This window comes from Malania oleifera, chromosome 10, assembly GCF_029873635.1.
Source record: "Malania oleifera isolate guangnan ecotype guangnan chromosome 10, ASM2987363v1, whole genome shotgun sequence".
NCBI classification, from domain to species: Eukaryota; Viridiplantae; Streptophyta; class Magnoliopsida; order Santalales; family Ximeniaceae; genus Malania; species Malania oleifera.
Window position 1 is genome coordinate 80,685,550 of NC_080426.1, and position 72,089 is coordinate 80,757,638.

The 72,089-nt window shown below is 36.0% G+C and overlaps 2 protein-coding genes across 3 annotated transcripts in view; both read right to left on the bottom strand.

The window, feature by feature from the left end:
- Positions 1 to 758, bottom strand: part of LOC131166104 (probable fructokinase-7) — a 4,585-nt gene extending 3,827 nt beyond the window's left edge. The window contains exon 1 of the mRNA XM_058124395.1: positions 357 to 758. Within this exon, the coding sequence (XP_057980378.1) occupies positions 357 to 444 (88 nt within the window). The 5' untranslated portion in view covers positions 445 to 758. The remainder of the gene's footprint in view (positions 1 to 356) is intronic.
- Positions 759 to 12,517: 11,759 nt separating this feature from the next.
- Positions 12,518 to 51,491, bottom strand: LOC131165819 (adagio protein 1). 2 transcript variants are annotated; one of them, XM_058123917.1, is made up of 3 exons: positions 51,224 to 51,491; positions 50,860 to 51,110; positions 12,518 to 14,796 (listed from the first exon to the last, which is right to left on the bottom strand). In XM_058123917.1, exons 2-3 carry the CDS (start codon positions 51,081 to 51,083, stop codon positions 13,188 to 13,190), a joined length of 1,833 nt encoding a protein of 610 aa, XP_057979900.1. In that variant the 5' UTR covers positions 51,084 to 51,110; positions 51,224 to 51,491; the 3' UTR covers positions 12,518 to 13,187. The 2 variants fall into 2 exon arrangements, with proteins under 2 accessions (XP_057979900.1, XP_057979902.1); XM_058123919.1 differs by having other exon boundaries at positions 50,860 to 51,096; positions 51,224 to 51,429.
- Positions 51,492 to 72,089: the final 20,598 nt, after the last annotated feature.

Genomic DNA, 72,089 nt, shown 5'->3' on the forward strand with positions numbered 1-72,089 from the left:
TTCCTTTCAATTCAATATGTTACTTATGGATTCATTAAAAAAATAGGATTATTATTTGCTTTATAATTAATATAACATGTTCTTTTTTCCAAAATGAAGCAAATAAATTTAAAATTAAAGATCTGATAAAAATCGAAGCACAAAACTCCTCCCACAACCCAAATGAATCAAAAGTCAAATTTCTCATCTAAGATATGAGCCATGACATTATCTAGCAACAAGCCAGCAAGCCATTTTGAGATCCATGCACAGGAAGTGGAATAAAACACCCAGTCAGCCATGGTTGGCGTACAGCACAGGTATGAAAACCCCATGCCGACGAAACAAAAAAGTTAAGAAAGCAAGAAGATGTGTACCAGATGAGCTGCTTCTTGTCAGTTTGAAGCTACCCTTGAAGGATCTGTCAAGGTTTACAGGAAAGCAGCAGCCGGGTTTGCCTGACATTTTTGTGCACGCAAGTAATACCTTGAAAGATCGATCAACGCTGCGGGAGATAGAAGCAGTCTATCCAATGAGATGAACCTGTACGTACATATGTGCTACAACCAAAGAAACCATTTTTGCACTTTCTTCCTAATTTAACCAGTTATACCTTTTTTCTTCTGTTCTCTCCGCAACCTGCTATTTCGGATGTGTTAAGGTTTCTATTTTTACTTCTCTTTCATTTTATTCCTTCCCAATTTTTTGAAACATTCTTAATTAAGATAAGGGCATCACTCTAATTTTGGGGCTTATATTTATTTTCTGTTGTTGACTGATTCTTTATTAATGCCCTTGCGTCTCTCCTCAAACCTCTGCTGGAAATGGTTACAGTTCTTGAGCCAAACTTTTGAATACGTGTGCAGCATATGCAAGCTTCCCATGGGTGCGTGGACTCCACACACCCGTTTAGTCTCCATTAAAGGGGTGTCGTAGATTTGAGGCAATTTCAAAGTTTTGTGCTCGTAAGGATGCATATGACAAATTTAAATGGCGATCATACCTATCACTGTCACTGTGGCACTAGGCCCATACGACATTTGTTTTTAAGGTAAAGCTGAGTGATTTATATTAATGAAATTATCTAAAGCCAGAGGCTTGAGGATACAACAGCCAACAGAACTTCAAATAACCCAGCAGCAGAACATCCAACCGAAACAACCAACATAAAAGTCAACAAACCAGCAAATAGCCGGTAAAGAACAAGGAAAGCAGCCTACGATACCAGCAAAATGCACTAAAACTGATAATACAGAAAAAAAATAAAATAAAATAAAATAATAATAATAATAATAATATTGTCGCAGAGGAGCCTGTCACTTCCATAGTTTTGAGCAAACAGCAAGGAACTCTTCTCAAATTGTGGGAAAATAAACTGAGATCAATCATGTAGAGGGAAAGAGAGAGAAGGTGCAAGAAAGAAAAATATACTCTGCATTCTTGATGAAAAAAACAACTGTTAACTGGGCTTTTACATACAAGGAATAAAATGAAATAACTTCTTAACTAACAAGCTAACTTCATAACTAATTAACTGATATATCTAACTTCACATATCCAACACTCCCTCTCAAGATGGAGTGTATATGTTTATCACTCCCATCTTGGAAAGGAAAAATATAAACTGTGGTGATGTCAAAGCCTTGGTAAAGAAATGTGCTAATTGATGCTTTGAATTCACATGAAGAGTATGTAGTATTCCAGTTTGAATTTTCTCCCTAACCAAATGACAATCAATCTCAATGTGTTCTGTTCTCTCATGAAACACTGGGTTGGCTACTATATGTAGAGCATCTTTGCTGTCACAGAAAAGTAAAGCTAGTGAGGTATGATGGATACCAAAGTCTTTAAGCAAAGCAAGCAAACAAGTTAATTCACATGTTGTAGAACCAAGAGCCCTATATTCAACTTTAGTTGATGATCTTGATACAGTGTTTTGTTTCTTTGATTTCCAAGAAATAAGAGAATCACCCAAGAAAATACAAAATCCCGTAATTGATTTTCTTGTTTCAAGACATATTGCCCAATCCGAATCTGTGAAAGCCTTCAACTGTAAGGATGAAGATGCAGATAAGAATATGTCTAGCCCTGGAGTTCCTTTTAAGTATCTCAACACCTGATATGCAGCATCCAAATGAGGTTCTTTTCATTCTGTTTTACCTTATTTTATTTTTAGTTAATTTTCAGGTACATTTTTCTGTAATTTCAGTTTTTTTTTTTTTTTCCATTACATCTCCACCCAGGTACGCCCTACTTCTCCCTTGCACATCTTTTCTATCTCCCCTATGCTTTCACATTGAGGACAATGTTCCACTTTAGTTTAGGGGTGACAATTTGCATGTGACACTGTGCACGTCTACTTGCTCGGTTTTATATTATTAAAAAAAAAAAAAACAAGAAAGAAAGAAAGAGTATTGAGGATGAACAATTATGTCATGATTAACACTAACATATACCCTTCACATACTTGCATATGACCTAAGAATTACACACTTGAATCATTTATCTGTAGTTTCTCATTATATGACTTTGTAACTCCATGAAGAATTGATTGGTAGTACACTCGTGTTCATCTGGCTATATCAACTCTTGTATTTACACGGCATCTCATAAGACTGAATAGACAGATTTACGTGATTCATTGCACTTAAGGTTCCTTGTGAGCACTGAGAGAACACCCGTGGCGACTATGACACCTTGTGAGGTATCCTTGAGCTATTTATCGTCCTTTTGAGTGTTAACATCACATCAGAGTTCACGAAACTCAGTTCCATTTTCTCCTGGATGATTCTTTGTACACTAGTCTCTGTTTTTCATTTGCTAACCTATAGGTGACATCTAGTGGGAAGATAAAAACCTAGGTCATGTAGTCTACTCAAGATGTGAAGGCAGAACCATCCCTAGAAATAGACTAAGTTCATGGACTACTGTTTAAGCTTAATTCTCATTGGTGGTATGAAGTTAATGAAAGAAGTGTAATGATTGTCCTAATTGACCAAGAAAAGATAGAAATTGAAGAATGAGCTAAAGAAAGAATAAAAAATAGAAATGCCCATGAAATGAAACGCTAATGCCTGCTCCACAGAAATACCACAAAAAGTCAAGGACACGACACATGTTCTCCACGTATGAAGATTCTTCAACCGTTTAATGCCTCAGATGTATTCACGTCAAGTTTGTGAATAAGTTGATTTAGGGTGGTCTCGGTTGGACATGGCGAGTAGGTGAGAAGATGTTATGGTGAAGGACCCAACACCTCACAAACAGGCTGGATCTTTTTCAGACCAGTCCACTCCATACATTTAGTGTTTGTTCCTTACAATATGTGGGATGTTTGATCGCAACACTCCTCCTCACATATGATAAGTGAACCCATTCTTTTTGAGTATTTTTTAGGGTATACTAGTTAGGCCGAGTCAAAACGACAGTTCTGTAGGTGTCCACTGGTATCTTAGGTGTAATGAGTCACACACATCACACATTCCTTGAGATTTCACCTATTTATACTCAAACTTATATGACCGCATTAACTCTAAATTGTACTGCAAGTTAACTTCATGTGAGTATATTGTTCTTAAATGCTATATAATGACGAAACTTGTGTGAGTGACGTACTTCGAAGTTGTGTGCATTGAATATGAACAAGTTTGGGTGAAATTCAGTTATATTCTTGTATGTAAAACGGTATGAATGTGGTGCATGGGCATTAATTTCATGTTTGCTGGAGTTAGTATTTGTGGATACCACCCTTGAAATCGTTCATATTATTTGCTAGAGACTAGCAAAATGTTAGTTGGAGAGTGTGATTACGCGTTTAAATTGCGTAATTAGGCGTTTTAATTTGTGCATTAGGACTTATATTTTTAATTAAATACCTAATTACTCTCAATATTTTAGCACAATATCCTATTTATAATAATTGGGTTTCATTGAGTAACTTATGAATTTTTGGCATTTTTTTATCGCAAGAAAATTATTAGGAGCTAAAACCGATACCAGTTTGTATTTGTACATAATTTTCCTGTTCGAACTCCGATCGAGACGATTCAAAATTCTAGAGTAAGATGAGAAGATATCTACAATTTCTGTGTTTTGAGCTTCAATAAAAATGGGTTCCAAAAGGGTCAAAATCACCCTTGTTCTCTGGAAAACAAAAAATAAAAATAAAAAATAAAAAATAAATAAACCACACCTTGATGTGACTCGGCCATGCAGCCGGGTCCGGATGCTCCATCCATGGGAGCACGCATGTAGGGTTCTTTTATTAAAGTCCACTACTTTCTTCTCTCTTGATTAATATTAGTATTAGATTAATTTTTGCTTGAATTAATTTCTGCTTGATTTTAGTCGGCTTGATTTCTTGAAAAGAAAAAAAAAGAATAAAATACCAATGAAAAAAAATACCTTCCTATTGATTTAAATTTGTTGTCATTCTTTAGAAGTTAAAATTTTGTTGGGTTTGATTTAAATTAAGTTCTTTTAATTTAAGTCTAGATTTTTATCGTGTTTCCATTTAAGTGTTATTGTTAAAGTTTTAATTTTTGGTTAGTTCTTAATTGCGTAAAATCTTTGGTTCTTGAGTTTGCATTCGATTGAGATTTTTAGAATTTTTTGTTTTAATTTAAGTAGGAAAGTTATCGTTTTTAGGTTTGTCCGAAGTTTAAGCCGTGTTTCAATTATTACCTCATAAGACAAAGGATTTTCGTTTCTCATTATTTAATTCAGTGCATGTTAAGGATTAGGATTTAAATTGCATATTCATTTAATTGATCAAAAGAAATTTCAAACAATCTTGAAAACCCCGAATATGTGCTGAGTTCGGTGACTTTTTATTTTCGATTGGAAATACATAAAATTTGGAATTTAACCGCATTCCCTGAGGAGACGATCTGGTCTTTGGGTTGAATATTACACAACGTAACTCTTATACTTGTGATAGCTTCCGAGCTGCTCATTTTTAGAGTGAATCAATTATCAAAAAAAGTCAACAATATTTTTTTAAGAAATTCATGCTGCATGATGGCTCAGGTGGTCACCAGGTTTGTCTCTAAAAATTCAGCTAATATTTGGCTTTGTCCTTAACAGAGAACAGAAAAAGCCTAAGGTGGAGGGCATCATCACCAAAATTGGAGATGTGGATGGTTGAGCATATTTCAGGGAATTCATCAAGATGCTATAAGGATTTTCAGTGGAATTCCCATAGAAGTTGGGAAGCATCGAGATGATCAAGGTCTTGATTTCAAATTGTGCTGCCTCGACATCTAGGAACCTGGTGCAGACGGCGATGTGTATACATTGGGAGTGAAGTAGTCCTGCAGAGGCCAAAGAGGTTGCTCCTCCGCCGCAGGTCAATGGGGAGCAAGAGGATCCAGATTTTGATTTTGATTATGGAAAGCTAGAACCGATTGGCGTTCGGCCAAGACTTTATATTCGGAGAACTCAGCTAACTTTAGACTCAAAATGGACTTCCTAACCGACCTACAGGATCTCTCAATCTCAGGGTCATTAGGCACTAACTCTGGTTTCCTGAGATCTCAAACCCTCCATACAGCGAATTAGCACATGAATTCAAGACTTCGAATAACAAAAATTTGAAAGAACAAAGAAAATAAAGGTCACGCAATAAACTACACTAATTTCGGCTCACTACCGTAAGTGACTCCCCGACAACGGTACCAAAATTTGATAGCCTTGCCATGGCTTGGGTCCTTAACTACCAAAGATAAAATTTATAACCTAACTACTCACAAGTTTGATAAAACAGTGAGTAAGTCGGGTGTCGATCCTTAGGGACTCAATGTAGTGGTGTATCAAATTAATCTAATTTACTATGCTAGAACAATAAGAAAAGATTGAATGATGGGTTTTTTATTTACAACTACAAAAGCAAATTAATTAGATGGGCACAAAATCTTTATGTAAAATTCTTAGGTGAAAGTAATACCCCAGTTATGAATCCACCTTAAGCCGTTATTTCTCAATTACTAAGGTTCGGTTAATTATCTATAATGGGGTTTCAACGGTTCATCCTAATATGAATGCATAAGATGAACCCTAAACAAAGATAACTAATCCGCTTGAGTAGTATAGCATAGCCAAGTTTGCACCAATCGTCCGATGATCGAGAGAACCGGGTATACCCTATCTAACAAACATGGATTCCTTTCTATTAATCCCATTGTATGGACATATTTTAGGCTTGGTCCACTCTAATCTAAGTACTCGGATTATTAAAACTAATTTAGCAGAGTCTCAATAATATCATGCAAACCTGATTATGAACAATCAACTAAACCCTAGCCTTGCAAATCTAGCTTAGGGTTTCATCACAACCGGAGAATATGGGAGATTAGCTACTTATCATGCACACAATTAAACATAAAGACAAGAAGATAAACACAAATGTAAGCAAAACAAAGCAAGAACGAAAACTCAAAACTCTGTAATTTGAAAGGACTCAAAACGATATCAAGTTTGACTGCCTAAAAACTCCCTCCTATTATCTTCTACAAGTTTTCATTAATACCCCTTAGGGTGAAAGTGAGCAAAAAAAAACAGGGAAAAATAGGAAAGTGTTGGGGAAAAATTAGTTTTCACTTTTCTACTCTTTTCCAATCTCAATTTTAATGAGAAATGCATCATTTTTCATGCAAGAAAGTGAGAGAAAGAGAGAGGAAAGTGTGACAAAGATTGAGTGGGGAAAGGAGAACTCTCTTCACACTTGAAGTTCTCACTTTTTAGTTCTTTCCAATCTAATTTTCCACACTAGAATACCAATTTTCTAAAAAAAAATAAAATAAAATAATTAAAGAGGATTAAAGGTATAATATTTGCCTCTTGTTCTCCATTTTTTTTTTCTTCTTTTTCTTGTTAGATACTCTTCGTTGGGAATTGAATTTTTGATATGTGAAAAAACTTATATATTGCATGTTGTATGATAATGAAGTTGGTAAGGTGACTATGGATAAGCAAATGCGTTGTTAGATGCATACACATGTGTAACAATGACTCATATACATATGTAGTGACAGATGCAACAATATTGTTGGTCCTTAGGGAAACCTAAGAGGGAGGGGTGAATTGGGTCTTTTTCTAACTTTTATGACCCGTACTCTTTTTATCAAACTCTTGGTGAGTAATAGTCTAGTATATTCTAACGAATGTGTTGCGAAAGTTTAGATAAGAAGAAGTTTATGTTCACTCACAACTCACCCTATATGCGCTTCAATAAACTAAGATAATATATGAAATATGCACAAACACAATTGAGCAATTAAATCAATAAAATAATAAGTAATGTAAGAGAGGAGGGAGAGAAATGCTCAAAATCTTTTAAAGTGGTTCAGTCACCTTCACAAGCACCTACGTCCACTCTCTTGACCAAATTCAAGCTGAGGTTCCACCAGAAAACTTCTTTCCTTTCACCCAGGGTAAGAGCACAATTACAAAACCTAGTCTTTCACTAAGGCTAGAATACAAAACGAGCCTTTCATCGAGCTCAAACAACACTTACAATGATGAGAAATTACAAATGATAAATGGTTTAGTATCTCTAAGTAGACTGATGCCACAACTCAAGCTTACAACTCAAACTCTCTTAAAGAAATGAGACTTGAAACTTGAAGAGAGATAAAACTAATGAAAAAAACATTTACAAGTAAGAACAAAATACTATGTCACTTAAAAATATAGAGGAGAATGAGAGACCACTTTTCTAACAATTTATACTATGCATTTTTCTTGAAATTGGACTCTTTTTATAGCCAAAATTGTCCACTAGGCGTTGGATAGGTTTTGACTCCATATGATTAAGGTTGGAGCTAAACAATTAATGATATGACTAGAAATCTGATTTTTAAGTGAGATGATATATTTTATAAAATCACAAACAGTCAGTAAATATCAAATAAAATTCTATAAAATTCATATTGACCAATGAGTTTAAGAAAAAAGAATCATGCTGAAGTGTTCCTAAGTATGCTTATTTAGTCCCCCATTTACTTGTGCAATGTTCCTATTTACTCTAGAGTTACACGTGGTATATTTGATGTTTTAGGAAATCGAAGAGTTAAGCAATGCAAGGAGTCAATGCAATAATGTGGAAGCACAAGGCTCGACCATGTGCTCAACTAGGTCTCTATGGCTTTGACTCAACTACAGAGAATTTTCCTAATCGACCATGTGGTGCAACCAAGAAGTCACAAGGGGCGACCAGGTCGAACTAGAAGACTCCAGAATGCTAGTTAACAGCAAGTTCATAGAGACTCTCAACCAGGGCGCAACCAGGAGACTTTGGAAGTGCAACCTGGTCAATTATGCCATCGACTGAACACAGAAATAATTGAACATTTACCAAAATGTGTCGACCAAGGTGCGACTAGGGGACCTTGGCTGTGCAACTAGGTCTACTTTGGTTGACTCCAAAAATCTGTTTCATGGGATTGTTGCAAATTGTTTCTTGATTTGAATTTGAGCGCGTTTAACAGACTTTATTTCACTTTCTTACTCTTTTTCTCTTACTATTTGGGAAAGCAAAATTGGAGTGTTGGAAATAGAGCTAAAGAGAAGAACGGAAGAGAGAACAATGGGAGAATGCTTGCAAAAGCATGTTCCCAATCGATCTATTTATAGCCAAAAAGAGAAAAGACTAGGCAATGACCTTTCCATCTTTAAAAAAATGATTTTTCCCTAATAGAAAAGAGATAAATAAATCAGATTAGCGGATTTGCCAAAAAAAAAAAAAATCAAAAATTCAACAAAAATATATATATTAAAAATGGGCATAAATGCCCGTGAGCATGGTGTCCACTCTTCTGCTAGTGAAAGTCACTTCACTCTCCTAAGACATTTTCTCTATTTTCAGGATTTTTTATTTTTTATATTTTTTCTTCTCTTTATTTATTTTCTTTTTCTTTTGGCTTAAAGAAATGATCTTATAAAATGCCTCAAATAAAATAATAAATTATTATTTTTGACTCTTTAATCGTATAAAATATTTTTATATATTTTTAGCCATTATTTTTATTTTTTTCTTAATTTTTCTCATTTTCCCTATTTTTCCATTCTCACTTCTTTAATTACTTAAAATTAACATAAAAATACAAATATATATATATATATTAAAAATATTCCTCAAATAAAATTTCTCAATAATACATCCACGCCTTTGATTTAAGAAAATCTCATAAAACTTCATGATATATACATATAAACAATGAAACCCCTTTAATTTCCTAAAAAAAAAAAGAGATAGAGAGAGAGAAAATATATAATAAATCATAGAAAAATAATTTTTTGCTCCTTAAAAAATATAAAAATTTATTTATTTGAGTATTATCCTAAAATAAATCATTTTAACCTTTCAAATAAAATTTGGTCAACTCCTCTCTAACCCTCAAAATTTTCAGAACACTGTAAAAAGGCTAAAATTATTTTTTTTTTTTTTTTTTTTTTATAAAAATCCATAAAATTGTACAATTTCAATTCCAAATTTGAGCAAAAAGATAACACTTTAGAGAAAATATTTTTAAATCAAAAAATCTGAAAATTCTATTCAATCATCCTGGTAAGCAATTTGTGATTGGCCAATTTTCTAATTTCACTTTCTCAGCTCTTAAGGGCCAAATTTTGACAACACATTTTTACATTCATTTAAAACTATTTTCACCCTACTCTCAAGCATGAATTTGGAAATTTTTTTTTTTTTTTCTTACCTCAAATTTTGTATTGCTCCCGTTGTTAAAGTTTCACAAAATTCATATCAAAATGAGTTATCAACAATGGGGGAAAGAAGAGAAAGTAGATGATAAATAAAAAGTCACCACCCTAAATAAAAAGTTTCTTGGGAAAATTTACCAAGAAAAAGTGGTCATATGTTCGAAGAAACTGAAGAAATTCTGATCATGTAGAGTACAAAAAAAAATATGGCATCCAAAATAAGTCAATTTTGAAATATCTTAGAACACTTGGACTCAAGGCCAATAAATCATCTAGAATATAAAATATGTCCTTACAACCAATCACTGAGTGTAGAAATGTATGACACTAGCAGTTAATCCCACTTTTCCCACTCCAAATATTTACTAGACAAAATCGCATATACTTACCATGATGATCGGCTGCAAATGAATCAAGTCGTTCATGAGCAACTTGCTACCTGACTTGATAATAACTTGTTCGTTTAAATAAAAGAGTCAAACTCGAGTTTAGATTTTGATCTTGGAAACCAAATGAGCCGAGCTTGACATGGACCATACTCGGCTCGCTAAGCTCGCAAGTTAACTCATTTAACTAGCTTGCAACTTAAATTGTTCAAAGAACTAAATAAAAGGTTTATTTAATAGGTGTACGAGTTTATTAAGGAAATAAATTCATCAACTTTTAGTATGTAGGATAAAAAATAAACTCGTCTGTTTGGTTGTTAGGAGGCTCAATAATTTATATATTTGATTTAAATTTTATTTGAAACTTACGGTATTTTACACATATTTAGAAGCATTTTCCCTTTAGTCATTACTACTCACTTTTTTTATCTTTTAAAAATTTTTAACAACATAAGATAGTAAAACACAAATTAAAATATTAAATTTATATTTCAATAATCAATTTTAGATTTAATTTTAAAATTCATTAATAAATAATCACAAATTTAACAAGATTATTCTGGACTCTTTTAGGCTCGTTTTAAATTCCATTAATAAATAAGCTGAACATGAACAAAATCGAACTCGACTTGTTTAGTTAACAAACCTAAGTTGAGCTTCATTTTGAGGACAAGTTTATTAAGCAAATCAAATTTGAACATGATAGAGCTTGACATGATTGTAGCACTGCCCACAAGTCCCTCCCCCACCCCAAAAAAAAAAGTTAGTCCTCATTCATCTTTTCTAATTCTTAATCCACACAAGTGTTTACTAGTTAAGCATTAATCTTTTTCCTAAGTCAAGCATCAAAGAGTTTTCTTTTTTTTTTTTCAAAACATGACTTCAAATTTTCCCCATACAACACTGCGGATTTTGCACTTCCTAATCCTATAGGGCAAAATCTATAAAATATATATTAAAAGTGATTTTTGAATGCGTCAGGAGCTAACACGTGGCTTTTTTTTGTATTTTTTTAAAGTTTGGGGCAAATTGATCCAGTAACGAGGGGTACCCAATTTTTGCTCATGTCATCCATGCGAGTTTGGATCAACCTCAGTTGGGATAGTCAAGGAACAATCATATTTTTCTTACTTAATTGAATTACATTTTCCTTAATTTCTATAGTCCCATTTGAAATTCAGAAAATATTAGAAAAAATATATATATTAAGGAACCCTCATTGTTATGTTTGGTTATCAAGAAAAATGAGAAAGAAAATAAAAAATATGCCAAATCTATAAACAATTTATTTTTTATAGTATTTAATAGAGAAGAAAAATATAAAGAAAAATAATTTTCCTCCTTTTCTTTTCTTTTCTTTTCTTTTCCCACACCAAAATCCTTGATCCAAAAAAGTCCCATAATCAACATATAGGAAGAAACAGGGAAAATTTTTCCCCTTCTAATGCATTTCTAATTCTGTTGTTAACCCATGTTATTAAGTCATTTTAAATGGTAAACAGCGATTTTAAATATGTACATTTCTATGTCATTTGCAGCATTTGATTCACAATTGAAATCCAAATCAAAATTTATTAAAATCAAAAGTCATTAAAGAGTTTAATTAATATAAAAACTGTATTTAATTAATTTAATTTAAAATAATAATATTATAAAATTACCATAAAACTAACATTTAAGAATAAAACTCAACTATTTTGATTCACCAAACACCATCTAATTCTTTGGCCTAAATTAGAGCGTAGCAAGCCACTTTTTCTAGTTTATTATTAAATTAAGTTCCAGGGCTTCTGCTCCAATGCTTCAATAATAGCCATACAGCTGAACAGGCCCCAATAGAGAGGAACGCTAGGTCTACAATCAAATTTCTTCCATTGCAGAACGATCAAAATCAACAAAAAGAGGTTTACAGAAGATTCAAGTACAGCATAATTACCAATTCTCTTCACGGTAGGCATGAAAACAGCCCACCGAGGGAGGGGAGAGCAGCTTAAAGAATTCATCGTAAGAGGGGTCATCTTCACCTGTCCCATGGCCAAGGTGTCCGAACAACTACTACAAACTAAGAAGAATCACCGCCACTTCGATTTTTATTTTTTCCATACAACCATGGCAACTGAATCATTCCACATTGACACACCAAAACTGTAAAGGTAATGGATGGAGAAGCTAAACTGATTTCATTTCACTATATATCAATCAACAGCACCACGCAATGACCTCAATAATTACACAAGACAACTGCAATGTTCTAATGCAACTTTAAAAGAATAAAATCATTTCATTTCACAAGCAACTCCAAATACATGCCAAGAACTCCAAATAACAATTATAACACACAAGAATGCTAGAAATCTAGCATGTGCATAAGCAAACAGCTGATGTCGGTAAACAAGGAAGCCATTTTCCACTTGTAAAATGTCTGAAGCAAAAACTAGACAAGCAAACAATTCGTTGCCAGGAAAATTTTATCAAAGGGCTACAAATAGGCATTGCCATGTACTGCACAAATGGGGTTTCACAGGTTCTTGTCCTGCCTGTCACTTTGATAACAAAAACTTTAATCTAATGAGATGCCATAATAAGCAATAGGTGACCAAATGCCTCCATCACAACAGAAAGACTAACATCTGTCTCTCACTATATACATACCTTTTCTCTTTCGAAATTACAGAATATGAAGCAAAGGAACACATGCTTCACTGAGGACTTTTTTTTTTCTCCTTTTTGGTCGGGGCACAAAGAGAAGGGAATTGGGGGCAGGGGGAAGAAATAAACTTCACCTACAGATACAATACCTGCCCATATGAACTACAAACCTAATGGAAATCATCCATAGTACAAACTGAAGGATGGTCATACAAACCTCACAAAAATAAATACGGATTCAAGTCACCCGTTGAAAGTTCATCCCGAACCAATAATACCTCGTACAAGAAAATGCATCATGAAGCACCTCCGGTTAAAGTGTCATCAGAGAAGTTACCTGCCTAGAGTTTTGTGATGCAACTCCCTCCTATGATTATGTTTCTCAGTATAATTTTCTGTCATGGGCTACATAACTAGCAATTCCTTTGCTAGAACTTAGATTGCATTTCACCTAATTTAGATGACAGAACTAGCCAAAGACAGCTCATGGAGTTCACTTAGCATCCACTCCTCCCCTGTTTGACCACCAAGAACAATAGCCCTTGTTCCGCCAACAATGCACGTACTATGTCCCCAAGCAAACCTTGGGGGTCGCCCAGGAACATTCAATATCCTCCACGTTGGCTTCTCATCTGTTGGGTCAAGAAGATAAAGCTGTGAGGCTGAATGAAGACCAGCTACAGACCCACCAAAGATCAGGATTCTGCCACCTGGAAGGCTCACAGCAACATGATCAAGTCTAGGAGGAGGAGCCATGCCTCCCGGATTTCCAGCACCAGGCATTCCATTGCCAGTTACACATCTCCAACATGGTTCTTCCTCACTAAGATCCATCGTGAACACATCACTTGAACGAAACCGAAGAGGCCCACTCTTGGCCAAACCACCAAACATTAAAATTTTCTTACCACCATAAACAGACAGTGTATGCCCCAATCGAGACGGTGGGGTCCAGGCCACTGGTATCTCTCTCCATACTGGTTTCTCCATTGAGAGATCAAGCAGAAAAGTGTCACTAAGAAGTACTCCAGAATCTGCACAGCCACCAGAAACTATCAACTTGGTACCATCAAGGGTGCATGAACTGTGCCATGATCTTGGAAGTGGAGGGGCCACTCCTGAAATTTCTCGCCAAGTTGGATGCTTGGCATCCAAATCCAACACAAAGACGTCATTAAGCAAGCCCTGCCGTCCACAACCCCCAAACACAACCAAATGAGACCCATTTATGCAAGAAAGTGTGTGACCCCATCGACCAGGTGGTGGGGAGCTCACTTTGACATGTTGCCACTCTGGGTTACTAGAGTTCAGGTCTAATACAAACGTGTCATTCATTGGTTGCATATTTACCCCTTCCCCACCAAAAAGGACAACCCGGTTACCAACTGCACAAGCACTGAAATTGCAGCGAGAGGGCTCAACAGCACCGCCAACAGTTAGCTTCCTCCATGTGGCTGCTTCAAGAGTGGTCAATTCCCTTGCCAGCCGACCCCATCCAAGCCTCTTTGCCCCTGGAACCGTCTCTAGTACACGAGTTGTCTCGCTACCCCATGCATTTTGGCAGACCATTCTCCAGAGATCCTCATTCTTAGTTAACTCATAAAGTCGCCTACAAACAGAGCCAACAGAGGCAATATCTCTCGGTGTCAAACGTGAAAGTATCTTTAGAGCCAATACCTCGTCACTCAATTGTAAAATCCCACAAACCCCACGACAAATATTTCGGTTTCCAGCTGGCACTGAACTGTAAGAGGAAAGACCAGAGTGAAATAGATCCAAAGACCTTGTAGATTCCTTTGCTGAGGATCCAGGTAGTGGACCCAAATCAAGATTTGCTTCAGTATAGAACTGGATACCAATATAATGAGTAATTGTTTCATCCTCTCCATAAATAGGGGTCATCCGCAATCTGTTCATCAATGGAGATCCATCTTTCCTAAAATTTAACAGATCACCCTGGAATTCAACCCCATCCTCAAGGCATCTTCTTATTTCTGAAACTACTGTGGAGTCCACTAATGGATGCCTTCTTTTAGCAAATGGACCTCTACATTGCAAGAAACGGCTGAACAAAAATCCCATAATATCAGAATCAAAAAAATCCAAACTGGTGTTGAGTAATATAATGAATTAAGCAACATGGAGATAATAAAAAAGTAACCTATAAAACGAAAGGCAGGTTTTTAGTTTGAACGCATGCAAGAGAGAGAGAGAGAGAGAGAGCATTCCAAAAGCAGAGAAAAGTGCAAACAATATAGCATCGAAACACGAAGACAAAAAGATCAAGTCTACACAACATATTACATATTAACCAGAGGAAGTAATACTAATTACACATAAGGATGCACAACTTCAAAAATAAATTATTATAATGGCCAAGAAAAATACACCAGAACATTTGTAATATTTCAATCAGATCAATTTTTCATCAAATCAACCAAAACAAACACATGCAAAAACCATGGCAAACGCGCTCAGGCTTCGCATTGTTTTTGACATGTATCAACAATTTATTCTCTATATATTAGAAGCTGCAGAAAGAAATAATTTTAAAACAACAGGAACTTTTTTTCTGCCTAAGGAGGCCAAATCTCTCACTACCGTATTACAAAGAAAGTGCGTGACGTGGTTTTCAAAGAAGTATAAACGACAATTCGGCACATGCATATACACAACAAAGTGAAACTTATTGACCGTGATGATGAAATTACTTTTAAACAAAGGGAACAAATTATTAGTGGGTGGGAGATGCAGTGCACATACATAGAATCAAAAATTGAAGTTATTTTGACTGGCACAAAAAGTATACTGTGACTCAGGGGCACTGACTAGAATTATTTTATCAAAAGTTAAGGTCATTATTTGGTCAGTTATTTTTAATGTTTTGAAAGGCTCAATCGAGGCTCATCTTGAGGCTTGCCCAAGTCTAAAATGCCTTGAGGCTCAATCTAAAATGCCAAATCCCAAAAAGGCTAATGCATTACATGTTGAGGCTTATGTATTTGTGCAAAAGGCATGCCTTTTGCATCATTTTAGTTAAGGCTTATGCGTTTTGGGTGCGTGATTCTCAAGTTAGATTTGGTTTAAAAAGTTCAACTCCATGTTTATATAAAAGGAATGCCATAATTTGAGTTGATTCTCAAACTCTTGAACCCTAGCATTTCCAAAATATTCAGGTTGCATCTTAGATCTTGAAAACAATTTGAACTTTTTATAGCTACCTCTTGTCATTATTTATGTAATGAATTGAAGTTAGAATGGCCAACAAGTAGTTTGAAAATTACAATTGATTTTTTTTTTTTTAACATTAGTGGTGAATTTTTTTCCCCCTTTACTTTTAGCATATATGTAATTTATTTACTTGTTTTTATCTAAAAATAAAATTCTCAAAAGGCACGCCTCACCTCTTAAGGGTTAAAACACCTCACCTTAGGCCTTTGCCTTTTAAAACATTGGTTATTTTTAGCGGGGTTAAAACCAAAAATCTGTTGTGGGCTCGAAATCAAATAGGCTATTATAATACTTTATAAATAAAGAATTTTATTTTAGAGAGAGAAAAAGAGTAAAACAAGGGGAAAAAAATAGGAAAAACAGGGTGGGTAAGATAACCTCTCAATACAACAGAAAAAAGAACAAACCAGAAAACCATAAAACAAAGACTATCAAACAACTATACTCCGGCAAAGCAACCCAGTCCAACTGTAAATCTGACAGATGTAAATGCCAAAAGAAACGATCGCCAAATGCCACAGCAACATGAGAAACACCACTCTGTTCAAAATCAAGTTAAAAAAAAGCATCCAAGTTCTTAAAAGATTCTGGCACTTCTCTTCAACCAAATACACCAGAAGAGCCAATTGACCACTGCCATAAAGCCTCTCTCCTTCACCTTTCCAATTTAAGGTCTTTGTTTGGGTAGCTGTTTTTAACAGGGTTAAAACCAATCAAATGTTGTGAGCTCGAAATCAAATAGGCTATTCTTTTTTTTTTATCAAACAATTTTTTTACTACAGAGAGAAGTGTACAACAAGAAAACAAGGAGGATAAGATTCCCTCCCAATACAACAGAAAGAAGAACTAGAAAACCAAAGAATGAGGATTATAAAACAGCTTTACTCCAACAAAGTGACAATACCCTAGGGTTTTATCACAAATAAATTGAGGAAATTGAAATAAAGGAAAGCAGTAAGAGAAAATAAGGTTGATCACTTCGAAGGAATCTGCCTCTCTATAGGTTTACATATATATAGGGTAGAAAACCTTACTCCTATTAGGAATGTAAAATATCCCAATCCAAGTCCTTAATAGACTCGATCCCAATTAACTTGGGAATCCTAACACATCAAATAAAAATCCCAACATTAAAAAATCCTAACATTAAATAGAATCCGAATTGATTTGGGAATCATAGCACATTATTAGAAATCCCAATTGATTTGGGAATCCTAACACATTAATTAGAAACCCTAATTAATTTGGGAATCTTACATTCTCGCCTCCTTCAAATTAGGCTTGTCCTCGAGATTGAGCAGCAATAAACTCTGGGAATCTCTATTCCAAGGATTGATAATTTTCCCAATTGCATCTTCAAATGGTAAGTGAGACTAGTAAACTAAAATTTCTATGATGTCCCGACTTCTATGTTTGATCACTCGATGACACAAAATTGCTTGTGACTGCACTTAAACCTTATCAGTAAGTGCAACATCAAGCAAGTGGCGTTGCACAGTAACTTGCTCCCTTAACTTCCTTTTGAGGTAAGAGACATAAAAAACTGATAAGCAACAGTGCCTATACATTCTATATTCTTATAAGGCCAATAAAACCGAAGAGACAATTTCATTGAAGAATGAATAGTCACAGTTATCTGCCTATAGGACTGTAGCCTAAGAAATACCCAATCACCTGCTGAGAATTCCCTTTCACTATGGTGCTTATCAATTTGCTGTTTCATACGAGCTTGACCTGCAACAAGACTTTCCTTGAGGAGCTAAAGCACTTTTTCTCGATCACATAACTCCTTGTCAACTTGATCAATTCTGGATGATCTAGCCGGATACCTAACAAGAACAAGAGGAGCTCGACCATAAACAGCCTCAAATGGAGTCAATTTGATGGAAGAATGATAAGTGGTGCCACCATTTGGCCTGTGGGAGTCATCAAACCCAATCCTCTTATTAAGTCACCAAACACCTATTGACAACTTCAGTTTGCCCATCTAATTGTAGATGATATGTAGTGCTCATATTCAATTGTGTTCCTTGCAAGCGGAAAAACTCCTTCCAAAAGTTGCTAGTAAAGACTTTGTCATGATAACTGACAATAGACTAAGGAATTCCATGCAAATTTACAATATTCTCAACAAAAGTATGTGAAACAATTACAGCAGTATAAGGGTGAGTGGTGACACAAAAATGAGCATACTTCATGAGACAATCCACAACAAAAAAAATGGTAGACTTGGGATCATTTGGAACCACTTATGCAGAAGTACTTTTCAGAAAAAGTGTTGAATTTAATAAGGGTTAAAGTGGGAAAGTGTTGAAAGTTATAAGGTGGTGTTTGGTTGTATTTAAAATAAGTAGTATTTGAATACTTACTTTTGTTATAGGATGCTATATGATTATTTTTAAACATATTTTAAATTATAAATATTCATCTTTTTTAATCAATAATTTCACTAATAATTATTTTAATTATTTAAAAGTTAAATTTAAATATTTTATATTAAAAATAATATAATATTATTTTTAATTAATAATAGTCTTGTTATTAATGTATATTTACAACATATTGCTATCATACTAAATTATGATAAAAATAATATTATAAAGTAAATTTAGAATTTTAATTGGATTATATGATTCGTCAAAAAAGGGCATTGTTTTAATTCTTATCAACTTGATCTTGTTGCCCCGGGCGACAAACATGCATGAATCATTTCGCAAAGTATGTGTTAAATTAATAAATATCTCTTGTTCAATCCAAAATTGAATTATAATAAATAATATTTATTTTTAAATATATTTTAAATAAAAAACATTAATATTTTTATATTAAAAAATTTAAATGATAATTAAATTAATTTTATAATTAAAATTTTAAGATTTTCTATCAAGTAAAATAATATAATATTATATTATTAATTATTAGATGAGGAACTTAGGCACAATGTAAAGTTGTTGTCATTGGAGGTCACGAGTTTGAGGCATGGAAACAATCTCTTGCAAAAACGTAAGGTAAGGTTGCGTACTATAGACCCATCATGGTCCGCCCCTTCCCCAGACCTTGCATATGCGAAAGCTTTGTGCACCGGGTTGCCCTTTTATTTTATTATTTATTTATTAACAATAATCTTGTTATTAATGTATATTAATAACATATGATTATCACATTAATTTATGTTAAAAATAGTATTAATAAATAAATTAAAACTTTTAGTTTATTTAATGTTAACTTTAATTTATATATGGTTCTTTATTCATTTCAGAATTTAATTATATTTTATTAATAATTAATAGGTTATATGCAAAATAAAATAATATATGATTAATTAATAATTATGTTAGCTATTAGGTTTAACTTTTAATTAATGTTTAAATATTTTTATTATGTAAAAAAAATATAATATTATTTTTTAATTAACAACTTTGTTCTTAATTTATATTTATAATATATGATTATGATATTAATTTATGTCAAAATAATATTTTTAATTAAATTAATATTTTAAATCTTTCATATTAATTTAAATGAATAGATTGTTCTTTTTCTTATGTTCCATGAATAATGAATATATTATAATACATAATAAAATAATATATGATTTTCTAAAGCATTTTTTAAATTATAAAATAGTCACTAAATATCTTATATTTACAAAATTGATCCCGCTTATGAACAATGTCACTTATAAGTGACTAAAAAGTTATCTTAAATTGCTTCTCAAAATTTAAATAGTTCTTAAAAAAAGCAATTATGGAAAAGCACTTTTTGCAATAAGTGTTTGTTTTAGTACAAACCAAACGCCACTTTTTGGCAAAAATGCTTATTTTAAGTGATAAGTGTTTTAAGCACTTTTTTCCTTAAGTGCTCCCAAACGGGGGCTTATCATGAGAAGATAGTAATGGAGATATCAATACAAGCTTCTTCGGTAATAGGAAGAGGTTGTAGAAGGCCTAGACTTGCCACGAGTTCCCTTTTCTATCGTTGACAAACATCGAATTCTGCCACAAACATTTTGGTTTCACCCTTCATTCCCTTCCAGTAAAATTCCTAAGAAATGTGCTTGTCGATTCTAAGAAGCCAGAGTGACCCGCAGCCCGTGATGGATGCAATTCTTGTAGATAGGTTGTAGATAGGTTTGCTTGTGGGCTAAATTAGGCACTAATAAAATCCTCCTCTTATACAATAAGTTTAAAGTCTCTCAAAAGTAAGGAGGGACTGAAGTTGCCTATTCTTGTAGCTTTTGGATAATACCTCTCCTCTCTGAATTTTGCCACCATTCCATCCGGATTTATTCAATAGTACATGAAGGTATAGAAATAGTTGTAAGTTCAACTTGTTCAGGAGGTCATGATAGTGCCACTGTCACCACATTCTCGATCCCTTTCATGTAAATAATCTCATATCATAGCCCAACAACTTAGTGACCAAATCTGTGGTCCCATTGAAGAGATTCATTGCTCAAAAAATATTTCAAGCTCTTATGATCAAGTCAGATTTAGAAATGTCGACTAATTAAAAATGGCCTCCACATTGTAAGTGCATGCACAATGGCTAGCATCACATTGTCATAAACAGACATGCTGATGTGGGACAAAGAAAAAGCCTTACTAGTAAAAGCATGGGGCATTTGTCTTGCATTAAAACAAAACCAATGCCAACTCATGATGCATCAAACTCAATGACGACACTTTTGTTGAAATTTGGCAAGGCAAGAACTAGTGTGATCGACATTATGTGCTTAAGCTTGAAAAAGGTTTGTTCAGTTCAGCTTTCTCACTCCATTTGAATGCATCCTTTTCCAGTAGAGCAGTCAATGAAGTGCTAATCTTTCCATAATCCTTGACAAACTTGTGGTGGTAATAGATCAACCCCAAAAATCCTCGTAGGATTTTGATTTTTTATGGAATAGGCTAGTTTGTCATCACTTGTATTTTAGAAGGGTGAACAAAAACACCTTCTTAGGAAACAATATGCCCAAGGTATTCCACACGTGGTCGACCGAAGCTGCATTTAGATTTCCTAACTCACAAATGATGCTCACGAAGAGTGGCGAGTATGGTTCACAAATGACATTAATTATCTTGAATAGATGAGCTATATATCTGGATATCATCAAAAAATATGAGAACAAACTTATGTAGGTAAGGTTGGAAAATGTCATTCATGAGACTTTGGAAGGTTGAAGTTGCAACGGTTAACCTAAAAGGAAAAACCAAGAACCCGTAACGGCCATCCTGAGTCCTAAATGCCTTCTTCTGAATGTCATCCTTGTGTACTCGAATCAAGTGATAACCTGATATTAGATTTAGTTTGGTGAACTGTTGGGCAACTCCCAACTCATCTAACAATTCATCCACAACAGGGATAGGATATTTATCCTTCACAATATTCTTGTTCAGTGCTCAATAATCAACACACATCCTCCAAGAGTCACAATCCTTCTTCATCAATAAGACATGAGAAGAATATTGAGTGACACTTGGTTATATTATGTCAGCATCCAACACTTCTTTCACTATTTTTTTCTATTTCTACTTTCTGAAAAGAAGGATAGCAACAAGGAAGGACATTAGTAGGGACACTACCTGGCAGAATGCGGTGTGTTCGTTAAGGTGGCAATCCCTATGGCTCCGCAAATAGACCAAAAAAATCTAAAGTAAGAGATTCAAGCCCTTCATCCTAGCCAAATTGATGTAGTAACTCCTCTAGTGCTCTAAGTTGTACCAGGCAACCATGTTGCTCTTTTTTAAGAAGCTTCTCCATATGATGGCTTGAAACTATAATAATATTACCACAACATTTGCCTTTAAGAGTCACTCTCTGGCCATTCACGGAAACCTTCATAACCAATTTAGAGAAATTCCAAGCTATATCACCTAAAGTCCACAACCATTCAATACCCAAAACCACTTCATAGTCTTCTAGTGGCAGCAAAAATATAAATCAACATACAACCCATGGTTTTGCATAGTAAGTTTAACTTTTTGACCCTTGCTCTAACAGGCCAAGATCCTTCCATTTGCAACCTTCACATTAAATTTTTCACATTGCTCCACAAGATAGGCTAGTTGTTTAGCAATTTTTTAGCACCCATGAAATTATTAGTGTTACCCGTATCAATCTAGATAGTAACAAGTTGGCATTTTAGGAAGCCACTAATTTTCATAGTTTGATGATTAGCATAACTAGCTAAAGCATAAACTGAAGAAGTGATATATTCATCATCATCATTAGATTCCATACCTTCCTGATCTTAATAAGGGGGGTCATCCAACCTCTTATGGCTCCTCCACTAGCTCAACCATTAAGAGTTAAGAGTTGTCTACTTTTGCAACAGTGCCTTCTATGCCACTTATCATCACAATGCTAGCACAAACCTTTTGTTGTTTGCTCTTCACTCGTTTAAGTTCCTCTTAAGTCATGGTTCGTGGTCAACGCACTTTGAACTCACGTGGGATGTCAGGTCAGAGACCTTAAAGAAAAGTACCAACAAGTCGGCTTTCATTCCAATAATTAGTCCTATTTGATAACCGCTCAAATCGTGTATGGTATTCCAAGATAGAGCTAGTTTGGTGTATTTTGACAAGTTATCCATCAATATTCTCATATCCGGTGAGCTTCAATCAAGCAAGTAATTCAGAAACAAATTCTGCCCATGAAGGCATTCCATGACAAGCTTCAAACTAGTTATACCATTGAATAGCTTCACCATTCAAACTAATACAAGCAACCTCAGCTTTGGATGTTTTTGGAGTGTGGTGAAAGAGAACGTATTTTTCAGCTCTAGAAACCCAACCGGTAGGGTCATAACTGTCCCACCAAGGAAATTCCACCTTCATATGAGAAGGACCATGATCACACTATCATTGGTAACCTCCTTCACACATGTACGGCTGCTCCCTATGTTTAGCTGATCTAGAGACATCTTCTCCTCTCTATTTATGGGAAGATGTAATGAGCAGTTTATAGAGCAATGCCTAAATCTCTTCAAATTGAGACAAACATATTGCTAAGTTTAGCCTTTAGCCTAGCTTCAATTTAGGGCTCGACCGATTTTTCTAAGGTCATTACGTATGAGTGAAGATCAAGAATTCCAAGATCTTACTTTTGTTAGCGGGTTAGCAGCATCCACAAAAACACTGGCTCTAATACCAAATGAGAAGACCATAGGGTTTTATCGTAGAGAAACTAGGGAAATTGAAAGAAATGAAAGTACTAAGAGAAAATAGGGTTGATCACTTCAAGGAGATCTACCTCCAAATTAGCCAAAGACTATGAACTATGCTATTGCTTGAATGAAAAAAGCCCTAAAGGATTATATATATATAGGGTAGGGAACCTTATTCGTATTAGGAATGTAAAATATCCCAATCCAAGTCCTTAATGGACTCCATCCCCATTAATTTGGGAATCCTAAGACATTAAATAAAAATCCCAACATTAAATAATTCTAACATCAAATAGAATCCCAATTGATTTTAGAATCATAGCAAATTAATTAGAAATCCCAATTAATTTTGGAATCCTAACATTAAATAGAAAATCCAAATTGATTTGGGAATCTTAACACATCAATTAGAACTCTTAATTAATTTGGAAATCCTTACACAAAGAAACACAATCTTGTTCACACGTAAAGGCCAAACGAAACTATTTTGCAAAACCCAACCCACAGCAAGAAACAGCACTCTATCCCAAGAATCCAAAGAAAGAAAAATGAGTATCCAAGTTCTTAAAGATTTTGGCATCTCTCTCCAACCAAATACACCAAAAGATAGCCAAGATTGAGCACTGAAGGAGCCAAAAGAGGCCAAGGATGATTGTGCTAATTTAGATTAGGAAGGTATGGAATCTGATGATAATAATGAATATCTCACTTCTTCAATTCATCCTTGAGCTAGGAATGCTAATCCTCAAAACATGAATATTAATGGCTTCTTGAAATGCCAACTTGCTACTATCTTAATTGACATGGGTAGCACTAATAATTTGATGGACACTAAAATTTCTAAACGACTAACCAATCTTATGAAGCAATATAAAAGTTTGATGTGAAGATTGGAGATGAAAGGACCTTAACATGTTAAAGCAAGTGTCCAAAGCATGGTATTAAATAACGGCCGTTACATAACGGAAAATCATCTCTCCGATACCGTTACAGGCTGCATTAGCGATGAGTAGAAAATTCACATGCGCAACGACCGTTACGGAACCGCAACGGCCGTTACACTAACGTTATGACCCATAACGTCCGTTACAACACATTACAGCCGAGCCCCTTACACTACTGCGTACCTTCCTTATCTCCTCAAATCTGCTCCATTTTGTGTGTTTCACTCCATCGTCTAGCTTAGATCCCCTCATCTAAAGCCTCCAAAGAAACAAAAAGCAGCTTCGAAGCTTCAATTTGTTGCACTGTTCCATCTTTCACTCTTCGTCTCTTTCGTACAGCTTCAATCTACTGATCTGAAGCTTCAAAATCCCCAAAATCAGCTTCGATTTTTGCCTTGAAGGTGTTATTCGCAGTTCGCAGCCATCGCAGGTCAGCTGACTGGCAGTTCGCCATGAAGGTGTTCGATTTTCCCTTTAAGGTGTTTCGATTTTTCCCTCTTCGTCAGTTCGTCTCCTTTGTCCAGCATAAGGACCCAAAAATCAGCTTCAAATCTTCCATTTGTCGCTTGAAGGAGTTGTGCTCTGCAGGTCGCCTCCATTCATAGGGTTGCAGTCGTAGCTCCAAAAATAAGCTTCGAAGCCTTCAAACCCCCCAAATTTTGGAGGCTTGCAGGTTGCAGCTCTCTCGCATCTTCGGTGGGGACTCGGGACTCGGGAGTGGATATGTTTCTTCAGTTCTTCTACTTCATTGGTTAATGTAATTGTAAATTACCAATTTATTCTAAATTAATAATTTAGTTTATTTTATAATTTCAGTTTATATTTATTATTTAATTAGTATGCAAATTTGTAAATGATTATATAAGTAGAATTTATTAATTAAAATAAAAAAATTAGTATAAAATTATTAAAACATAAAATTTATGGAGTTACTTAGAGAGTTAGAGTACAGATTTAGTAAAAAATTATTAACTAATATTCTAAATATTTTTTTAAATACCTTGACAATTAATAATTTAATATTAGATCTAAAATTTATAATAAATTCTAATTTCTACACAATTAGTCAAGTCTCAAGTGACTCAAGTACACTACCATTTAAATAATTAAATTGTAAGATTTACGATTCCATATTTATATTTTAAAATTGTAAATTGTAATGTAAATTATTGTATTGTAATATAAATTATTGAGTCTATTGACTCATTTTTAGTAACTTTATGTCTTTAATTAATTGATTCTTCATTTTAATTACATTTCTACATCTTTTTTACCCATTAAACTAATGCAAAGTTTTAAAAAATATGCCTTTATTTAAGCAGTGCACTAAAATTAATATAAAAATCATAATGCCTATTAAAAAGCATTTGTAGATTGAATGAAAGTTGTCAAAATTCATTAAAAATCATGCATTAATGGATTTCATGCTTATTTTTCGATTTTGGCATGGTTGTGCATGCGTGAAAAAAATTCACAACCATTACGCCCGCTTCTCATTACGTAACACCCGCGTCTCCCGCGTCCCGCAACATCCACGACCGCAATTTCGAACCATGGTCCAAAGTTGAACTTACTATGCAGAATCATGGGTTGTATGTTGATTTCTTTTTGCTACAACTAGAATACTATGAAGTGGTTTTGGGTATTGAAGAGTTAATGACTTTAGGTGATATATCTTGGAATTTTTCTAAACTACTTATGATGCTTATCGTGAACCGCCAAAGAGTGACTCTCAAAGGCAAACATTGAGGTAATGTCACAACAGTTTCAAGCCATTATATGGAGAAGCTCCTTAAAAAGGGGCGACATGGCTACTTGGTACAACTTCGAGCATCAAATGAGTTACAACGTCAATTAGGACTAGAATCTCTTATTTTAGAATCTTCTAGCCTATTTGTGGAGCCACAGGGATTGCTACCTCAACAAACACGTGATCACCACACTCCTCTGTTGCCAGGTAGTCTCTCTACTAACGTCTGCCTTTATCACTATTCTTATTTTTAGAAAGCAGAAATAGAAAATATAGCAAAAGAAACATTAGATGTTGGCATAATTCAACGAAGTGCCAGTCCATATTCTTCTCCTATCTCATCAGTAAAGAAGAAGGATGACTCTTCGCATTGATTATCAAGCACTTTGAACAAAAGCATTGTGAAGGATAAATATCCTATTCTTATTGTGGAAGAGTTAGATGAGTTGGGAGGTGCCCAACAAGCAATTCACTAAACTCAACTTAAAATCAAGCTATCACCAGATTCGGGTACAAAAGGATGACATTCAGAAAATTGTGTTTAGAACTGACAATTGCCGTTACGAGTTCTTGAGCATTCCTTTTGCATTAACCAATGCACCTTCAACCTTCCGAAGTCTTATGAATGACATCCGACCTTACCTACGTAAGTTTGTTCTCATATATTTTTGATGATATCCTGATATACAGCTCATCTCTTTAAGATCATTTATGTCATTTACAAACTACACTCATCACTCTTTGTGAGCATCTCTGTGTGTCAAAAAATATATATGCAGCTTTGCCTAACCGCATGTGGAATGCCTAGGGCATATTGCTTCACAAGATGGTGTTTCAATTGACCCTTCTAAAATACAAGCAAGGATAAATTGGCCTATTCCACGAACAATCAAAATGCTAAAAGGATTTTTAGGGTTGACCGGTTACTACTACTAGTTTGTCAAGGACGATGGAATGATTAGCACGCACTCCACCAACCGCTTTACTGAAAAAAGTAGTATTAAAATGGAGCAAGGAATCTAAACAAGCCTTTGTCTTAAGCACGTGATTTCCACCACGCCAATTCTTGCCTCGCCAGATTTCAACAAGGTGTTCACCATTGAGTCCGATACATCAAGAGTTGGCATTGGTGCAGTTTTAATGCAAGACGGACACCCCAATACTTTTACCAGTAAGGCCCTTTCTCCATCCCACATCAACATGCCTGTTTGTATGCAGTTACAAAGTGGAAAGCGTATTTAATTGGCAGACATTTCCAAATTCGAATTGATCACAACACCCTAAAGTATTTTTTGGAGCAACAAATAACTCTTTCATGAAACAACAGAAGTGGGTCACCAAGTTGTTGGGTTATAACTATGAGATTATTTACATGAAAGAGGCTAAGAACATCGTGGAAGACGCACTCTCATGAGTCCCTAAACAAGTTGAACTTGTAGCTATTTTGTACCTGCAAGTACTACTCTTGAACAAATTAGGACGAAATGGTGGCAAAATTCGAAGACTAGAGACATTATACAAAAGCTACAAGAAGAACCAACTTCAGCCCCTCCATACTTTTGGGACTCTTTAAACTTACTATAGAAGGGGAGGATTTTATTAGTCCATAATTCAGCCCATAAGAAAACCATACTATAAGAATTACATGCATCACCTGCTGCATGTCACTCCAGCTTTCTTAGAACCTATAAGTGCATCTCTCAGGAAATTTTACTAGAAAGGAATGAAGGGTGAAATCAAAAAGTTTGTAGCAGAATGTGGCCTTTGTCAATGATAGAAAACAGGAAATAGTGGTGAGTCAAGGCCTTCTAAAACCTCTTCTTATTCCAGAAGAAGCTTGGACTGATATCTCCATGGATTTTAGTCCATGGAGAACAATGTCAAGTTGCACAAAATTCCTCATTCTATAGTCAATGATCATGACATAGTCTTTCATATCATTGACAATCTGATAGGTAAACTGAAGTTGTTAACATGTGCCTAGAGACTTATCTATGTTGCTTTTCTTGCAACAAACCAAAGGATTTCCATCAAGTTGACTCCATTCAAGGTTGTTTATGGTCGAGCTCCTACCGTTTTTGCTAGGTATTTAGTTGGATCATCCAGGGTTGATCAAGACGTCAAGGAGTTACATGATTGAGACAAAGTGTTTCAACTCCTTCAAGAAAATCTTGTTGCAACTCAAGCTCGTATGAAACATCAAGTTGATAAGCACTATAGTGAAAGGGAATTCTTCGTGGGAGATTGGGTTTAGGCAACAACCCTATAAACAGATATCTGTGAATTTTTGTTCTTCAATGAAGTTGCCTCCTTGGTTCTATGGGTCTTATGAGATCCTGGAACATATAGGCCCTATTGCTTATCATCTTGACTTACCAACAAGTTCTAAGGTACATCATGTTTTTCATGTCTCTTGCCTCAAGAGGAAGTTTGAGGAGCAAGTTACTGTGCGGCGCCACTTGCCTAATATTGCACCTTTTGGTGAGGTTCATATGCAGCCACAAGAAATTCCAAATCATTGAGTGATCAAACGTAAAAGTTGATACATCACAAAAGTTTTAGTTCACTGGTCTCACTTACCAATTGAAGATGCAACTTGGAAAACTTGTCAACCCATGGAGGAGAGAGTGGGGAGTATATTTATGCTCAGGCTTGAGAACAAGGCTAATTTGAAGGAGGCAAGAATGTAGGATTCCCAAATCAATTGGGATTTTGAATTAATGTTATGATTCCCAAATCAATTGGGATTTCTATTTATTGTTATGATTCTCAAATCAATTGGGATTTTTATCTAATGTGTTAGAATTCCCAAATCAATAGGGTTTGAGTCCATTAAGGACTTGGATTGGTATATTTACATTCCTTATAGGAGTAGGGTTCCCTACCCTATATATGTAACCCTACACTGCTTTTCCATTCGAGCAATAACATAATTCATAGCCTTTGGCTAATTTGGAGGCAGATTCCCTAGAATTGATCAACCCTATTTTCCCTTTCTATTTTCCATCCTTCCAATTTCCCCAATTTCTATACAATAAAACCCTAGGGTCTTATCAGAGAGTTATCATCCAATTCCTTTAAATATTTGACAAAGATAAGGCACAAAAATCCCAAAAAAATAGGCCTCTAACAAAGCCAAAGACACCACTCTATCCCATAATAAAGTAGGGCAAGATTTGTCACTCTTAAGCATTTTCATGTCCTTCTTGATCCAAAGGGTCCATACAACAACAACAACAAAACCAAGGGGTCAACTATATGAATCCTTTTCCGCCAATTTATGCAATCATGGACCATTTCTTTTGATAGATTCAGGGATATTAAATCCTTACTCAATCTCCTCCCAAGTTATTTTAGGTCTACCCCTACCCCTTCTACTGCCCCCCACAGTAACTAACTTACTCTTCCTCACTGGTGTACTATGTGGCCTACGTTGCAATTGTCCATACCATCTGAGTCGTCTCTCCCTTATCTTATCTTCTATAGGAGCTACACCTAACTTCCCACAAATATGTTCATTCCTTAATTTATCTTTCAATGTTATTCCACTCATCCATCTAAACATTCTCATCTTAGCAATTTTTACTTTTTGAATATTTCATACAATATAGTTGGTCTTATAGCTGTCCTATAAAACTTCCCTTTCAATTTTAAGGGTATTCTACGATCACAAAGCATACTTGAAGCACTTTTCCATTTTACCCAACCTGATTTAACTCTATGCATTACATCATCTTCAATTTCTCCTTTAGCTTGCATAATAGATCCAAGGCATTGAAATCTACAATTGCTATTTATTTCTTCATCATCAAATTTAACTTTGCCTCCAATATTCCTCCTATCATTACTAAAATTACATTTCATATATTATGTCTTATTTTTACTTATCCTAAAGTCTCTAGATTCCAAAACTTTTCTCCATAATTCTAATTCAACCTCTACTTCGTCCCTAATTTCATCAATTAATATAATATCGTCTACAAACAACATACAACATGGAACCTCCTTTTGAATACTCTTAGTCAATTGGTCCATCATTGAAGCAAAAAGATAAGGACTCAAAGCAGATCCTTGATGTACACCTATGGTGATTGGGAATTCTCTAGTTTCTCCATCTATAGTCCTTACACTAGTCATTACTCCATCATACATATCCTTAATGACATCAGTATACCTACTACATACACCTTTTTTTTCTAAAACCCACCATAGAACTTCCCTAGGTATCGTATCATATGTTTTCTCAAGGTCAATAAATATCATATGCAAGTCCCTCTTCTTTTCCCTAAACTTATCCATTAATCTTCTTAAAAGATATATAGCTTCTGTAGTAGATCTCCCAAGCATAAAACCAAATTGATTTTCTGAAACCTTCGTTTCTAGTTCAACTACCCTTTCCATAGTTTCATTATATGATTCATAAGTTTAATTCCACGATAATTATTACAATTTTGAATATCTCCTTTATTTTTGTATATAGGTATTAAAGTGTCTTCCCTTCATTCATCAGGTATTTTCTTAGTTTTTATAATTATATTAAATAAATTAGCAAACCATATAATTCAGTTATCACCTAAGCATTTCCAAACTTCAATTGGGATGTTATCTGGTCTCATGGCTTTCCCATTTTTCATCTTTTTTAGTACAAACTTAACTTCGTTAACTCTAATTTTGCAAATAAATCTCATATGTTTAGTCTTTTCCTCATTTGACAATTCTAAGTATAAGTCTTCTATTTGGTTTTCATTGAAAAACTTACTAAAGTAACTTCGCCATCTTTCTTTAATGTCTTTGTCCTTATTCAAGACAATATCATCCGCACTTTTTATACATTTTACATTTCCAAATTCCTTACTCTTCCTTTCTCTAACTTTAACAAGTTTAAATATATCTTTTTCCCCTTCTTTTGTATCTAATCTATCATACAAACTATTAAATGATCTGTATTTAGCTTCACTAACAACCTTTTTTGCATCTTTTCTTGTCTCCTTATACTTTTCAAAGTTATCCCTGTTTCTACATTTTAGCCACATTTTATACCAAATTCTTTTTGTCTTTATGGCTTTTTGTACATCTTTATCCCTCCACCAACTTTCTTTGTCATTCAAAAATCTCCCCCTTCGATTCACCTGAAATCTCTTTTGCTATATTTTTAATAGAGCTAGCTAATCTACTCCAAAGAGTATTTGTATCTATCCCATCCTCTATAGTCCAATCCCCATTTTGATCATTTTATCTTTAAATTTTATTATATTTTCTCCTTTTAGGTTCCACCACCTAGTTCTCTTACACTGGTTTATTTTATCCTTTTTCTTCCATTTTTTAATACATATATCTAACACTAAGACTTTATATTGTGTGGTTAGGCTTTCACCTAGAATAACTTTACAATCCTTGCATGATAAACAATCTACCCTCCTAGTTTAAAAAAAAAAAAAAAAAATTATTTGACTTCTATTTTGTCCACTTTTAAAGGTTATTAAGTGTTCTCTCTTCTTAAAGCAAATATTCATTATACTAAAATCATATGACATAGCGAAGTCTTAAGATCATCTCCCCAAGCTCATTTTTGTCTCCATATTCAAATCCTCTATGTATCCTCTCATAATTTTTATTATCCCTTCTAACGTGTCCATTCAAATTTCCTCCTATAAATATTTTCTCAATCCCTGGTATGTCTTGTATAACACTATCCATATCTTCCCAAAATTGTCTCTTAAGATTTTCAGTTAAGCCGACTTGAGGAGCATAAGCACTAATGATATTTATTATCTCTTGTCCTAATACCATCCTATCCCCTACTCTATTTACATCAACAACACTACCTATTAAGTTTTTTGTCTATAATAACTCCTCTATTCTTATGTTTTTCTTTTCCAGTGTACCAAAGTTTAAGTCTTGATTTATCAATTTCTCTAACTTTCTCCCCCACCCACTTAGTTTCTTTAAGGAAAATTATATTAATTCTTCTTCTGATCATTGATCCAAAGGGTCCATAAGGTAACAAAAACTGCTTTGCTCCATAATGCACCTCCCTTTCTACCAAAGCTAAAGCCCCTATGTTTCACTACCAAGAAGTCTCCCACATTCCGAGGCGCCACCAAGCTTCACTTGTGTAAAAGAAGAGAGCATTCTAATAAGAATTATATCATTTGTAATCCTATTCGGTAACATAATCCATAATGAAGATCTGAAATTTCCAAGGAACCATGGCCTTCAAAATGGCGTAGCTCCAAGGAAAAACAATGGAAAGGCTTTTTAAACAGTGTGAGAAGAAATGAGAAGAAATATTTAGGGAGAACATCCCCACAGAATCACCATTCCGCACTCTTTCATTCTAACAAAATGGTTCAACACAAAAAGCAAGGTGGTAAATTCGTAGAATTCACTTTCATTGACGCTCTTAAAAAACGGAAATCCCATGAACAAGGGCTTCCCTCACAAGAAACAAGAGAGTTAATAGGTGCACTATAAAGAGAACAAATCTTAAACGAGTGAAAAACCTTCAACTCCAAAGCGACCTCAACCACCCACACATCCTCCCAAAAACGCACTCTGTTACCATTACCAACTTTAAAATAACTGGAACCTACATTTGCTTTTGATCACTTTGTGCCATAGAGAGCTTACTTCAAGTGGAAACCTCCACATCATTTACCTATCTTAATGCTTAAAAGTCAATTTTAATTTTTTTTAAAAATATACTAATAAGAGAAAATTTCATTAAAAACCAAAAGTCAGTGCAAATAAGATGAGGAAAAGGTGCCCACAAAGAACAGCAATCAACACCAAAAGATTACTAAATAGCTGCTGCCCTTCAAATCCTTTGAAGGTCAGACAACAATAATTCCCAAAAATAAAAATAAAAACGAAAACAATGGGCCCAAAAAGAGGCCAAGAACCCCACTATATCCCATAATAAATGTGAATAAGTTTAGTGCCACTTAAAAGTTATCGCGGCCTTTGCAGCTAAAAAGTCCACATGATAACCATAGTTTTAAAAATCAGTGAGTAAAGGTAATTACAAATGTTACATAACAATATCGGTTGCTTCCGAGGCAATATCTTAGAGGTAGTCCAATTCACAACCACAACAGTCTTTACATCCATTATAGTGCCTTAACAACTGTTACAAACCGTTACAAGATGTTACAGTGCCAAACTAGCTGTGAATGGCAAAAACCGGTTTATGAGTCCTTTTTTGCATTTTCCCCTCTCTTTTCCCTTACTGAAGCTTACCAACTCAATTTTAAGTTGGTTTATTTAGCTAGTGATTTAAAAAATAATAATAATAATAATTTTTGGCTTATTTTTCTTGACATTGTAGTATGCATTTTTTTAATAACTGCCATTCAAATAAACACGACTTTTTCTCTGATCAAATTTCATGTGTTTGTATACTATTTTTTCCTAATCTTCTTGTAGCTAGTTTGGAGACTAAGGGGCCATTTGATATCACTATCAAAAATTAAAGAAACGAAAACCAAAAACTAGAAACAAAAACTAAAAACTAGAAACCAGCAACTTGTTTGGTTAACATTTATAAAACTAATACAAATTAAACTTTAATTAAAATGCTCAATTTCATCTTTAAATCAAAATATTATAAAAATATGATTAAAATAATAAAATTACAAATAATACACATTAAAAAATTACTATAATAAAACTAAAATTTATTACAATTATTTTACTAAATTGTTTTAGTTTCAAAATTTACTTAACAAAAAAAAAATTATTAGACATGACAATTGAAAAATAGTAAAAGTATTTTGTAATTGTCTTTAATATTATTTTTTTAAAATTTATGTATATTTTTATTTTAATTATATTTAAATTTATATGATTATTTAATTTTATTTTAATTTAAAATTGTATAAAATGAAAATCCAAAAATACTATTTCTAAATATTAAAATTTCTAGCAACAAGTTTCCAAAACAACTGAAAACCATAAAATCTAGTTTTCAATTTTTTGGCAAACAACTGAAAACCAGCAACAAAAGTAGAAAACTGACAATAGAAATAAATGCGTTTTTATAATCTATTTTTTTACTATGAAGAAATAGAAACTGAAACAGGAAACGGCAACGATACCAAACAAGGCCCTAAAATACATTCTATGATTTTCATTTTTTGTTATTATTTAACATATGAACATTTTATATTTTATTTTTTGGATAACAAATTCCATTAAAGGCTAATAAGAATAAAAGATGGCATTATGTATGTTATACTTCTTTTAATTATGGTTTTCTAGTTTAAGGTTCATTTACAATCAATAAAGTAGTGAAAAGTAGCAAATGCTTGCTTCTACTCACCAATAGCAACTAAAGCAACCAAGATGACATCCAATACTTATAGTATATGTTAACTTTTAAGTGACTAAAATTTACTGAAAATCATTTAAAGCATTAGTATAGGATTGTGGGATCAAAACATGTGAATCTATATGTTCTTGAGAAGTTAGTTAATGCAAAAAAAAAAAAATATTTATGGACACGGTGTCCATCACCCGTTACATAACTTCCGCAATGACTGCAACACCAATACTGTTATTTAAAATCATGATGATGATGATAAAAACTATCTAATTCCATAGGATGCCTTTCTACCCCGGCTCAATGGGGGCCAACCCCTTCTCCATTTGAGAATATGTGGCTAAGGCATCTTCCCCTTGAGAGCAAGTGAAAGAATTGTGGGGTGAGTATCAGGTTCAGGGATGGGGGGGATTTAAATTGATGAAAAAATGAAATTTGTGGAGCTATTAAAAAAATGGAATAGAGAGGTCCATGGGAATATTAGAGAGTAAAAAAAAAAAAAATCTTCTCTGAAGTTGTTGTGTTAACATATTCAAGGAGTGCAGTTTATTAGATGAGGAGGCTAGAGGAATGAGATCTTTGTGCAATGAGTTAGAGTACTCCTTTTGAGGGACGATATGAGTTGGCATCCAAAGCAAGGGCGAATTCTGTTGTTAATGTGCCAAAAACTTTAGGAATTTCGAAGGGGGATGCAGAGGTGTTTGAAAATTCAGGAAGGAAGAAAGAACATTATGGATTTGAGCGACCTTTCAACCAATCTAGGAGAATAGCAGCCAGCACTGAAAGTCAAGAAAGGTACTGCTAAACTTTCAACTTTCCAGAACAATAACAATGGAGCTGGAGGTGCAGAAGAAAATCCAGAAAATGCAGATTGGAAAGATCTTGAAAGAAAGTTTGGGATCTTACAGAAAATTGTGGAAAGTACGGCACAATCTTCTCATGGAAAACAGAGCCGCAAGCTGCCAGAATTTAAAACTGAACTGGAAGGTTAGTTGGAAGAAGATAATAATCTGTTTCTGGAACAGATTCAGGAATTCGAAAATTTTTGTTTGATTTGTCCTCAGCTGAAAGATTTGGAAATCTAAGTGGGTCCTGAGGATATCAATAATTGTACAGATTTGAATCAAAGTAAAATCTCAAAGCAGGAGGCACATTTGAAATAGGCAGAGACTCTCGGGTCTTCTTATTCTGAACAATCAGGTAAGATCTTTTCAAGTTTCTCTACAGGTGTAGGAAATGTTTTTGATGAGGAAGCTTTTGCAGAAGAAAATCATATAATTAATTCCTCTTGTAGCCAATTTTTATTTCATTCAGGGACCAATCTTAAATCTGGGATTGATACTTCTATTACTTGCAATAAGTTAATTCTGGCCAAGGTATCTTACCTACACCTGTGGTTGACTGCATTGAAAAGAATTACTTTTTTAGGAAAAGAGAAATAGATCCTATAAGAGGGACTTTAAGTCTTGATACCTTTGGAAATGAGAGGAACAGCTGGAACCCACAAAATCTTCTAGAAAGGATGGAGTGTTTTGTTGTTAATCCTTTAGGCCAGGCTGTCAAGGTTGATGTTTCCCCTAGAACCAATGAAAAAAAAAATGTTGATGTTTCCCCTAGACCCAATGAAACAAAAAAAGAAGAGGGTGGAGAAAGAACTACAAAAATTTGCCTCTAATATAAACTACGGAGTGGGGAATAGCAAGAAGGTTTGGGGCAATAAGGTAATAGAATGAAGATCTGGAATTGGAATGTCAGGAGTCTGGGTTGCCTTAGTAAATGTCGTCAGATAAAAGATATCATTGTTAAGGTTGCTCCAAGCATCATTATGATTCAAGAGCCCAAATTGGATGTTGCAGATGGCTTTCTTGTAAGGAGTACTTGGCAGCCTAGGTTCCAAGATTGGGTTTGGTTAGCATCCACAGGCCCCTCTGGGTATGGTGATCATTTGAATGTGTTAGTGAAATCGATGTTCTTATTGGCTCCTTTTCTGTGTTAGTATTTTTGGATGTTAAAGTTAAGGGTCAATGGTAGTTTACCACGCCCATTTGATGGGTATTTTGTGAGATGAATTAGCTGAAGTCTATGGGTTGTGTTCCCCCCACTGGGTTTTGGGGGGTTATTTTAATGTTATGATCCAGTAATGAGAAATTGGAAGGCTCTAGAATTACCTCTAGTACAAGGGGTTTTAATAATTTTATTAGGGACAGTGATCTAAGAGCTATTCCTCTTTCAAAGCCCAATTTTTTACTTGGTTCACTGAGGGCACTAGGTGAGTGCCTACTAGGATTGATAGGTTTCTATTTACCACTGATTGAGATATTTTTCCACTCTTGCTCAAAAAATACTTCCTAGAGCGGTTTCTGACCATTGTCCTTTGGTCCTTGAATCTAATCCTAATAAATGAGGTCATAATCCGTTTAGATTTCAAAATAAGTGGTTGAGCCATCCTGATTTTCAGAATCAGGTTAGGAAATGTTGGGGAGAGTGCACCGCAGAGGTTAGGAAGGTTGGTGTTTTATGAAAAGATTGAGGTGTTCAAAAGAAAAATTAAAAAATTGGAATTTGGAGACTTTTGGCATGTTTTTTTCTAGAAAAAAGGTATTCGTAAGGAAATGGATGCAATTGATAGATTGGTTGACAGGTCAACCCTCTTTCTGAGACATTGTTTGTAGACGATTTCAGTCATCCAATGAGTTTGAACAAACAGTCTGGGAAGAGATGAGTGGAGACAGGAATCTAGAATGAATTGGGTCAATTATGGGGACTGTAATTCTAGACTTTTTCATAGGGTGGCAACTGATAGAAGGAGAAGGAACCTTATTAAAGAACTTGAGGATGATAGGGAAGAGACTATAAAGGATCCCATACATATTGAGAGTTTGATTACAAATTTCTATAGGAACCTTCTTCATGAGGAGGATGAGGGAAGAATCATGGTTGAGGGGTTGGGTTGGCATCCTATATCAGCTGATAAGGATGCATGGTAAGAGAGACCTTTTGAGGAAGAGGAGAACAAAAGATCAATTTTTGAGAGGGAAGGAGAAAAAGACCTAGGTCCAGATAGCTTTACAATGGTTTTCTTTCAGGATAGTTGGAAGATATTGAAGGGAGACGTTGATGTAGGACAAGAACCAAGACCTTGGAAAGATTCATGTTAGAGCCTACTTAAGAAGAATTGGATCGAGAATTGTTGGGTTTAATCAGTAGATTATTATGTGTTTAGATTAATTAGCAGATATAATGTGTATTTGGGGGCTTGTTTGTAGTATTTGTCTATTCCAGAGGGTATGTTTGTAATGTAATGCAGTTTCAGGGGTTTATATGTAGTTTCATGTGAAGAGGCTTTCTTTTAAATAGTGTGTGAAAGCCATATTGTTAGAAGTATGAATTTGAATTGAAGTGAACATAAGTTTCCCCCTTGTTATCTCCTCTCTCCTCCCTTCCCCTTCTTCTCTTATAATTTGTCCTCGGTATCACAGCCCAATGTCTATCTCCATTCTTCCATTTCAATCCCAACCTATCTTCCCCTTGTCTTTTCTCTTCTTCCCTGTTCTTCTCTCCCTATTTTCTTCTCTTCTTCTAATTTTCTCTCCTAATTCTCTCAGTTCCCTCTCTATTTCTGATTTCTTCTCTTCTTCTCCTCCTCTCTTCTTCTTCTTTCTTTTCTCTGTTCTGATCTCCTGATCTGTCCCTAATCCTCTGCTGCCCAGCAGCCTTCTGCCTTCTTTCTTTTTCTCTGTTTCTCTTCTCCTTCTCTTCTTCATCTTCTTCATCCATTCTCTCCATTAATCACTGTTCCTCTCTGTCAGTCTCTCATCTCATCAACACTGTTCTGAAATTTCAGTAGTATTAAAAAAATAAAAATAAAAAAAAAAGACATTCAAAGGCAGTTTCTGAACTTCTTTCTGAAATTCCAGCAATGTCCCATTTGCTCGAACACTCCTTTCCAGCCACCATCCTACAACACCCCCATTCAATTGAAAACAGAAATCTTTAAAACCCTTCCCCTCAAAATTTCATCACCATCCGACCAGTTGTATGGCCCCACACGCCCGACAAACTTCTTCAGTCGTCGGCTGTTCAAAAGTCCCAACCTCCTGTACTTTCTTCATCCCACCACCACAACAACTGTAATCCCCATCACCAGATCTACTCTTGACAGCAGTTTCATCGCTAGAGTCTTGCCACTGGCAACTCATGCGCCCCATGCCCAGCAACCTGCGAGTGGGACTCTGCCTAAGTCTTCTCCTGCTTCCAGTTTCACAAGAAATTGCTTCAATCGCGAGATTTTGGACCTTCTACACAATATTTTGACTTACAAGGGGATATTTTGATTGTGGACACAATATATAGCAGGCAAGCACAATAATTTGGCACGAAATCCCAGAAATTGTCACTCCAGCATTAAAAACCAGATTTGTTGCTGTAATTTGTGAGTTTTCTTTGTGAATTTGTTTCATTTCAGCAGGACAATGAACATCAAAGGTGAATTGACAATAGTTTTAGAGAAAGTGGGAGTTAGGCTTGTAGGAAGTTGTGTTAAAGGGCTTTTGGGGATATAAAGCTGCAGAACATATCTGTATAAATTCAGCAACATGGTGACAAATTAGAAAAAAGGAATGCCATTTGCCAAACTATGGGCACAATTTTAAGCTTTTCAACACCTTTCTCAAATGTGGCGAAAAGGTTTGGAAAATCATCATTGATAGAAGATGTCCAATGAATGTGGTTTCCATAATGGAGTCACTCGAATGCAACTTCATCCGGAACCCCACCCAAAGCCTTATGTGATATCTTGGGTTGATAACTCTACTATACATGTTCGCAAGAGATGTTTGGCTCCTATCCAAATGGGTGAATATTTGGCTGATGTTTGGTATGATATCCTACCTATGAAGATTGGCCGTGTACTCCTTAGTTCTCCTTGGTTGGATGATTTGGGTGTGACTCAAGGGCTTGAGAACACACATGTCTTCCATTCTAATGGGAAGAAAATCGTTTCAAAGTCCGCTTTACCAATCAACCAAGACAAAAATTCAGTCACTTTTACTCAACTTGAACACTACAAGCAACAAAATGCATGTGTTTGAAGACATCCAAAGTCTTTCAAACATTCCTATCGTTAAGTTTGTCATCCCCAATATGTTCATTGATGCTAATTCTCAACTCAGGTCTACGGTGCTGCCAATGGAACATGGTTTCTTTTCTCATTCAACCGCTAGATTTCGAAGATTCCAAGTTAGCTTCTTACTTCTGATCCTCCAAAATTTCAAAAGCTGAGGCCAATTTTTCCCCAATTCGGGGAGAGTTGATGTAGAATATTATGCATATTTGGGGGCTTGTTTGTAGTCTTTGTGTATTCTAGGGGTATGTTTGTTATGTAATGCGGTTTTAGAGGTTTATATGTAATTTCATGTGAAGAGGCTTTCTTTTAAATAGTGTGTGAAAGCCATGCTGTAAGCAGTTGATGTTGAATTTGAATAGAAGTGAATGTGAGTTTCCCCCTTGTATCTCCTCTCTCTTCCCTTCCTCTTCTTCTCTTTTAACTCCTCCATGGTCGCAGAACCTTGATGCTGCCAATGTATCAGACATTCTTAAAGTTTTCTTGAATTCTTTGATAATGGAGTTGTAGGAAGGAGTATGAATTCTACTTTTATCACCTCGATGCCCAAAAATGAAGGTGCTGTTAAGGTCAAGGGCTTTAGACCAATTAGTTTGGCTACTAGTGTTTATAAGATCTTGGCTAAGGTGCTATCTAGAAGATTGGCTAATATTACTGAGGACACTCTCTCTACAATTCCGAGAACTTTTAGAGGTAACAGACAAATCCTAGATGCTGCCTTGAAAGTTAATGAGGTGGTTGTGGATACTGTTCAAAGAAATAAGAGGGGCTCATGTTGAAATTCGACTTTGAAAAAGCTTATGATAGGGTGAGCTGGATTCTCTTGGATAAGGTTATGGCTAGAAGAGGACCCGAGGTGGAGAAAACGGATTATAAAGTGTTTATCTTCTGTGGCCTTTTCTGTCATAGTTAACTGGGAGGCTAAGTCTTGGTTTCGTGCATCTAGGGGTCTAAGATAGGGTGATCCCCATTCCCCCCCCCCCCTCTTCTCCTTTTTCCTTTTACTATTGTGGTGGATGGTTTTAGAATGATTGAGAAAGGCATAGATAGAGGGTTGGTGGAGGGAATAAAGATAGACAATAAGGATTGCACCATTTCACAGCTTCATTTTGCAGATGATACTATTTCCTTCCTATTAAATAATTATTAATGAGGGATGATTCTCTTAACTTGTTGACTATCTTGCAGATCTTTAAGAAAGCATCTAGCTGAAAATTAATTTTTCGAAGAGTGGTCTAGTGGGTCTTGGAATTAATGTGGATGCTTTGTTAGGCTTGCAGAATGTGCTGTTTTGAGTTGAACTATTACATATCTAGGCGTCCCTTAGGTGGTAATACCAATGCTAACTCCTTTTAGGACCTTGTTTTTGAGAGAATAGCCAGGAGAATGAAGGGTTGGAAAGGAGCATTCTTCACTCTAGGGAGCCATATTACCCTCATTCACACTTGTTTATCTTTTATGCGTTGGTATTCCCTTTCTCTTTTTAGAATCCCTATGAGATTGGCGCAGAGCCTGGAGAAGTTAATGAGGGATTTCTTATGATCGAGTAGGGAAGAGGGAAGTAGAGATCATCTTGTAGAATGGGAGACTGTTTATAGGCCTAAAAGGGAGGTAGGCTTGGGTCAGGATAATTTGGTGTCCAAAAACATCTCTTTGGTGGGGAAATGGTTATGGCACTTTCCTTTACAACCTAATTCTCTTTGACATAAGGTAATTCGAAATAAATTTGGAATACTACAAAAATGGATGGATGCTAAAGTGGGAAGTAACTACTTATTCAAGTCCTCGAAAGTTTGTATCTCAAATTTATGATTATTTCCTTCCTAAACTCCAGTATTCAATGGGAAATGGAGAGCCAATTCATTTTTGGGAAGACCATTGAGTAGGAAAAATGCCTTTCTCCCTCATTTTTTTTTAAATTATCTAATCCACGATACCCCTTTCCTCTTTTGCAAGGCGAAAGGCAATCTTGGAATTTCCATTTTGGGAGAAATCTTAATGAGAGATTAATGATTTGGTCCTTATAAGTAGCCTGCTCAATTCTTTCCATACTCATTTGGGGAGTGACAAAAAGGTTTGGAGCATAGACACTTCTGAGGATTCTCTTTTAAATCCTTTTTCGCTTATTTGACTCGTGACCCTATTGCGGATAAATCTTTTGTATCAATTGATTTGGAAAGCCAAAGCTCCCTCAAAAATAAAAGCTTTGATTTGGACTACGATACTTCAAAGAATTAACCCCATGACTTCCTTCAAAAGAGAAGACCCAATAAAGCCCTATCACTAAATATTAGTTCCTCTGTTTAATGAGTGGAGAGACTTACGCACATTTGTTTCTTCATTGTCCTTTCACAGTGACTATCCAGAATAAATTGTTTGGTATATTTGGTGAGAATTGGGTATGCCCGTCAACATTGAAAATGTTTTGTACCATCACATTTAGAGGTTTTGGTAAAGAAAAGGATAGGAAAGCTTTATGGTGATGCTCTATTATGGCTACTATTTGATGTGTTTGACTAGAAAGGAATGCTACAATATTCAAAGGAGCATCTATGTCTAAAAGTGCCTTGGGAGTAGAGTGATTTATCTCTTTGATCATTGCGGCTCTCAACAAATGGATTCTTTAGACACATGTGAGACTAGTTGGCTCTCTTGCATCAAGTTTGGTATTAACCTAGATTGTGAGCTTAAAATTATTTACTTTTGAAGTAAAGGGAGGATTTTATTCTCCTTGTTATTTTCTTTTTTGTTTGTTCTTGTGCATTTTGCCCTTTCTAATAAAATTTATTTGTTTTTATCAAGAAAAAAAAAAAAAACAAGTGATGGTGAAATGGGTTAACGAGGGGGATTGCAACTTCATGTTTTTCTTCAATAAGGTGTCAAGAAGAAGGACTTACCAAAGAATTTGAGTCAAAATCGAGGATTTTGGTGAGAGGGCACTCTTAGATCAAGGAAAGGATTACCAACTTTTGTAGCAATTGTTTTCTAAGGAGCTTTTTGAAAAGAAATGATGGTGGAGGGTCTAGTCTTGATTGGAACCCACTAAAGCGAGCCTTGTATAGTGGCTTGAGAGACCTTTCGAAGCTAAAGAAAATTAAGAAAACGATGTTTAAGGTGAGCAGGGATAAGGCTCCTATACCAAATGGGCTCACAATGACCTTTTTACACAAGAATTGGGAGGTTTTGCAAGATGAAATCTCCAAGTTTTTCAAGGAGTTTTATTGAAATAAGGTAGTGACTAGCGAGTAATAGTGTGAATTCTACCTTAGCCTAATTTGCAAGAAGGAGAGAGTGGTTGAACTACTTGAGGGCTTAGGCGAACAGGTTGTCGTCTCTTTCTTGTTTACCCTGATGAACACCTTGTGTAGATGCTCATGTGTGCTCAGGGTTTGGGGGCGATCAAAGGCCTTCATGTGGGAGGGAGGAAGTGGAGGTGGCTCATCTCTAGTTTGCAAATTATTCCGTATTTTTCGAGGATAGTGTTGCCAAATTCATAAGGTCATTACCTTACTCAAAATATTTGAGAAGATTTCATGTCAATTTAGGTCGTTAAGAATTTAGAAAGATTCAAAACCTTGGTGGGCTGTGTTCCCATTAAGTGGCTTTTTTATCTCAGTTTCCCTCTTGGGGACAAATCTAAATAACTCAGCCTTCTAGGACCAGGTGAATGAGAGGGTGGGATTGGAGAGTTAGAAGAGGGCATACTTGTCTCTTGGGGGTTGCATCGCACCCATTAGTGCTTCACTTTCCAACATCCCTATCTACTCCTTACTCTTTTTAGTGAGCCCTTGAAAGTAGGTTGTGCTCTAAAGAGGCTGATCCATCATTTCCTTTGGTAAGACTTAACAAAGTGAACAAGAGACCATAAGGTTAGTTGCGACAGGAGGTTGTTAGAAAATCCAAACCTAAAGGGGGGCTCTTATATCCGAAAATGTCTTTGTAATTGGTAAGTAGTTTTGTAAGTTTTTGGAAGTTATCGCCATATTGCACAACTCACAAGATGGTTAAAAGTAAATATGGATTCCGTTAAAATGGGTGGAATACTAGATGAAGTGGGTATAATTTCTCATGCATGCCCCTAGAAGAAGTCTATTAGTCTCTTGAAGAAACAAAATATATAGGCTGACCTTATACATCAACCTAACTCTCTCCCTTTTAGGGTTCACCAATTTCAAACCCAACTCATCTAAAAGATACTAAGCCACCTAGTTTTCCCTCTCATCATCTAAGAGTCCACAATTTTGAAAGAGTACTCTTCGGTTGACTCCCTATGACACACAGGTGACTCGAAGTTTTTATGACAAGCCAACAAACTAGGGAGTTACCATTGAAGCCTCTAGAATGTCGTTTCCTAGCTCCCTTGTCACTAAAATTTGGAGAGTTATGCACAAAGTGCAATTAGTGCGTGGCTAATGTGCAATTTGGTTATACAAGATAGTATAGTCAAAAAAATTTTATAGATTTGTACCTCTAAGAATAGCATTATCATAATCCTAGTCAAATTTTAAAGACCCTACCAAGTTCCTCTCCTGCCTCTGAGGCCTCACCTTTACTCTGTGAGTTCTCAATTAGAAGCCCCTCAATTTCTATGGAATGAGAGTCGAAAGAAACAACATTGTCCTCGTCAAATCTTGCAACTGTCTTCGCCCCCTCCGATCTGAGTATTTGCTTCCCAATGTTCCATACATCAAGACCCCCATCTTTCGAGTTCAACTTTATCTTATTGCAAATCACTAAAAGCCTCCATAGTGTTACAGTAGGTATTTCTACAATTCCATTCTCTAAAAAACCCAATCCCCCCTCCTCGTTCTTGCTAGTGCTTACCTTAGGCACATTGTGGGCTCAAGGGGAAGTCTTTAAAGGATTGGGCTTGGGCAGTCCCTTCACCAACGCAGCTTTATATAACTCAATTGGGTATCAAATTGAGCATTTTTCATCTGACCACCAAAATAACTCAATTGAATTTGGGCAGCCCCTTCAACAATGCATCTTTATATAACTCAATTGGGTTTCAACTTGAGCCTTTTTCATCGGACCACTGAATAATCCTTCCCTTGCTTAAGTTGCTTCATATTGGGCTTCAATCCAGCAGTCAAATTGCATTGGCCTTTCCCAACTTTGGGCCTAAAGTTGTTCGCTAGGCCTAAACTAGAACTAAGATTGAGCTTCAAATTTGACTACAAAACTTTTCCATAACTAGAATCCAATCTCACATTTCAAATCCCTAAGCAGAAGTCTATGTCATTCTTATCATCTCTAAAGTTTCTCTTTTCCTGACCAAGCTCACTAGAATTCCTTCATTGCCGGCAGGTCAGAGGTGCAATACTTGAAAAATATTGATTGGCTCAGGGCTTGAGAGCTCTACCGATGTCCAAGGAAACGCAATCAAGGCATCGCAGCTTCCATTGTTTCTCTGTTGTGTCGCTTCCTTCTGCCATACCCATCGAGACATCCCAAAACTTCTTCCAACCTAACACCTCCTGCTGGCAGCTCACATGGTCCATGTGCTGGCCATGCGCATGGGGAAGTTTCCAGACTTTCCCTATTATCCCCCAAATTCATGAGAAATTGCTTCCAGCTTCAAGAAATTGGATTTTTCCCTGATATTTTGAAGCTTTCTGAATGAATAGTGAAGTATCAAGCTTGATTCACATTCCTAAGGTGAAATACAGCCTAATTTTGGGCTGCCAGAGCAATTTCAGAGTTTTGAAGATCTGCCAGCATCCAGATTGAGACCTAGCTGCTGTGTTTTGAGATTTTTACTGCAAAAAATTGTTTTCCTCCATGCAATTTTGATGTTAATTTAAAGAAACTCGTCTTCAATTGTTTAATATATATTTTTGGAAGATAAATTCAGTGTGCCAGCATCATTTTCCAAGTATAAAAGTGGTTTTTTCTTGGAGCATTTGCAAGAAATTGGAGTGAAATATTTGAAGATGATCTTGAAACAACAAAGTCAAAGCAAGGACCTTTTGGTAACATTGTATGAAATCCACTACTTGGACTCCATAGAAATTGATTTAATGTTGATTATCCATTTGGTACTTGTCTGAAATTGCATTGGTCCATATTTTACTCTCCAGTTAAAAAATACTGAAAAAATGAGTCAGTTTCATGTATGTGGTTCCTACATAGTTGGCAATTCTCAACAATTACTGGACCAACTATGTAATCTTAGACAACATTATTCTGGTGTTATCGATTATTACCTTGAATTTAGAAACTTCATTTATTAGTGTGCCTAGTAAGGAACCTAGAAAGGTAATTTTGTTCGAAAAAGGGTTCAGAGATGAAATCAGAAAGTTTATGATTGTGCAAATTCAAAAACATCCCACTAATCTTAGGCTTACCACATGGCTTTGGAAGCTAAGAGATTTCTCCTACCACCAACCCATAACACCACTTCCTATCTTAGAGAATTTCATCATTCTAGATCAATTTCTCCATGGTCACATGGTATTCCTAGATCCTCAATAGATGTTCAAGAGAAAACTTAAATTGTTGAGGATAAACAATCAAATATCATAAGTGCCCATGCAAATTCTTGTGTCATTGAGTATCAAGATTACATAAATGATTCGCATATTACTATTGCACAACTTTTTGATTCTTCAGTGGACGTGACTCATGAATCTTCTCAATGGTCAAAAGGTAGTCCTAGGCCCACTCAAAATGTTCAAGAGAAAACTCAAGTTGTTGAGGATATCAAAAGTGCCCATCCAAATTGTTGCATAATAGAATTTTTTTTTTTAATAATAATAGAAGAATTTCATTGATAGAATAAGAATATATAGCTAGGAGAATAAGACATCTCCTTAACAAAGTCTGGAAAATCAAGATAACAAAACACAAAGAAACAAACTAAAGACTCAAAAACAAAAAGGGAAAAAAACTAGCATGAACTAACACTCCAACACATAATGCCAATCGCGCTGAATATCAGAAAAGCTCACCCTCTTAAAATTCCCTTGATCCACACACCAAAGAGAAGCCAAAGAATGTATCTTTTCCCAAACCAGCAACTGAGACAACTTCTTCCCTAGAAAAATGCATGCATTACACTCCATCCACAACCCCCAAAAGGCTGGCAAAAAACGAACATTTCCAAAGCGCTGCCCTTTCCTTTTTCCAGCCAAAAAAACCAGCAAAAGACACTGCCAAAATGTCCTCCATTGTCTTGGAACTCACCCAAGATCGCCTAAAATACCAAATAACTTATTCCAAACCCTCCAAGCATAGTCACAATAAATGAACAAATGCGATGATGATTCTGAACAGTTAAAGCAAAGAACACGTATGTCTGGAGATATAGGATATAGCCTTCAAACGGTCTCCTAACCTACAGCAAGTTATCAGTATTAATTCTATCAAGCGCAACCAACCAGATAAAAGCCTTAATTTTAAAGGGGAATTTGGCCTTCCAAATGGAACTATAAAGAGGAAAAGACAAATTAGACCTACTCAAAAAATCACAAAAAGATTTGCACGAGTAAACCCCCAAAGAATCCAAGACCAAGACCACCTATCCTCCTCTAAAGAAAAATGATAGTTATTCAAAAAGACTAGCAAAGAGGATAGTTCTACCATCTCCCCATTGTTTAATGATCTATGAAAGTGGAAATCCTAAGAGGGCAAAGGACCACCTGAATCAACTACAAAAGAAGAAATGAACCCATCTTGCTCTTAGCTCAGGTGAAAAAGGCGTGGAAAATAGGTGGACAAAACTACATTCCCCAACCAAGTATCATTCCAAAGAACAGATGTTACTATCTCTTCCCACCGCGAATTTAATATAGGAATAAAAAGGGGATAAATCTGAGAGAGAGCTTTCCTCGGACTCTCCAAAGAACATCTAAATCTCAAATTAGTATCCCACTCATTCTCGTCTAATCCATACTTTTAACAATCAAATGCCATAAGGAAGAAATCTCTAGCAAAAACTACCAAAGCCAAAGTAGAATATCATGACCAAATAAATGGCATGCATATAACTAGTGCATAATTTTTTGATTTTTTTGTCAGTTATGTGGGTATGAGTCATGAATCTTCTCAAAATGAGGTCATAGACTTGTCTTTAGTGACCCTAAGCACTGTTGGGCCTCTAAGCCAAATATGGAACTTGATTGGTCACCATACTTGGTTGTTGAGACTTGCACTAAAAAGCAAGATAAGTTGCCAACTACAAGCAGATATGTCTGTCGATGATCTTGCTTTTCAACTTCAGTTTTCCATAGTGAGGAACAATTGGTTGCTCCAAAGTTTATAGAAAATTCTTTAATAATGGAACCTATTGTCGAGATCTTGAGATTATTTCTCCTAAATCTAGTAACTTATGCCTCCATCACTTGCAACTTCTCCCTCTACATCTTCCTCAACCAAATCTAATGAAACGTTGTCCATTATCCTAGAATATGACCAAATGCATATTTGCTTCAGCTGCCAATAGATTTGGATATTAAATTGCTTTCTTGTTTGGAGGACTTGTTACTTTATCAAAGGGCATTGCAGCCTTCAATGCTAGTTGCAGTTGGAGCATCTTCTAGATACTCTCCAGTGATAATTGATGATGAATTGTATATCGTGTCTCCTCTTGATTTTCCTAAATATTTGACTTTGTTCCCACTTATAAAGTTAAAGCTACTACGCCATTTCAAAACTCGAGGTTGAGTTTTCTCTAACAAGGGGAATTTGATGGATAACCACCAATGGAGAACTTTTGATTTTTATTTGGTATCTAGGATTTCATTTTAGAAGTGTGGTAATTCTTCTTCCGCTTCTTCTTCTTCTTCTTTTGATGGAGAACCCCCAATGGAAAACTTTTCATGTTATTTGATATCTAGGAGTTTCATTTTATGTTTATTTGGTATCTAGGAGTTTCATTTTAGTTTGGGATATTTATGGTCTTCTTCTTCTTCCCACTCATATGCAGGAGCTTTGTGCACCAAGCTGCCCTTTTTCTTTTCTTGTTTTTTGTCCTTCTTTCCACTCATAAAGTTAAAGCTACTGCGCCATTTCAAAACTCGAGGTCGAGTTTTCTCTAACAAGGGGAATTTGATGGAGAACCACCAATGGCGAACTTTCGATGTTCATTTGGTATCTAGGAGTTTCATTTTTTGTTAATTCTATTTAGGAGTTTCATTTTAGTTTGGGATATTTATGGTCTTCTTCTTCTCATTCTTCTTCTTCTTCTTCTCACTCATAAAGTTAAAGCTACTACACCATTTCAAAACTCTTGATGGAGAACCACCAATGGAGAACTTTCGATGTTTATTTCGTATCTAGGAGTAGGAGTTTCATTTTATGTTTATGGTAAATTTAGTCTTCTTCTTCTTCTTCCTTCTTCCTTCTTCTCTTGACAATCTTCTAATTCTGTCTCTCTTACCTCTATTCTTCTTCGGATATTTATGGTTGTTTGAAAAGTTTGGTAACTTCTTCTCCTTCTTCTTCTTCCTTCTTCCTCCTTCTCTTGACACTTCTAATTCTGTCTCTCTTACCTCTATTCTATCTCTATGTATAAATTCTAATACTTTTCTTACATCACATCCTCCCATGCTATATTGGCCTCATAAGGAGGGAATACACCGGGGATATTCAAAAAGGTATAATCCTAAACAAGCATCCCCACAACACCTCAAAGCCTATCACTTGCAATAACTCAAAACTCTACCAAAGCAATAGAAAAGTGATTTAGGAATAAATTATGTTCTTTGGAACACCAACAATTACTTTTCTTTTATTTTTTTACCACTGCTTGGAACAATATGTAACCAGAACCAATACTTTTTAGATAAGAGAAATTTTTATTAAGGATTCAAACAAAGTACAATAAAATGAGGACAAGGTGTACTCTAAGAACAAAGAACAACAACCAAGAAAAGATTACAATACAGCTGCCTTACAATCCCTTTGAAGGTCGTACATTGATATATCCCAAAACAAAAAAAACCAAAACAATGGCCCAAAAAAGAAGCCAATAACACCATTGTATCCCATGATACATGAGACTGAGACATGGCCCAAACTCCTACGGGGAGCAGAAGCGGGGAATTTTCATAAAAGGGTGAAAAATTGACAAAGCAATGTTGCATGGAGGCAGAAGGTCCACAGGTCATGAACTTCTTTTTCTGGAAAAAGAAGCAATGACAATATTTGAGGACTAAGCAAAAGCAAGCTCTCTACCAACAAGTATTATCCAAAATGACTGGATAGAAAAGTAAGAACTCATACGACATTTGAATATTCTTGCATTCCTCTTGATCCATAGAATGTAATCCTTTCCATTCGAGGCAAAATCGCAATGTCTCAAGAGCAAAAGATCTCCCATGATCAAAGGCACAACCCAAGCTTCAATGAAACAAGAGAAGAGAGAATTCCAAAGGTGGAATGTCACCTTTGTTTCAATGGAATCACAGAACAACAAGCATGTGTCAAGACTTAAGGGACATGTAGGGCATTCTTGTCTTTAGCAAAATCATGCGTGTCAATCCTATTAAGAATCATAGTCTAAATAAAGGTCCAAATCTTCAAAAGAACCTTAGGCTTCCAAATGATGTGGCTTCAAGGAAAGAATTGGGAGAAGGGGTTTCTATGGGGTGTAAGAAAAAATACTTCTAAGAAAATAAACCCAAAGAATCACACACCTAAACCCTCTCATCTGGAATCCATGCTCCTTAATACTGCCAATTTCATGCTATTTGTCAAAAATTTTCATCCTCTTAATACTTTCTTCTCTCTAAATGAATTTTTTATTTTCTATAAAAAATTAAATAAAAAAAAAAAAAAAAACCCTACCATACACTGTCATTAAAGCATTAAAATATCTTCCTTGCACAAACTCTTCCCCCGCACCCAAAAGAACAAATCACCTCAATCCATAGCACCTAAAAACCAACAATACTTATCTTACACCAGCAGTCTAGCATTAGGACCTCCAACCTCAGTTTCCAGTGTTTATAGAAAAACTTTTCCAAATATTCCAGCCCATATAATTCATATAACAACTACTAAATCCCTTTCCTATTCCATAAAGGGTGTACAACATCATAAAGGTCTAAAATGATGAGAAAATCTAAACCTCAAAAAACGCTTATAAATTGCTGCACACCCCCTCCAAAATAAGAAACAACGGATCCCATAAGCTCTAATAAAACAAGCCTAGCCAACAAAAGATGCACCACCAGAACTATGCAACTTATGGCTAAAAGAATGCCCAATATTCTCAGAAAATATTTTAGTCCTACAATATATTTTCACTGTGCTTAAAATTGTAAATACATTAGTCCTTCAACGTAATTAAGTTCACAACAGTGCTTTGTAGATCTTCAAACCTATCATTTTTCCATCGTGACAACCCACTCCATTTCTACATCTGAATTTTACTCTACACAAATTGAAAGTTTACATATAGACACACATACAAGTACATGCAAAAGCAGAAGAAAGCCAAAGCAGCCATGTATGTGTGTCTATTTGTAAATATGTACATAAATATGTACTCGTACACACCACATTATTCCCATTTCATATGTTCAATAGTCTATGCATCAATAAAACAAGACATATAAAGCAAAGGGCATTGCAAGAAGAAGAGACTGACCAATTGCGACCGAGGACTTCCTCAGCCCGGTAACCCGTGACCATTTCAAACACAGTATTAACGTATATAATTGGATGGTCTGGCTCCAAAGCATCAGTGACTACAAACCCGCAAGGAGCGGTCTGGAGGAGGTTCTCCACCGGGAAGGGCAGTGGCCCCCCGTCATTCAGCAGGAATCCATCTTCCTCGTCCCCGCTCAAATCCGAATTGCTGTCCCACTCCATGGTATCGTTGTGCCTTCAACCCATCACCTCAAATTCAAGCAACAAAAAGCAGTGTGTGTGTGAGAGAAAGAGAGAGACGGAGAGAGAGAGAAGTAAGAGAACACGAGGAAGAAGAAAGAAAGAAAGAAAGAAAGACAGACCTCAAGCGAGCTAACAGCGAGTATCTGTAAGCGTGCGCTAGGGTTTTCGAAAACTGGGGGTCTGGTGGAGGGGGAGAGAGCGAAAGTGAGCGTTAGGGAAAATATGAGCAGCGAGGGTTCAGAGAGAACGAGTGGACGGCAATGTTCAGCGAATTAGCAAGGGAACGATTAGAGAAGGACGGAAAGAGAAGGACAAGCTGTGGGTGTCCGCACGGGCTTGGGGCTTGCGTGGGTGAGCAAAGATCTGGGCCAAGACTTACCGGCAACCGGCCTACAGCGAAGGCGCTTAGGGCGTACGCGAACCGTGGCTTTGCAAATTAGTGCGCGATTCGGGCGGTGTGTACAAGGGAGACCGGTATCTGGCAATTTCCGGGTAAAATTCGGGGAAAAAACAAAAACTACCGAAAGTTAGCAAAATCCACCCATATCGCACGCGTCATATAAAAGTTTGAAATATTGTTAATAATTACGTAAATATAGAAAATAAATATAAAAACATTACAAATTTAAAATAAAATATATACTTAGAATATAAAGTGTCTCACATCATTTATATAAAAGTTGAAATATTGTAAATAATTTTATAAATAAAAAATAAATAAATATATTAGTATTTTAAATGTGAAAGTAGGAGCTCAGAGAGAGTATGTTGTGCTCACATAGAGTTATCTAATTATATGTTTTCTAAAGAAGTTGTTTAATATAGTGTCATTGATAGAAACATTAGCTTTGTCTTTTTGAGTCACTATCTAATTCTGAAACAGTGGCCTAGAGGATATGGGTGGTAAAGCGGGTTAGCGGGTCGGGTTTGTACTGTAAACAGGTAGGGGCTAAACTGGTTAGGGTTCAGATTTACTCGTTTACTAACGGATGATTAACATATCAACCCACATCTGCACATTTAATAAACGATTCATAAACGTGTACCCGTTAGGAGCTCATTTAAAAATATAATTTATTTATTTATTATTTTAAAAAATATTTCATATAAAGTGACATTTAAAAAAAAAAACAACACTTATTTTTTTATTTATTAATATCTTAACAAAAAAACATAAACCATAAAAAACAGTACATCTCTTTAATTAATATTTTTTTTAATGTAATATACATATATATATATATATATATATATCAAATTAAACGAGTCACCCAACGAGTATCCAGCTCAAACCCATCTAACCCGTTTATTAAACAGGTTGAATTCGGGTTGATCTGTTTTATAAATAGGTCACCTTATATTAAATCCGAATTCGATTTAAACAGAAGAATCACGGGTCACCCGCCGGGTTCCGACCCAATTTACCACCCCTACTGGAGGAGTCTCTTTTATTTCTGTCTTTAAGGATGTCGTAGCTAAATTTGAAATTGAAAAATCAAGAGTAGTTGAAATTTCTTAGATAAAAAGCATTGTACCAAGCATTCCTATAATCTTGGTGTGTAAACTTTTAAGGAGTAAACTTCTTTGAAAAAAATTTTAAAAATAAACTAATTCCAGTCTTGTAGAGTTGAGACTTTTTGAATTTCAATTGTACAATAAGACAATCATTTGGGGTTTTTACGATCATAGTGATTTTTTAGGCTAGTTGATTGGGTGTCAACAAGAACGAATTAGTAAAATAATTGGATTTTTTAAGGGGTTTTGGGATACAAATGGAAATTGGGTGGTATGTTTAGTTGGGCTAGTTGCAAAAGGTTGGGAATGGAAAAATCAGGTTCTAAAATAAAAAGAGGAATGACAATTTCTTTATTAATGTATTTTAGGATAATTTTCTAAGACTTGAGATAGGTTGGAAGATTGAATTAGAGAAGGTATTGGTGTTTGAACTGTTGGTGAAGATATTTTAATGACTAGAGCATAATTTTTTAGAGAGGTTTAAAGTTTTGAAGACGATGAGTTTGGAGAGGCAATTGAGAAATTAGCTTGAACAATGAATGCAATAGAAAGTTTGAGCTGACAAATCTTAAAACAAAGAACCTATTGGGATGTTTTATAATAAAATATAATGTGAGGAATGGTGTATTCCTAAGAGTACGGGTGTACAAAAGTTACCGAAAAACCGAAAACCGGACTGAAACCGAACCGAAACACATTTCGGTTCGATTTTTCGGTTTCGGTTTTGAAATATAAAAAATTTTGGTTTCTGTTTCGGTTTCGATTTTGGACCAAAATCGAACCAAAAAAACTGAAAACCGGATTAATAAATAATAATTGTATAATTTTATATAATAGTGATTATGCTACCTATTGGATCGCCAGTCGCCAGCGAGAAACCACCTCCGAATCCACCATGGCTACCGCCTACCAAAGTCAGAATAGTTCAAGTGCTTATGGTAGTTCTTCTAGGTTTAATCGTCAATCTCCATCTTCGATCTGGAATGGACTATAACCAGTCCCGAAACTGTTTGCATCCTCGGATCTGGGTAATCAACATTCAACACCAGATTTTTCTTTCCAAGCTTGATGCCATTTGGGCCTTCAAATCTGCCGCCGACATGTTCGACGACTCCAACTCCATGAACTCCGGTGAGATAGCCTCGCTGAACAATCTAGCTTGCAGGCTGCAGCCTTTCCCGGTGGGCGGCGACCTTCTCATGCAGAAAACCAAAGAGAAGAAAGATGCGGGAGCAGGAACCACAAGAAGGGGAAGAAAGCAGAGACAGGCAGAGGTAGAGAGGGAGGTATAGACAGAGGAAGAAAGTAGAGACAGGCAGAGCCGCAGAGGTAGAGAGGGAGAGGGTGCTCCGTGCTTTCTTCCTGCGTCCCACATCGGTTGGGAATGGGAAGAATACAAGTATCCCCACCCAATATATTTTATTTGGATCCTACGTTTTGCAAGTAAAGCCTTGGCCCATGAGTTATAAAATGGGTTGTGGCCTGTTGATGCAGCCCAACTTGGGTTCAAGTTGTTTCATAGTTCAAAATTTAGTAAAACCAAAAATAACCGAACCGAACCACAAAGTTTACGGTTTGGTTTGTTCATAAACCGACGGTGTACAGTTTGGTTTCGGTTTAGTCATTTTGAAAACCGAGGAGTTCGGTTCGGTTGGCGGTTTTGGCAAAAACCGAATCGAACCGAACCGTGTACACCCCTACCTAAGAGTGGGTGAATTAGGTATTTAAAAATTATAGGTTTAGCCCTAATTTTAAAACACAATCAGTATTACAGAAGCCAAGGGTTTTTCATGCAATCTCAAATCTCCCAAATATTAATGTATGCAAGTATTTCAAACAAATATAACAATCACAACAAATTAAATGTAAGCATACAATTTGTGGAAAAATAAAGAAAATAGGGAGAGAAAGCGCAAACACAATGTTTTTTACGAGATTCAGATGTACCCGCCTACGTCCTCGCCTCAAGCCAACCTACATGAAGATTCAACTATCCTGCTCACTTAACCGGGAGGAGCAAAGTCATTTACAGACTCTTTAATGTGAGGAATGGAATTTTCCCAAGAGGGGGGTGAATTGGATATTTAAAAAATTTTAGGTCATTTTTACCCTAATTTTAAAATCACAAACAGTGTTACTTAAGCTTAGGGTTTTTCATGCAAACTCAAACCCCCTGAAAATTAATGTATGCAATATTTAAAATAAACACAGCAATCACAACTAACTAAATACAAGTATACAAATATTGAAAATTAAGAGAGAAGGGAAGAGAGAGCGCAAGCACAAGATTTTTTATGAGTTTCGGCTGTACCCGCCTACGTCCTCGCCTCAAGCCAACCTGCTTGAGGATTCCACTATCTTGCTCACTTAACTGAGCGGAACAAAAGTCGTTTACAACTCCTTACAGGGTGGAGTTCCCCTCTTCAGGCAATACAGTAGGCTTGGCACACTCTTTACAAGATGGAGCCCTCCTCCTCAAGTGATACCCCACGCTTGAAACACGGTTCACTACCCAAACCGCAGGGATACAAAGATATGAAAAAAAAAATTTCGTACAATATGAATGTTTCTCAAATAAGCTGAGTTGTACAATTTAAATCCAAATGCACTCTCAAATGATAGGATTTATGCTCAGTAGAGTTTTTAAGGTTTCTCTCTCAAAAGTATATTTGTGAAATGATATGAGAGAAGAAGACAAAGATGATCTTTGATGTTATTAAGTATGCAATAAAAGCTTTCAAAGATCTTAAAGCCCCAAGTGATATCTCCAAAAATGTTTTATAAAAGATAAGTGTAGCTGTGTAGGAGATTTTAGGTTCAGCTCAAAATAAATTTTCACAATAAAGCACAAGATGAGCTTTGAATCTTACAATGGAATGCTCAAAGATTCACAAGCTATGGCAACTTCTCCAAAAACATTTATCACGGAAATAAGTGGGAGAAACTTAAGATCAACTCTCTAAAAAGATTTTTCAAATAAACACAAGTGAAAGAGAAGATGATCTTTTGATGTGAAAAATAAATGCCCCAATATAATGTTTCTTTAACAACCATCAAGAGCAATAAACTTGCAAATGAAGGGAGTGAAAGAATATCAAAGTTCTCTTAAAAGATGTATTCAAAAGAATGAGAGTAAGAGAGTAGAGATTTCTTGCTTGCTTTTGAAAAGTAGAGAAAAATGAAACTCAAAATATTTTAAGGAGTATGCAAGATAATAAAAAAAAATATATTAAATGAGCTTTGAGTGGGGTATTTATAAAGTTTTTAAGATTATATGTGACGCCCCGATTTTTCATTCCATTTTTTTTCCTTCATCAATAATAAATATCACATATAACCATCAACCGGCCACGTCAACCATTGATACCATAACGCATAACCCGACTCGAAAGTGGGTACCGGGTATACAATCATACTCATACGCAACCCTAATAGCAGAACTTATTTCATAAATATATACATACATACCACAGCGAATACACATACCAGAGTACTATCATTCATACATACAAGTCAACCACAGAATCTCTAGGGGAAACAAACCTCCCTAGTACAAAATACTCACCTTGACTACTCAGGGTATCTGCTCCCTTCTACTTCGGAACTCTATCACCGTCTCTAGCTCAGTTTCCTGAAATATTTAAATAATTGGATGAGACACATTTCAGTAAAACGGAATAAATTATATACAGTGTATGGCAATATGAGATTCTTTATAACATATCATATATTCGTTTCAGTAATAATATCCTCTAAGAAAATATATCAATTCCATAATCATAAACATATATATATAACACAAGCTTTCAAAAGCTTTTACTTCCATTTCCAAAATCATTCATTTGTAACCCACATTTACTAGTGAAGTTCCTAAGAATAGGGAAGCTTACCTGCCCATATAAGTAGTTTCCCTCTACCCTGATATCATTTGCAGTTGAGCCTGATTAACTCGGGTTCAGCTACAACTGATACTTATCAGAGCACTCACCTTACTCAGTAAGCCCTCATGCTGTGTGTTTTACCTCGCTTTAATTATTTATTAACTCACACTATTTCATTTCTCATTTTCTTTCTTGTTTCCATTCCCATTTCATTTCCATTTCCATTTCCATTTCCTTTTCATTTCCATTTCCTTTTCATTTTCATTTCCATATCTAGCTCATGAGTATCACCATAACCAATACATTCATGTATGTACTTACGGCTACCCTAAGGATATCGCTCCACGTCATGCTTCCCCCATGAATAGGGTTGTGCAGCCCAAAGGCTAGACCTAACCACGGTTGGTCGACCCGAATAGGTCAAATATCATCACATATCTCGTATCTGTAGTACGACTAGCCAGCTAAAAACCTTGATCCAAACTCAAAGGGCACAACAACTCTACTATACAGCTTAATCGACTGCCACGCCACACGCTCTATGAGTCCACGTAGTTGCACTAACTCCACTAGCAACGGTACCATGCTCTCAATATCACAATCCATCATTAGAGTTTCCATATCCATCCATAAGGGTTATCACTACCACATACCGGCAATCATTATGTGGTATTGACATTTCATCAATCACATGTCTGTATTCCCCTTTCGAAATTTCACATTTCATTTCTCACAATTTAATATTCATATTGCAGAATTAACAGTGCAATATTCACATTTCACATATTCACATTTCCTATAATCATATTTCTCTTATTCACATTTCTCATTTTCATATTGCAAAAATATCATCGCAATATTTTCATTTCACATATTCACATTTTCCATAATCATATTTCTCATATTCACATTTCTCATTTTCATATTGCAGAGTTTTACATTGCAATATCCACATATCCAGTATTCTCGACTCATTTCATCATTTCATCAGTTCAAAATTCATTTAATCTCATAATAACATATACATACTTCATTTCACGTAATTCAATATTTCTCAATACACATTCCCACATTTCACATTTCATCCTTTCTCAGAAGATACATTTTCAAGTGTTTTTCACTTTCATCATTTTCCTACATTTCAATTCTCATATCAAAACACATTTTAGTATCACATATTTCACAGGGTAAATCATTTAACCCTATTTAAACATTTCTCAATATAAATCATATGTCACACAGATTTCATCTGATATTTATATCATAATAAATTTCAGGTAAAATACCATACACCGTTTTCACATATTTCTCAACCCATAATTTCCATAAAAAAAATTGCTATAATTTATTCCCCTTACTTGGCTTACTGAGAGGTCCATTAACACCCAAATTTTGATGCTCCTCGGCGTTCCCAACTCAAAAGTCTAAAAATCACATTTTTACCAAATCAGTCAGCTTATTTCTCACAACAATTTTTGTATAATACTACCTACATTTCAAATACTCCAAACAACCTATAATACCTTTAAATCTTTTACTTACCCTAATTTTGGGATGATGCCCCAAAACTCCAAACTAGAAATCTACTCCGCCTATGTTGCAGAGAATCTTCCCAAGAACCCCGTGGAGGTTCCCAATCATCAATATGGGCTTTAACAAAGCCGAAAACGAAGAGAGAAGAGGAGGGGACTGTGGTTCTAGAGAGAGAAAGTGAGAGAGAGAGAGAGAGAGAGAGAGAACGATGCTGAAATGAGGGTTTCCACCCTTTATAGCTCGGGATTCGTCAACGAATTCAAGTGGTTCATCAACGAATACATGAAGGCACTTCATCGACGAGGGGTTTATTTAGTCGACGAACCTGAAATTCTCCAAACTCTCGGTAATATTTTGTCAACGAGACCAGCATACCTCATCGCCGAAATCTATGGAACATTCGTCAACGAAGACCCTGGGTTCATCGACAAGGCCCTGTTTTCTCTCCCTTTAAAAATTTCCTTTTTCCTTCTCTTTCATTTCTTTTATTAATTTAATTTTCCAGGTCTCTACATTCTCCCCTCCTTATAAAATTTTGTCCTTGAAATTTTCCATTCACCACGTTTCCATTCTTAAAGAAAAACACCATTTTATTAATCACCCTCACTTATGGCAGAGGAATACCGTGGTTACATAAGGGTTCTGGGAGATTACAACCATTGAAAGAAAATCCTCCCCAAAACCATTCTTATCAAAACCAAAACTCTAACTATCCTACACTATACAAATCAAAACACATACCTTAACCCTGGTTCTCACCAAACAACTGTGGGTATCTTTGGCGCATTTTCTCCTCTAATTCCCAAGAAACTTCCTCTATTGCATGGTTGTGCCACAGAACTTTTACCAGTGGTATGCTTTTCGTATGGAGTTCCTGTTCTTTCCAATCCAAAATCTGCACTAGCCCTTCTTCATAAGACAAAGCATCACTGAGCTCCAGTGCCTCATGTTTGATCACATGGGAGAGATCTGAGACGTATTTTCTCAATATAGAAACATGAAATACGTTATGAATTCTCAACAAAACTTGCGGTAATACCAACCTATAGGCAACTGGACCCACTCTTCCAAGAATCTGGAATGGTCCAATATACCTAGGGCTTAGTTTACCCTTCCAGCCAAATCTCATAACTCCTTTTAATGGTGCCACCCTAAAAAATACGTGATCTCCAACGTCAAACTCTAACTCTCGTTGGCGAGTATCAGCATAAATCTTCTGTCGACTCTGCGCTGGTCTGATCCTATCCCTAATAAATCTAACTTTATCCTAAGTCTGTTGTATCAGTACAATGGGGATCGACATCTCCTACCATACATTACCTTAAATGGTGCCATCCCAATGCTAGCCTGATAGCTGTTATTATATGCAAACTCAACTAGTGGTATAAATCGTAACCATTTGCCTCCAAAGTCTAGCACACATGCACGTAGCATATCCTCCAATATATGTATCGTTCTCTCTATCTACCCGTCTATCTAAGGATGAAATGCGGTGCTGAATGACAACTGAGAATCCATTGCCTCCTGCTACCTCCTTTAGAAACGGGATGTAAATCGTGGGTCTCGGTCTGAAACTATAGACACTAGCATGCCATGCATTCTCACTATCTCTTGAATGTATAACTGTAGAGACCCAAAGATTTATGGTATTTAAATAATAAAAGAGGGAGGGAAAAGGGAATTGAAAAGGGGGGTCACAGTCGCGTTCGTCGACGAAGTGGCTTATTAGGGTCGTCAACGGGGGTGCGTCTCGTCGATGAGAAAATACCGAGAGGCTATTTTTTCCAGTTCTGAATTTCATCGACGAGGAGTAAGTATTCGTCAATGAACTCCCTTCGTGGCCTCGTCGACAAGGTGACGTGGCTCGTCGACGAGTGCAGGTGTATAAATAGTCTGAACTCAATTTTTCCAATAGAATTTTCATGCGCAAACTCTCTCTCTCTTCTATGTTCATCCCCTCTCCCTTCTTTCTAAGATTTGGGGCCCATTATTCACTGGATCAACAATCTGAAGCTGCCACAACACTCTTGGGGAAGTTTTCTTCAAGTCTGCTAGAGTGTATCGTTGGTGGGACTAACTTGGACTCCATTCCAAATTCAGGGTAAGGCTTTATATTAAATATTTGGCTTTCCTACAGTTGTAGAAAATGTAGCACTCAAAAAAATACTAAAGTTTTGTTCAGGAAAATGTTGTTTTCAGGGTGTTGAACGGGTAACCCTGTGGGTGTAGGCCTAGTTATTGTAGGGGCTTTCCAGTAGTCAAGTAAAGGAAATATGCTATGCTAGGAATTTTAGTATGATAGTCAACAGAAATTATATGTTTTACCAGATTATTATTATTATCCAAATTATAATATATATTTTTGTATAGCAGAAAATACAAATTTTAGAACAAGTGAACTTATTTATTTAAATTGTGTGGCATGAGTTTTTAGCAAACTAGTACAGTATTTATGCAGTTTACAAATATCATGTTTTATAGTGTATTAGGCATAAAATATCATGGAATAAATATAAGTTTTATAAATGATGATTTTTAGTATACATACAGATAAAAATATTATAGAATATTCAGAATACCATGATTTATCTATTTTCCATAATACCATGATTTACAGTATATATACATAAACATATATTTACAACATATTCAGAATACCATGACTTCAGTCAGATAACCAGATATACAGACATGAAATGTTCAGCCAGCCATTCAGATTAATAGATTAGTTTGACCATGTTTAGTTATTATAAAATCATGGGAAAACAGTAATATAGATATATATCAGTTACATATGTATATAGTATCAGACCCTGATGGATAGATTCAGGTAGTAGAGCACGGTACTGTAGTTATATTCAATTCAAAGTGCAACGACATTACTTAGATAGTATGTGGTATTCAGAATTCGATCGTGCCTATCTTGTGGATAAGCTTCCCTTCAGATAAGGGTTGAGGGGGTCGATCTGACTATTGGAATTCAGTTGACTTACCCTGGTCGGCCAGTTAGGATAGGTCCCGCCTTTGGTCCGCACAACTCTATCATGAGGGGTTAATTCTTGACTTTCAGTTATCCATCCAGGGAAATTTTCTTAGTTATTATATATATGTATATTCAAGTTTACAAAAACCATAGATATACCTATGAATATTAGAAGTATTATGTTTAGAAAATTCAGAAAAACAGTTTATGTTAAGCAACATAGGTATTAGCTGTATTGAAATGTTTATATGTGTTTCGCAGACTAAATTATTTATGGTATTTACAAATTAGTTTTATAATATGAAAACACACCTACCACACACTAGTAATAGAATTTTTCGTATTACTGAGCGTTGTCTCATCCCAGTGATTTAATATTTTTCAGGTGATCCAGTTAGGCGAGCAGATCAGGCTCGCAGGTAGAGGGGACTACAGTACTGCCCTGATTGTAGGGTGAGTATTTTTAGGTAGTTATCTTGAGTAGTCCCTAGGTCTAAATGAGGGTATTTTGAGTACTATTGTGTATGTATATTTTGGGAAATATTTTTGACACTCTATTATTATATATATTGGTATGGTTGTATGTATTCCGCTTCCCGCTGTTTAGGTGATTTATTGTGTCTCAGATTCCACAGGTCCTTTAGGGTCCGTGATGTTGGTTTGATTTATATTAAAGGTATCAGAGCAGTAAGTGTGTTAAAAGAAAATTTAAAAAAGGGCAAGAAAAAAAATGAAAAATAGGTCGCTACAGTTTGGTATTAGAGCCTCGATTGCTAGGTTCGGTAGACTTTAGAGTGCAGCAGAAGGAATATCAGAGTATAGGAAAGCATTTGAGGTTTTATTTTGTAGTCTGGGTGCAGAATTACCGTGGTGGTTTATGTGACTTTCTTGGGGTGACAATTCTAGGAAAGTCATAGTAAACTATTGTCGGGTCATGTGTCTAGGTTATAGGATTTTATTTTGAATTAAGATCAGGGGGGAATAGTCAACAGTGAATCTGAGATTTTAGTTGAATGAAATAAATTAGATTTTCTTAAGAGATAGGATCATTAAAATGTGTTAACTATCTTTTCAGGATGGACCTAAGGAGCAATGGTACGAATGCTGGGGGTGATAGAGCAGGACCTTCTAGTATAGAAGATGGAGACATGGGTGCAGTATTGCATAATGTCACCTAGCAGGTGATGGCTAAGATGGGCAAGAGCTCAGGGGAGCGTAGCTGTATGATCGAGTAGTTTACGTGGATGAAGCCCCCATCTTTTGCTGGGGGAGCTAACCCAATTGTAGCTGAAAATTGGGTCTAGGACATTGAAGAGACGTTGGCAGTGCTTCCATGTACAAATGAACAGAAGATAGTATTTACGGCTTTTAAACTAACAGAATAGGCAAAACGCTGGTGGAGATTAGTAAGATTAATTGAGGAGCAGTGGGCGGATCCAGTACCTGTGACGTGGAGTCAATTCAAGGAGTTGTTCTTCGAGTGATATTTCCTTGCTATTGTTCGGAGTGTAAAGGCAATAGAGTTTATGCATTTAGTCTAGGGCCGGATGACAGTATCTCAGTACACAGCTCGATTTATTGAGTTGTCTTGATTTGCCTCGCATTTGGCACTAGACGAGGAGAAGAAGGCAAGAAAGTTTGAAGAAGGCCGGAGGCAGAACTTGTTTGAGTAGGTTATCGGTTTCCAGGCTTAGACATTTGCAAAGGTCATAGATAGGGCTGCGGTTATTGAGAGTGGCATCCAGAGAGGCATCGCAACTCAAAGTCAGAGAAAAAGGCCACACCTCAAGGTTTTCAAGCAAGTTCCAATCGAGACCCATGGAGAGGAGATCGTTATAAGGGAGGTCAGAGACAGACGACGGGACCTCGTGAGAATCAAGGAGGTACAGACCTACCTTGTGTGTCAGACACGTGGGAAACAACATTTGGGAGAGTGCCAAGCTTGGAGAGACGTCTGTTATCAGTGTGGGAGACCCGGCCACATGGCACGAGCATGCCCCGGATCGTCGATCCAGGTTCCAGCTCCCAGACCCTACCATGGAGGTTATTAGGCACCTCGTGGAGGCTAATAGAGGAATATAGCTCCGGCGAGGGTATATGCTTTGACGCCAAGAGACGCTGAGGTAGTTGGAGACGTCGTCATAGGTATATTTACTGCTTTTTCGTATCAAGCTATTGTTTTATTTGATACAGGTGCCACCCATTCTTTTGTTTCAACAGGGTATGCTAAGTTAGCTGGGATTGAAGCACAGTTGTTAGATGTTGAATTGACTGTAGCCATGCCAAATGGATCTACTGTGAGATGTGGGAAGGTACTTAGGAATTTTCCAGCGGCCATTCAAGGGAAAGTATTACCAGCTGATCTTGTGATACTAGACATGCAAGGATTTGATGTAATACTGGGTATGGATTGGTTGGTAGCAAATCACCCCAGTATTGATTGTTATCAGAATAAAGAAATTTTTTAGACCCCTTGGTGAGCAAGAATACAGATTTATGGGTTCACATGTGCGTGCTTCGCCACAGTTGGTATCAGCCATGTAAGTAAGCTAACTACTTCTGGATGGAGGTTAGGGGTTTATGGCTTTTGGAAAAGAGGTCTCAGGATATGAATTGAAGCTTGACAGTACGCTAGTGGTAAGGGAATTTCCAGATGTTTTTTCTAGAAGAGCTACCTAGGTTGTCTCCTGATCGTGAGGTAGATTTTGCTATAGATTTACCTACAGGGACAACACCGATCTTTAAGGCTCCATATCGTATGGCTCCAACTGAATTGGGAGAATTAAATGACCAGTTACAGGATCTATTGAATAAAGGGTTTATCAGACCCAGCGTATTGCCCTGGGGAGCACCAGTGTTATTCGCAAAGGAAAAAGATGGGTCTATGAGGATGTGCATAGATTATAGAAAAATAAACAAGGTAACCATTAAGAACAAATATCCTCTACCCCGTATAGATGATTTATTTGATCAGCTTCAGGGTACACGGGTCTATTCTAAGATTGACCTCAGATCAGACTATCATCAGGTAAAGGTTAAAATAGAAGATATCTTTAAGACAACACTTCGAACCAGATACGGGAACTATAAGTTTTGGTGATGCCGTTTAGGTTGACTAATGTTCTAGCAGTATTTATGGATTTAATGAATCGAGTGTTTCATCAATACCTAGACTAGTTTGTTGTGGTTTTCATTGATGATATACTGGTCTACTTGAGGAGTTTTTAGGAGCATGAGACACATATACGGCTAGTGCTTCAGACGCTCAGGGAAAAGAAATTGTATGCCAAGTTTAGTAAATGTGAATTCTGGTTAGAGAAAGTTGCATTTCTAAGGCATGTTATATCAGGGGATGGAATTTCAGTGGATCCCACTAAGATTGAGACAGTAGTAAATTGGGAATGGCCAAGGAATGTTCAGGATATTAGAAGTTGCTTAGGACTAGGGGCATATTACCGTCGATTTGTAGAAGGATTTTCAAGACTATCAGGGCCTTTGACGCGACTGACCAAGAAGAATGCTATATTTGCATGGGATGATGAATGCAAACATAGCTTCTAGGAATTAAAACAGCGGCTCGTCACTGCACTAGTACTGATGATTCCATCTGGAGGTGATGGCTATGGAATTTACAGTGACGCGTCTTTGAAAGAGCTTGGTTGTGTGTTGATGCAACATGGTAGGGTTGTAGCTTATGCTTCCTGACAGTTGAAAGAATATGAAAGGAACTACTCTACTCACGATCCGGAGTTAACTGTAGTGGTACATGATTTGGAGGCATTACTTGTACAAGGAGAGATGTGAAATATTCTCTGATCACAAAAGTTTAAAGTACTTCTTCAAGCAAAAAGAGTTGAATATGCGGCAAAGGAGATAGTTAGAACTTATCAAGGATTACGATTGCACCATCAGCTACCACCCAAGTAAAGCAAATGTAGTGGTTGATGCACTGAGCCGTAAATGAGAGAGTAGAACGTAGTTAGTAGCAGTAATTCAACACCCAATTCAGATGGACTTGGAAAGGCTTGACATGAAGTTAGTGGAGGATGATCCTCAGGCATTTATTACCAGCCTAGTTGTGTAGCTTACGCTATATGAAAAGATTAAAGTTGCTCAGGGGGATGACCCAGAATTAGCAGAGGTAATAGCCAAAGTACAGGATGGACAAGGAGAGGAATTCAGCATTTCTGATGATGGGACTCTGAGGTTTCCCACCAGATTGTGTGTGCTTGCAGATGATGATATTAGGAGAACGATTCTAGAGGAGGCTCATAGATCTCTATACATGGTTCATCTAGGTAGTATTAAAATATATAGGGATCTGCGAGAGAATTTCTGGTGGAGTGGCATAAAGGGGGAGATTGCAAAATTTGTGCAGTAGTGTTTGACGTGCCAGCAGGTTAAGGCTAAACACAAGAGATCGGTAGGGCAGTTGCAGCCACTGTACATCCCTGAGTAGAAGTGGGATCACATATCCATGGATTTTGTTACTGGGCTACCGCTAGCACCGCGTGGTTAGAATTCCATTTGGGTAGTTGTTGATTGCCTGACGAAAATAACCCACTTCCTACCTATTAAAGTTAGTTACCCTATGAACATATTGGCAGAGATCTACATTCAAGAGATTGTTTGACCCCATGGAGTGCCAATATCTATAGTCTCAGACCGTTACCCACGTTTTACATCACAATTTTGGAAGAGCTTGCAAGAGGCTTTGAGGTCTTAGTTAGTATTCAACATCGCTTTCCATCCTAAGATAGATGGTCAGACAGAGAGAACGATCCAGGTACTTGAGGATATGCTGCAAGTATGTGTATTGGATTTTGGGGATAGCTGGACCCAGTATTTTTCACTGGTTGAATTTGACTACAATAACAGCTATCAGGCCAACATAGGCATGGCACCGTACGAGGCGCTTTATGGTAGGAGGTGTCGTTCTCCTTTATACTGGGATGAATTAGGTGAAATGTAAGTTTTGGGGTCAGAGATAGTGCAGCAGGCGTACGATAAAGTCTGACTTATTCGAGATAGAATCAGTGCAACACAAAGTTGGCAGAAAAGTTATGCAGATACTCGCCGCCGGGAATTGGAATTTAAAGTCGGTGACCATGTATTTTTGAAAATAGCACCACTGAAGGGAGTCAAAAGGTTTGGAAAGAAGGATAAGTTGAGTCCTAAGTTTATTGGCCCATTTGAGATACTTGAGAAGGTTAGGCCAGTTGCCTATCGACTAGCTTTACCACACATTTTGTTCAGAATACATGACGTATTTCATGTTTCTATGTTAAGGAAATACGTCCCAGATCCCTCCCATATTATTAGTTACACAGAATTAGAATTCAGTGATGCTCTAGCATATGAGGAAGCTCTGGTGCAGATCTTAGACAGAAAAGAATAGAAATTGCGCAATAAGAAGATACCACTAGTAAAAGTCATGTGGAGGAATCACGCGGTGGAGGAAGCTTCTTGGGAGCTTGAAGAGGAAATCATACAGAAATACCCACACCTGTTTAGTGGGATTCAGTAGGGATATGTAAGTAAATGATGGTAGTTTTAATTTGGTTTGTACGATGTAATTGTAATTTAGAAAATAGGATAGGTAGTGTTTTTAGTTTTGAGAGAATTTTCTTTTATAGTATAATTGAAATCTCCCAAAATTGCTTAGGTAACCACAATATTCCTCTGCCACGAGTGAGGGGAAGTAATAAAATAAGTAGCCCATTTTCTTTAAGGGATGGTGAATTGCACAAATAGTAATTTCGAAGACAAAATTTTTATAAGGAGAGGAGAATGTAGAGACCTAAAGAATTATGGTATTTAAATAATAAGAGAGGGAGGGAAAAGGGAATTGAAAAGGGGGGTCACAGTAGGTCTTTGTCGAAGAACGCGAAGCGTTCGTCGATGAAGTGGCTTATTAGGGTCGTCGATGGGGTTGTGTCTCGTCGACGAGAAAATATTGAGAGGTTATTTTTTCCAGTTCTGAATTTCGTCAACGAGGAGTAAGTGTTTGTCGACGAACTCCCTTCGTGGCCTCATCGACGAGGTGATATGGCTTGTCGACAAGTGTAGGTATATAAATAGCCTGAACTCAATTTTTCTAGCAGAATTTTCACGCACAAACTCTCTCTCTCTCTTCCCAGTTCGTCCTCTCTCCCTTCTTTCTAAGATTTGGGGCCCATTCTTCGCCAGATCGACGATCCGAAGCCACCACGACTGTTGACTTTGGTGTATTTCCAAGAGGGGGGTGAATTGGGTATTTAAAATTTATTCCTAGGTTTAACTAATCTAGCAACAACATTACACAAACGTAGGGTCTTTCTATTTATTTATAAACTCAATCAACACATGTACTACATATAATGAATCAAGCATACAACATAAATGTGTTGAAAATAAAAATGCAGAAAATAAATTTGTGGAAATATAAAGAACACGCACGATATGTTACCAGGTTCGGCCAACTATGCCTATGTCCCCGCCTCTAACTCGCAAGCCCTAGGATTCCGCTAATAGTTCACTTAACGAGTGGAGCAGCACCTAATACAACCAGGTCAATTAGCACAGGGCTGACCTCAACCTTTACAAATTCTCCTTGTGGGGCGGAGAAGGCCCTAGGTCAAATTCACAGGCTGACCCCAACCTTTACACAATCCTTACCGGGCTGGATTACCACCCCCTCAGGTCATGCCTAGAAATACAACAATATTTTTCTCAATCAAGTTGGCATAGTGATTGTGCTTTCATGTAAAGCAGATATATACCAAATTCGCGCAATTAATAATCAATCCACACCAAACATGTAGGATTTGTAAGTTCAGTGGTGTATGTGTGTAATCTACACTTAATATAATAATTATACTTAGTCAAGCACAAGAGTGTTCTAAACAAGCTGTTATCTTCGAAACAAGCTAAATGAAATCTCAATAGCGAATTAGGGTTTCAAAGATGTTAATCAAGTATTCAAACTAGCTCAAAAGATTTCCTTCAATGAAATAAGTACGAGAGTAGTTTGAAAAATATTTTAGCTTGTAGAAAATATTTTGCACAACAAAATCAAAGTTATAGGACACTTGCAATGACAATGCAAATATCCTAAGCTTGCTAGTTTATCCCAAAATAAGATTTATAATATTGAAATGGTGGGACAAACTTAACTAAACTCCCATAAAATCAATCAATCAAACAAAAACAATGGGAGTATTAGTAATATCTAATAAACACAAGAATACTCAATAAACTCTCATAATATCAAGATGTATCAAGGGAATAAATATTTAAGAGTATTTTGAGCAAAATAAGATTTTGAGATAGAGAGGATTTTTGCTAATTATTTTGGCTAATCTCATCCTAATTTTTGCAAATGAAGGCCTATATATAGAGATAGGAAAAATTATAGTCGTTAGGATATGTAGGGTATTATTAATATTGTTTTAAATCATTTTAACCTAATTAACCCCATTTAAAAATATTAACTGCGATAAAATATTTGGGGAACCCAAGAGCACCAGTCGACCGAAGGAAGTTCGGTTGACTAAGTTGCTTTAAGTTCTATTGACCGGGGATTTATAGAACTGCAAGTTCGGTCGACCAGACTTGGAGGTTCAGGGTGATTTTTCCTTTTTAGTGCAGCTCAGTCAACCGAGAGGATTTGAACTATGTAGTTCGGTTGACTAGACTATTGAGTTCCACACGTGGGAACTCGATCGACCAGGGCGTTGGCATGCAATTTGGGCACGGTCGATCTGATGGTCAATAAGTTGACTCCTGTGGAGTTCGGTCGACCGGGTGAAAATGAACTGGATAAATTCGGTCAATGGGGCAATGGTCAACTTGTTGACCCGGTCCCGATTTGGTCGACCGAGAGGATTTTGTATTAACAAGTACGGTCGACCGAACATGCATATTTTGTACATTTCGGTCCTATTTAATCATGCAATCACCTATTCAAATGACCAAACATATATGTGTATGTGTGAGTGTCCTAGGGTCATTTCTAGGTCATTTGAGGACACCAAAAAAATCTGGTGTCGGTCGACTGAAGGGTGTTCCCTAAGGTCTCTCAAAGGTCATTTGATTTTCAACTAATGTGTAGGGTCCTAGAGTTGTTCTATGGTTTTTGAGTTTTGTAGATCTACATGCATGTTATGCACCAATTATCACAGGCCATTCCTACTTAAATATTACAGATTCGAATTAAAATTAATATAAATTACAACAATGAATATTCAATGGGGGTCTTCAGAGTCTTCATTTTCCTTTCGGGTCTCCGAGTGCCATCATATGATACTGCCAAGATAAACTTGCACATCAACTCGGCAGACATTAAATATCTGAGTATTTGTCATAATCAAAACAGGGTATGACTTATAGGGTCAACAACGACACTTCTGGGGAAGTTCTCTTCAAGTCTGCTGGAGTGGATCGTTGGTGGGACTAACTTGGACTCCATTCCAAATTCAGGGTAAGGCTTTATATTAAATATTTGGCTTTCCTACAGTTGTAGAAAATGTAGTACTCAAAGAAATACTGAAGTATTGTTCAAGAAAATATTGTTTTCAGGGTGTTGAATAAGGAACCCTGCGAGTGTAGGCCTAGTTATTGTAGGGGCTTTCCAGTAGTCAAGTAAGGGAAATATGCTATGCTAGGAATTTTAGTATGATACTTAGCAGAAATTATATATTTTACCAGATTATTATTATCAGATTATAATATATATTTTTGTATAGCAAAAAATACTGATTTTAGAACAAATGAACTTATTTATTTAAATTGTGTGGCACAAGTTTTTAGCAAACTAGTACAATATTTATGCAATTTAAAAATAACATGTTTTATAGTGTATTAGGCAGAAAATATCATGGAATAAATATATGTTTTATAAATGATGATTTTCAGTATACATACAGATAAAAATATTATAGAATATTCAGAATACCATGATTTATCTATTTTCCATAATACCATGATTTACAGTATATATACATAAACATATATTTACAACATATTCAGAATACCATGACTTCAGTCAGATAACCAGATATACAGACATGAAATGTTCAGCCAGCCATTCAGATTAACAGATTAGTTTTACCATGTTTAGTTATTATAAAATCATGGGAAAACAGTAATATAGATATATCAGTTACTTATGTATATAGTATCAGACCCTGATGGATAGATTCAGGTAGTAGAGCACGGTACTGTAGCTATATTCAATTCAAAGTGCAACGACATTACTTAGATAGTATGTGGTATTCAGAAGTCGATCGTGCCTATCTTGTGGATAAGCTTCCCTTCAGATAAGGGTTGAGGGGGTCGATCTGACTATTGGAATTCAGTTGACTTACCCTGGTTGGCCAGTTAGGATAGGTCCCGCCTTTGGTCCGCACAACTCTATCATGAGGGGTTAATTCTTGACTTTCAGTTATCCATCCAGGGAAATTTTCTTAGTTATTATATATATGTATATTCAAGTTTACAAAAACCATAGATATACCTATGAATATTAGAAGTATTATGTTTAGAAAATTCAGAAAAACAGTTTATGTTAAGCAACATAGGTATTAGCTATATTGAAATGTTTATATGTGTTTCGCAGACTAAATTATTTATGGTATTTCCAAATTAGTTTTATAATATGAAAACACACCTACCACACACTAGTAATAGAATTTTTCGTATTAAGCGTTGTCTCATCCCAGTGATTTAGTATTTTTCAGGTGATCCAGTTAGGCGGGCAGATGAGGCTCGCTGGTAGAGGGGACTACAGTACTGCTCTGACTGTAGGGTGAGTATTTTTGGGTAGTTATCTTGAGTAGTCCCTAGGTCTAGATGAGGGTATTTTGAGTACTGTTGTGTATGTATATTTTGGGAAATATTTTTGACACTCTGGTATTATATATATTGGCATGGTTGTATGTATTCCGCTTCCCGATGTTTAGGTGATTTATTGTGTCTCAGATTGCAGGGGTCCTATAGTGATCCAAATAAATAAATAAATAAATAAATAAATTAAATTAAAATTAAATAATTAAATAATTATTATTAATTAAATAATATAATGTAGTATATATATGAAAGTAACTTACTAGAAACAAGGAATCTCAAATTTGAGATTTGGAATTTGAAACTCATCTCTTCACGCCTCTCTGCCTCTCATGCCTCCTTCATCTCTGTCTCTCTCTCTCTCAATTTCTTGATGGATTTGTGGCGGATCAGGAAACAGAAGGTGCCGTTGGATACCTGGTTATACTGCCTACATTTCTATTGGAGCAAAATTGTCGTGGGAGTGGCTTAGGCACTATTTACGGGATAAGGTAATTTTTTCTTAATTTCTCAATTTCTCTTTAAATCTGCCATTAAATCGACGATCAGGCACCACCGTGTGGTCCTACTCGCAATTGTCATCATTTTGACATGGGTAAATTTTCAATTGGGGTTTTCTAGGCCCCACTTTAAAGCGAGAATGGGATTTGGGAAATTTGGAAAATTGGTTATATTTGCGGGTATAACTATTTATTTGGAAATTATGACCCTAGAAAATATTTAAATAGTTTTTTTTTTAAGGGATAATTTAATGGAACTAGGGTTTTTAAATCAGGATCCGGGAGAGCGTCGTAGGCATCTTTTCGGGGTCCCTGTTGGCGTAGTGTAAGAAATCAGGTAAAGGGAAAATATATATTAAACCAGAATTTTTATGAATTTAATGAAAAAATAAATTGTGTTATATATACGTATATATATTTCGATATGGGTTTAAAGTGGCAACCATTTAAATTATGTTTTTCCGAGTTTAGGGTTGTTTATTAGATACGTATATGCGGAAATGAACTGATGAAAGTGGAAAATATTCTCAAGATAATTACGTAAGAAATAAAAGGTATTTTCAGTATATAAACATTAAATGTTGGCTTATTTTACAGGCAATGTATGAATTTTATTGCTAAATTGTGTGGTATGAGTAAATAGGAATGCTGTGTGGAAATATATGTTAAATGTATGAGATGCAGGTTAAGTAAGTAATGCATTAAGAATAAAATATGATATGAACTGTGTTGCTTGTGTGTGTTAATG

Bases quoted from the DNA above. Each gene is read 5' to 3' on its own strand.
- LOC131165819 (XM_058123917.1), bottom strand. From the start codon at position 51,083: ATGGAGTGGGACAGCAATTCGGATTTGAGCGGGGACGAGGAAGATGGA. The intron at 14,797-50,859 runs GTCAGTCTCTTC...ATTTTTGTTCAG, and splicing joins GAAGTCCTCGGTCGCAATTG to CCGTTTCTTGCAATGTAGAG.